Source organism: Anser brachyrhynchus, assembly GCF_964034855.1.
Source record: "Anser brachyrhynchus genome assembly, chromosome: 14".
Lineage (NCBI taxonomy): Eukaryota > Metazoa > Chordata > Aves > Anseriformes > Anatidae > Anser > Anser brachyrhynchus.
In genome coordinates, this window is record NC_137709.1 from 20,394,194 (window position 1) to 20,461,527 (window position 67,334).

Consider the following 67,334-nt stretch of genomic DNA (forward strand, 5'->3'; position numbering starts at 1 on the left):
CGTCGCCCCTCGAGGCACATCACCACCTCTCTGCCCACATCAGCACCGGCTGCCTTATCACACCAGGGCCTGGCACAGGCTCCCCCAGGTGCGGACGGAGCCCTGGCCAGGCAGTGCTCCCCTCCTGGCTATGTCCTTTGCCCCGACGGGCTGGGGCAGCAGGGCAGCATTCCTGGCTGCCCGCTCCGCCCCGGCTGGCTCACACTGTGGGTGTTCCCCCGGCACGTTTTCAATTCCAATCCATTTTTTCAGACGCTTGGAAACATGGCTCAGGGGATTTCCTTGCAAGACCACTGTGCTGCCGAGTTGTTTTCCCCGGTGTGAACGGTTTCCTTCTTGATTTCCTCCCGTCCAGCCCAGGGCTGGGGCTGTGTGGCTCCACACGGGTGGCTCTGTGACAGGTGTCACAGCTCTGTCACCACTCCAGGGCTCCCTGGGGAGCCGGGAAGGCGAGGGAGTGGGCTGGCTGCCACTGCTGGGCTCTGGTTACAAGGGAAAAGCAAATAGGTGAAGGCTAGCCCAGCACAGTTGTGTTCCCAGGTTTGGCGCTCCCATTAAGCTGATCTGTAGGGCCCCAGTGTGCTCTGTCCTCGTGGCCAGCCAGCCCTCAGACCCTGCAAACACGACACCCAGTGAGCTTGGAGGGGAAGGCGCATGGGAGGGCGCAGTGCGGCGGGGGCGGCAGGGCAGGGCTGCCTTCTCCTGCTGCACACCAGGTTGGTGCAGCCTCGCCGCACGCCTGTTTTTCCAGGAAGCTTCTCCCAGAGCCACCTCCACCACTGCCCGGCCCCGTTCACACCCTCTGCCGCTTGGGAGCTCAGTGGCTGGTCCGGGACAGGGCGATGCCCCTGCGCAGGGTGATGACAGCCCGCTGACATCTCGCCCCAAAGCTGTTTGCTGCCGATGGCTCAGAGCGCAGGGATTTTTCCAGCTACGCAAAACCTTAAAGCTCAGGCTGCTCAGTGAACGCCAAAGCCATCAGGGGGCTCTCTGGGAACACAGCGGATGTGCTGTGAGCTAGCCAGGGCTTGCTCTGAAAACAAACACAGCTTCCAGCCATGCAAAGCGCGACAGCTCTGGGTATGCCCAGTACCGGCAGGCAGGAGGTTCTGCTCGGAGCAGTGTGTTTGTACAGGAAAGTTGTGTTTCCTTTATTTAATCTTTCTCCATTATTATTGCTGTTCTTTGGATTTCATTCCCGTTTTGAAAGGACTTCACGACCACACGCTGCTATCAGCCATTCATATTGGAAACAAAAACACTTGGAAAAAAATAGCTTGCTCGAGAATGTGCTGGCAGGTGTGTCCTAATTGCAGAGCTTCCTCCCACACTGCAGGTTTACGGAGTGGACTTTGCCTCCAACACCACTGTGTGTGTGTGCTGTGTAAGCAGGGGATTCGAGCCAAGGTGCTAGGAAGAGGAGAAAAATGATGTGAAGCTAAAGGTCTTCGTATCTAGCTGGACATCAGAAAAAGCACCACCTGTAAAACCACATAGATGCCATTCCATATAGATGTCATTTCATTTCCTGCTTCTTCCCCTTCCAGTTGACACAACCGGTACTTAAATCCACCATGGGAGCAAGGAGGGCTGGGCACACCTTCTGCCGGTGCTGACACCCACGTGGCTCACCGGGCTGCGCCGAGGGGCTGCTCCCAGCAGGCAGCGACTGCCTTAGCTCCAGCGGTCAGACAGGAGCTGCAGGCTCCAGCCTCGTGCCGGCAGGGCACTGCCTCCACCGTGAGGCAGAGGAGAAGGCTAAAAATAAGCAGATGTAGAACTTGATCCAAGCAGAATAAATTGAGCCAGCTCTTTATTTCTAAGGGGGTTGTTTATGGGCTGTAGGCCTGCGTTTGTCTTAGCTGCGTGATGTGCTCCTTCCCTGCGCTGCATGAGGGTGTCTTTGGTCACAGCGGCAGAAATCCCCATCACAGCTCTGCCCCCAGCTGTGCCATCACCTCCCTGCTCTCGTTTCCCCACAGCACGTGCCTGGTGCCCACAGGAAAAGAAGCGCGATGATGGCTGGATGACAGTTTCCTGCACACAGACCACTGCCGCTGCCCCTCCTGCTTCCTCCCAGGCCGTGGGCTTCAGCCTCCATTCCTGTGGGTTTTTCCTCCCCCACTGCAGGCAACCCCATGAAAAGAGCAATCCTCCCGAGGAAGGTGAAGGGTAGACAGATCTGCTTCATGGAGGAAGCTTCAGCTCCTCTCTGCCTCTCCAAGGCTGCAGCTCCCGTCTCCTGTACTGACATTGTAGTGCCTGAAGCTTCATGTCCACTGGCCTCTTTGGTCCTTCCCTCTCCCCACCACACCCCTAATGCCCTGCATTTCTTTCTCTGCCCTGAGATCCCCTGTGCCCTCCCAAGGCTGGTGATTCTGGGCCTTTTCTTGCTGGTACCTCTGTGGTGGAGGGTAACAGTTTGCTGGGGAGCACAGTCAGCCAGGTAGCAAGTGGGTTGTTTTGTAAGGGCCGTGGCTTGCATCCCATTCCTGTCCATCCAGGACGCAGACACGGGGTCCCTCCTGGGTTCTGGTGGCCCCACAGCCGTGCAGGGTGTGTTTCCAGGGCCATAGCTCCCTCCTCTGGCCTGGCCACATGCAGAACTGTGCATGGTGCTTGGGGACAGGGGCGGCTTGCCCAGAGCTCCGTCCCACCGAGCCCGGCCGTCCTTCTGCTGGCCGTGAGGAGGCACGAGAAGAGGAAGAAGAAAATTTGGCTAATTTATGCCGATCCATCAGCAACATTGATCAAACTGACATCTTCTCCCTGCCTGACTTTGTACAGTTTCCTGCTCCACCCACTGCAGGATCGGAGCCCCATGCTGCCGTCGTGGTGTCGCAGAGCACACCGTGCCTTCGCTCAGCACCCCGCGGCCAGCACCCCACCCCAGGGTGCAGTTGCTGTCCTGCGCAAGGTGAGGGCATGAGAAGATCAGTAGAGGCATGTCCCCACAGGATTCACCTTCACCTTTGGGATCAGCTGCCTCTGGAGTCCCACCAGCATCCGCTCCTCGGGCAAGCTCCTGCAGGAGCGGTTACCCCGCAGCCACCGCAGTAGCTGCTCCCTGAGTTGCAGGAGGTGACTCCTCTTGCCCATTAGAGGAACGGAGGGTGGGAGGAAGGCAGGAGCAGCCTTTGAAGCTGCCAAGCCAGTTTGTGTACCAGCTCTCCATCCGTTTTTCCACTGACGCAGCTGGGAGTGTCTGATGTGATGGGGCTTGCGTCTGCGCCGCAGGCAAGCCCAGCAGCTGCCCCTTGGAAGGGGGTGTTGTGTGCTACTGGGGGCACAGCCCCAGCCCATGGATCTCAGCCATGTGCTGTGTCCCAGAGCACGGTACGGATGGCTGAAGGGAAGACTTTGCAGTAGGCCACCAGCTCTGTGCCCTGCCATGAAGGAGGGATGGGGTGGGCAGCCCCCAGGCTTTCTGCAATGGGCTGGGGAAGCCCATGGAGCCTTTTCAGGGGAAAAACCCAATGCCTGGGCTTCCCCTTCGGGTCTTGAGCAGATAAACGGCCAGCCAGGAAGAAACAGGCATCTCCACTGGGGGCACTTCGAGCTCCACCAACACATTGCTCCCTGCCTAAGCGGCAGTGCCCGCCGTGAGTCTCTTGGCTGTGAGCGGGGCTCCCCGTGCGTCAGCAGCAATTACCGCACCGCCTCCCCTGCAGCCACATGACGATGGCAGTGTCACAAGGGATGTCGCCATTGTTAACCCAGGTACGTGGTGCCAGCTCCAGCTCCTCCACCCACCTTGACTCACCAGCCTACACCCCAGCTGGAAACCTCTTTGCCAAGCCTCAGATCCCGCTCTTGGCCAAGGAGGGTCATGGGGTTCTCCAGGGCTCTCCAGCATCCCCAGACATCTGCCTGAGCTGGAGAGGAGACAAAGCCCATCCAGGCTCCAGGGTGGACTGGCACGGACACTGATGCTCCTTATAGGACAGCTGGCCTTGGAGAAGCCCTTGGGTTGTGCAAACCACCCCATGGCTGGTAGGAAACCAGCACGTCCCAGGTTTTGGGAAGGGGGCCTTTGGCAGGGGATGTGTCCTTCTGCCATCACACACTGCAGCAGGCAGCCTGCTGTTTCCCCATGGGGGAGCACACCAGAGGTCTGTCCCCAGATATTTTTGCACTGGGAGAGCAGATCTGAAGCACACAAAAGGTCAGCAGCATTGGGCAGGCAGCCGCCACTCACAGTGTGCCCTTCTTTCCTCCAGGGGCCCGGACGCATAATGAGGGATACATTTTCTTTCTGCTCACTGTCAGGTTTCAAGTCAACAGGTTTTCCTGGCTCCCAGCCTTGCAGGACTCCTTGTGCTCGGTCCATGCTCCTGGCTGCAGCTGAGGTCCTCTCTAGAGGGCTGTCAGCAGGGTCTCCTTCCTCCTGTACCACTGCACCCATTGCTGGAGGACTGATGCTGCATGCTACCTCGCACCCCAATCCCGTAGGCAATCTGCCCTTATCCGCGAGCCATGGAGAAGCTCTGTGGACAGAAGTTCCAGGTCAGACCGGGATAAATGCAGCACTGGGGCAGGCTCGCTGGTGTGAGAGCAGCCTGAAAGAGAAAACGCACTGGTAACAGGAGCCCTCGGCTCCCCGTGGGTCTGCCACACACCGTGCTGGCATATGATACTGCAGTCACATTTTCAGATGCTCAGGACAGTTCAAGGAGCAGGCAAGAAGAGGAACAATTGTTGATTTGGCAATGAGAGGTTCCCAGAGCCTGGCTGATCGGTTACTGTTGAAAGGCCACTGATTATGAGAAATTGCTGCATGCCCAGAGTCCACAGCGTCGCAGGCAACAATGGCCGAAACATGCCTGATTTGGGATTTTCAGGAAAAAAAAAAAAAAAAAAAAGAATGGCCTGAGAAAGGGGAGGAACAGCAAAGTGACCGCAATTGCCGACAGCTTAGGAGGCTGTGTGCAGGTCTGGCTGTCCCCATTGCCTCTGTCCCACAGGGGACATGGAGAAGGGAAGGAACTGCAGCCTCTGTATAAGGAATGCTCTGTGGCCAGGAGCAGGGATGAGTGGGAGGCTGTGATGCAGACCTGGGAGGGACTGTGCACCGCCTCCTCTGATGCAGGGATAGGGGCTCCAGCTAACACTACCTGCAGGGAGTTTAAAACAAGGAAAAGGAAGTGGTTCTTGGTTCAACGTGTAGTTAAACCGTGGAGTTCCTGGCCACAGGATGTGACAGATGCAAAGCATTTAAACAGGATGAATTCATGGGATAAAAATCTACTCAGTTATTAAACACGGAGAGCCATCACCAATTCCTGAATGCTGCAGGACTGTTGGAAGCTGAGACTGCACTGGGAAGTATCGCTGCACCCTGACTGTGCTCCTCCATCACCTGATGGTGGCCGCAGCTGGAGCCAGGGCACTGGCCTGGAGGAGCCGCCCCATGGCTCTTGGATTTGCCACACTGGGCGCTGAGGTGAAGCCACACACAAAGCAGCTCCCTGGGAACACCATGCACCGATGTCCTTGCCTTCAAGACGTGCTGGGCTGCTCAGGGGCACAGCCATCCCAGGGAGGCTGCTTCTCACCGCGGGCTCAGCCCTGCTTGTGCTGTGCTCTTGATCAGCTCCAGACCACCACAAGGTGTTTCCCTTGCCTTTGGTTTTAACAGAGCAGTTAGTAATAATCAACTGGATTTATTTTTCTGGAAGCATTTTTTGGAATGCCTTGTGACACAGAGCATCCCTCTGTGCTCTCTCTGGATTCTCAGGCAATATAGAGCCTAGCAAAAGCAAATAATTTGCTGTTAACAGTCATCTTGTGATGTCCTTGAGACAGGGGAGGGGGAAAGAGTCCAGGAATTCATGGAAACCACAACATGTATTCTGGTCACAAAAGACCATTTTTAAAAAGTTCTTTTGCTAGGACTCACTTCGGCCTCTGTCTTCAGCCTGTATCCGTGTGTGTCTCCTGTCCTTGCCTCCTGCTGCACCCCAGATCCAGCCATGGGTGCACATCAAACCCTCATTTCTCCCCTCTGAGCTTTCATTTCCCCCTCCCTCCCTGCAGAGGGGAGGCAGGTCCCACACTTGTGGATTCCCCCAGGAAGCTCTGGTTGGTGCACATCGCTTATCTCAGCTGGCAGCTAGGTGCCAGCCCCAAGGAGCCTCGCTCCTTCAGGCTGGACAGCAGGGCTTGCTGCGGGGCCCAGCACCACGCTGCCTCCCCTCTGGCAGCCCTGCTCTGCACCCCACTGGGAGCAGGGGCACCGGGGACCTTACGAGAGCCACAGAGACGTCACCTGGAGAGGTGATGAGTCTCACACTTGCGTCACACCTAGACTGCAATCTGCTCCCCAGGCACTGCTGGGCTTTGCACCAGGCTGGCGGCACAGGCAAGCAGGGCGAGCAGACCCTCGCCGTGTGGCATTCCTGCAGCAGGATAATAAAAACATCTGTGTTTTTGCTCAGCCTGAGTGCAAACAGACCAGGCACAGAGCAGATTAGCAGAGCTGACTGGCTCGATGAACCTGAGGAGGGTTCCGGGCTGGCGGGGCTGCCCCGTGCTCTGCAGCAGGGACCTGTCCCTGCTCCCCGTCGGCACAGGATGATGCAGAGGGAGCTCGAGCTGCTCTTGCCAGAGCTGTGCTCACTGCAGAGCAGCAGGAAGGGATGCACCTCGCTGGTGCTGCTCCTAGGTTGGCATTGTGGACATCAGCAAAGTGCCTTGCTCTTCTAGGCACCCAGCTACTTTCAGGGCAAATAAATGGATGGCTCTGTGCCTCTGAGCAGCAGGCAGCAATTCAGTGTTTTGCTAGAAGACATGGTGGCCAAAAACTACTTTAATGTGCCACCGGGCCCGAGTTGAGCTATGCCCTCAGGGTCTCAGTGCCACCGAGCTCTGGGCTTGAAGCTGGCATGTGTCTGGCTGGTTTGGAGCATGGGCACAGCGAGCGTAGTGCATGTGAGATCCTGCACGGACATTTCTTGCCTGTCTGTGTCACCTGCAACATCTAACACGGACACCTGCCTTTGAAAACTACAGCCCCGCTCCCCTGAGCTGTGCTAAGCTTCTGTTCATTGGTGCTAAAATTAGCCAGAGGCCCATCAATATAGGAGCCCTTGAAGGAACTCGCTCTCAGAGGCACCGAAGTGGGACAACCTGCATGCACTCAGCTCCACACGGTAAAGTGGGACCTGCGTAACACGAATGCTGCTCCAGAGATGCAGAGCAGGGCTGTGCAATCAGGGATTGATTGATTTGTTAGCGATGTTTCCTGCACTGTGGCAGCAACAACATGTGATGAGCCTTTCCCCTTACCTGGCACTGTCCACCCTGCGCTTTTCACAAGTGCAAATGAACTGGAGCTCATGATGATCGTTGGAGGAGGGGAAAGAAAAAATTCAGGCATAATCAAACAGCATCTCTCAGCCCCTGCTTTTCTAATCTACACAAGAATTAGCTTTTGAATGACATGAAAAGCTGCTCCGTTGAGCAGAGAAGATGTTTGGGCCTGCAGGTGACTTCTGTAAGGGATGAGATACGAGCAGATCCTGCACTGGGAGGGCACACTCACAAAGGGGCTGCAGCCCCAGAGTCCAACCCCAGTTTGCCTGGAATTGGGTTCTCCAGCCCAAGTCCAAATCCCGAGACTTTGCCCAGCAGCACCCCACTGCCGTGCTCTGCGCATGGCATGCGGGACATGGGCCAGTGCTCAGCATCCCTCAGGAGCTGGTCAGCTGCGAATCTCCCAAGGACCTAGAAATCAGGATGGCCTAGGAAATAAGAGTGCTTAAAAATCCCAGAGACATTTACACCAAGCCCCTGCAGGGGGGGGCTCTCCTGCTCTGTGGGCCCCGGGATGCTCTCAATCATGTTTTATTTCCAACCCTGGAAGGAAGCAATTTTCTCCAAAAATATGGAAGGAACTATAATGCCCTGGCTGCCCAAGACTGGCTCCCTGACCCCTGTGGAGGTGCTGATAAAAGCCGCCACAAGATGTGCTGCGAGTGATAAAACCATAAGGCTCAGCAGCCCTTTGCTTCGTCCCTCCTCTGCAATCTGCTCGAGTGCCCGCTCCTGCTCCGGGGACAGCCTGTGAGCATTTTGAGATGCAGGAGGCAGGAGACAGCAGGAGAGTCCCTGCTCAGAGGGCCCTGGGAACAGGGAGGCACTTGGGTCTGCTCTTGGCTCAGGATTGCTCCTCCCAAAATGTGCAAAGAAACCCGGAGCACGCAGAGAGGTGGCAGAGAACCTGCAGGGATGGGCTGCGCTCGGCTGGCTCCTGCCACCAGGAAGGAGATGTGTCCACGCAGTGTGACCAAAGCCTGTGCTGAGCAGGCAGGGCTGAGCCGGCCACATCCTGCGCTGGGATGATGGCTCTGGCCCCGCTGTGGCAGCAGGCAGTCTGCATCGCCTCCTCCACTCCTCCTGTCTTCCCCCGGCATTCTACACCATGACACACGGCATGTATGAAAGCCATGCTCCTGAAAATGGCTCGAGAAATCATACTCAGGGGAAAGACTGATGGAAGCCCTAGGTGTATCAGCTATCGTCCACGAGCTGAATTATTTTGCGTTGGAGGAGACTCGCCTTGGTGATTTGCACCTGACTGATCTCAGCAGTGGAAATGTGCCTGGGACGCCAAGTACCAGCACTCTTCACTAGCAGCGTAATAAATTCACAAGCACCAGAGAAACTGCTGCTGAAGACTTGACTTATCTACGGATGTGACAAGCAATGAATCAGCCGTGCTGCCATTTACATCTTTTTGTTCCATAATTTCCTGGGAGTCTGTCATCTCACCTCACAAGGCACTCATTGAAGTACCTGAAGCAATTTCAGGTCTGACATCATGGCGAAGTTCAACCTCAGCTTCGCCCTCCTGCAGCAAATTGTCTCTGGGGATTTTGCCAAACAAAAAGACCTGTGGTTCCTCCCTCTGAGTACAAACCTAAAGGAGAGCAGATGAACCCCATCAAGAAAATTTTGGGTCTCCTGTTTATTGACCTTTCTGCCTGGGTCCATGATGAAAGCCCTGCACAAGGGCCTGGGTGACCCATGCAGCCTGCAGACACTGCCGCTTGGCAGCAACACCCTCACTGGGGAAACTTCAGGAGAGTCTTCCAGGGAACAAGTGCATTGGTAGAGCATCAGCTGTGCAGTAACGACATTTGCTATGAATCACCAAAATTAGCTGAAAATCCCCCTTTTCCTGCTGTACTTAAAAAAATCTCACTCCAAACAGCCAAGAACATCCCAGGCTGCAGAATTCCCCATCCAGCTTCTCACAAAGCTTGGAAATGGTGCTGTAGGTTCACAGACATCTCCCCGGGGCCCCAACACCATGGGGCCCTGGTCTCTCCTGCCCGTCTTGGCCAGGAGCGGGGCTGCCCTCTGCTAACCCCTAAACCTACATCGCTGGTGATGAAGCCCTGGGCTCTGGGTGTCTTTTCTGATGTGATGAGACCTTCCCTGTCCTGGCAGTAACCCTGACGGGAAGGGATGGCAGCTCACTGAGGGTTATGTGCAAACTCCTGACACAAGCACTGTTGCCAGAAATCTTGGCGCCTCCTGCCACGCGCCAGCACTGGCTTTGAAGCCCTGTGCTGACAGCCAGCCTGGCAAGAACAGCCTGTGTCAGACTGCTCTGGAAAAGCTGGGTTATTTTATATCCTGGACAGGTTCCCCAGGCTGGCTCCCACAGCTCGTGCCCGGCCGTGCCAGCACAGGGGGGCAGGAACCAGCGGGCCCTGTCAGGGGCCAGGAGCACCTCGGAGGTGCCCGTGGGTCCTCTTGGTGTCAGGCCAAGAGATGTGGAGAGACCAGGAAACTGGATCTGTGGGAGATGCTCTGAGGCTCAGCACTGAGACCCAGCATTTGTAGATGCTCTACCTCACGTTGGGTCCCAGTGCCTCACCACCAAAAGCCCGATTTGGCTCCTCATGGCACAAGTTGCTCCTCTCCATCCTTTCTCCCAGGTGCCATAGGCCCTGCTAAACATAGCGGGTCAGGAGTCAGCTAAGGTTGGAGCGAAGCCACAGCCCGTGGTGTTGGGGAGGGAGGACAAAACCTGGCGTGAAGGACACGCTGTGGGCAGACACCTGGCGTGAAGGACATGCTGCTGGGCAAAACCCAGCATGAAGGACACACTGCCAACAGGGCTGCATGGGCCTGGGGAGTGCGAAGAGATGCTTGAGCAGAATGGGTGTCCCAAGACAACCTGCTATGTCTACAGACCTGTCACCCAGATCTAGTTTAAAAGCCAGATCTCTCAGCCGTGGGAAGTGACAGAAACTCAGCTGCCCCTACTGCCGAAGAGCAAAGAGATACTGAGGTGATTTTGACTGTCCAGGACTCAGGGAAACCCACTGGTGGTGTTCCAGTTTGTACTTCTGCACCTGGATTTTGAGCACTGACATGAAAACTGAGGGCAAAGCCACCATGAGTTCTCCCTATCTCTGGGACAATAAACACTTCAGAGAGAAGATGGGACCTTGGGTTGGAGGGTTGGACCTCACTCATTCTTAACTAGGGTACGTAGAGAAAATATGCCCTTCTGGAGTAGGGCTGATGCTGGGTGGCAGGACTGATGAGGCAGAAGGCAGAAGATAATGGTTTTATTTCTGAAGATTTTTTTTTCCCCTGCACCCCCCCGTCCTACACGCAGCAGCGTGAGCAGAGCCCTGGGAAGTGGCACATCCACCCCGGACAGCCTCGGAAATTAAAACTTGAGCTGTACGTGAGCTGACTGCTCCAGGGGAGAGGCTCTGCATGGCCTTTGACTTTTTCAGTCATGCCTTTGCTTGGCTTGCCATTTCAATGTTCCTCTCTCCCACTGAGCCTTTCGACAGCAGCCTGGGGTATCCCTGCTGCCTGCGAGGACGAGCAGCTCCCTCCTGCCCCGACTTCACAGCAGCGAGTATTTGCTGACACGGTTACGAGCATGCAAAGAGGAGGCTGCTCCATCAGTGCTGCATCAAACAGCTGGTTTATTGCACTGCAAACATTCCATTCCTTTGCTGGGATCAAATTAAGAGGTTTGGGGATGCTTGGTCACAAAGCAGGCACAAACAAAGGATGAGCAATGCTGAGGTCAAGGAGGGCCAGTCTCACTGGAGGCCGGGCCATGCAGCAGGGTTCCTGGCCCATCCCCTGGAAAAAGAGGAGAGAGGATTTCTTCCTTTCACTTTATCAAGTGGTGCAGCTATAAACACGCTTTCAATGCCTCAGTGTCTCTGAAAGATGTGGAAAATAGTAATGAACAGGAGCCGAAGAATAGCTTGTGGGAGGCTCTAAGCAGCCAGATTCACCCCATCTGTTTTTGGCGCAAGGGCTGGTGTTATCCCTATCAGCAGAGAAATCAACAGTTCTTGTGTTCCCTCCTGGGTGTTCGCAGAGCACCTTTCCAGACAGCAGGGGATGTTTTTCCAGTTTTCCAATCCGACTGCTCCCGTCTGGAGTTCTGGCTGACAGCATGTCACCACCAAGAGGGGACAACCCCAGGGGCCCCTGGGGATCCTCGAGCCATTCGAGTCACTAGTCTGGCAAAACATTAACACAGAAATAAATCCATGGGGAGGAACCATCCAGGCAATTTTCTAAGGGCTTGGGGAGCCGAAGCAACCTGCAGAAGGTCTGATGAGGCGCTGGGAGCAGGGCGAGCATGAGGGGAGGACGCAGAATTGAGTCACGATCAGGCCAGCTGCTGCAAAACCACAGCCTACAGTTCTCCTCTCAACTTACAGGTGCAGTGTTTTTAATTTATATCAATTTAAATGTAATCAGTATCTCCATGGCTTGTACGTTCGTACACATCTACTGTTTGTGTTTGTCTTCCCCGACATCTGTGTATTCCTAAAGACTCAGGGCACAAACCCAGGACAGAGGCTGTGGTAGGATTGTTACAAGGCCGGGATTGCTTTAGGACTGTCAGTATCTCTGTTGTTCAGCAAGGCAAACCCCACACGTGGTGGCACAGGATATGGTGTGCTGTGAGGGGCTGGGAGGGGAGCAAAGAACAGATCCATGGACCAAAATAGAGAAGAGCAAAAGGTCTGGCATGAGAGGACTTTGGAGCTGCCCTGCCACAGATGGGGACAACCCACCAGATGAGACATCTAGGATCCTTCGGGCAGGCTATGAGTCTCCTCCAACATCACGCCTGAATAGAGCTGTTCATTCACCAGGCTAATTCTGCCTACCCAGAAATACACATGCACCTTTCCCCTTCATCAAAAATAAATAGACCTCTCCTTGTTCCTGTGGAGACACATGGAGAGCCCTAGGGTGGCCAAGACGTAAATGTGAAAGGTGGGCTCCACTGTGGTGCCCTCAGCCCACAGACAGACGTGGGCTGCAGCCACCGAGAGTGTGCAAACAGGAAGAGGGTTGAGGTCATCCTGGCGTCATATGGTGGGATCCTGGCCCCAGGGCTCTCCAGCTGTTCCTTCACCTGCCCAACAGACGTCAGGAGCAGGCAGGCTGCCTGGAGCTGCCAGGGCTGGCGGGGGGCTGGAGGCTTTCCCCATACTACTGGTCCCAGAGCAGGAAGGTGTTCCCAGGCACCTTCCTTGCTCTGGCCAGGGGTGATGGAGCTGCAGCTGTGCTGGTAAGTCTTTCTTCTCCTCTGTATCCTGGTGTTACCCTGCTTTATGCTGGCTGACTTCCCCCATCTCTAAATATCCTCCAGCCTGTCCTACAGCCCTTCCCACATTGCCTAGACTGATCTGCCTTTCAATCACGCAGTTCCTAACACCACCATGGGACCTATTAGGGAATGTACGTTAAGAATGACCAAGAAAAAAAAATCAAATTATGATTGCTGGTCTTTTTTTTAATTATTATTATTTTCATTGCAGATGTTTGGGAGACGATGGGCGCCTGGATATTTATTTTTGTACTGAGCTCAGCTCGGCCAGTCCCCATCCTGTGTGATATATATCCCCAGGCCCCGACACTGTCCCCTGGACACAGGGATGTCCCCCGGCAGTCAGGAGGTGGCAGCATTGCTTAGCCCAGGAGATGCTGTGCTCCTGCATACCCATGCATGGTCTAGTTACTGCCCAGGAGCTGCAGACCTGTTTTTCCAGCTCCCCCAGAGATACGTGACTCGAGCCAAACGCTTCCAGACTGCTCAAATCCCATCCAGAGCAACCATTCAAAACAACCAAACCCCGAAGGCCTCTAAGTGCACATCAGTCCCGAGCTGTTTGCAAGTCACGATGAACAGTAATGTGAGGGCAGCTGAGGACACAAAGGTTCTGTATTTAGAAATGAGGTTGATGTTTAAATATACCTCATTTGCCCTTGAAACTCCAGCCCCCTTAAGTGCTGTGTGATGCATCTGAGCTCCTCCACACAAAATCCACATTCCCTTTGAGTGACAAGAGTGCAGATATTCTTACTTGTACAAACGCTCCATTACAGCATTGAGGTGGGAAGGAGTTGGAGGCTAGCTTGCTCTCTCAGCATTGCTTCATTCTGGTACATCTGGTACAGTCTCAGCTGATTTTGACTCTTCTGCATTTTATTTTTATTAAAGACACAGAGGGACCCTGATTTTGACTTTTCTGCATTTTATTTTTATTGAAGACACAGAGGGACCCATAGAAAAACCTTGGGTCTAAATTCTCTGAAACACAACAGGAATTTGGAGCTGAGATTTGCTGTGCAGAGCATTGCTGCTTGCCAATTTTTGCTCTCCTTTCCTCCTGGTCTCTCACCACAGAGTCATCCTGTAGCTAAGCGAGTCCACCACAGGAAGAAACACTGGCAAATCACAGACTTCCCTCACTGGGTAACAGCCACATGGACACAAGCCAGGACTTTTTTGCACTTTTGCAGACAGAAAGTGTTTGTACCACAGTAACTTTACCAAGTTAGAAAGCAATATGGTGAGTGCAATAAAAGCCTCTATCACCATGTAGATGCTGTTATGCTAAGAGGACTCCTCTATCTTTGTATGAACAGCTTCCTACCGATACAGCAGTGTCCTAACCTGGACCTCTTCATCTCAATTTTATTAAAAGAGTTAACTATTTAAAACAATCTGTGCATAGACAAGTCTTAAAATAAAACTTTTTGTTATTCACATGGCTTCAAGTGCACCAGGAGAGCTGCAAAGCAGTTCCTCTGAATGCCCCCTTTACAAGAAGATATCCTGAGTAGACGTTCCTTCTATACATAAGCTACATTACTGTAGGAGCTTTATTTTTCCTGAGGACTGAATCATTTCCCAAATGTAGGCTTGCACAGCAGAAGACGCCGCTCTGACAGGGAGTGATGATGAGTCACTGGGAATTCACAGTTTTGTGTTCCTGCAAAGGAAAAACTCACAGTGCTGAGCCAGAGGACAAGGGAAGAGAGCTCAGTTTTGAAAGTCAGCAAGAAGCATGGGCTGCCTGTGCCAGGAGCCATGTGAAGCTGACACCTGAAGGCAGGGACCACAGGGCTCCAGGCGGTGGCCTTGCCAGGTGACCATGCCCACTGCCTTGTGTGGGCCTCGCAGGGGGCTGCAGCCCCCTCAGTGTCCTTGCAAATTTGCAGCTGGCTCAGAAACCTCCCAGCAGGAACCCGAAGCTTGCTTAGGATTTCCAGCCCTGCGACTGCCATCCCAGCAGGCCAGGGCTGAAGGTCGGGAGCACAAAGCACGCCGTGCCTGAGCAGGGAGAGGCAGCTGTGGGCTTGCAGCATCACGGAGAGGTCTGCTGGGCGCCTGCCATGGGGTGAAGGTGCTGTGTGCAGCAGGACGCTGGGCTGCGGACACATTTTGTTGGGTAAATGAGAATCATGGAACCATTAGGGTTGGAGAACAGCTCAAGGATTACCTGGTCCAACCACCCCCTGCCACTACTGTCACCACCAAACCACATCCCCAGGCACCAGGCCCGACCTCTCCTTGAACGCCCCCAGGGACGGTGACACCACCACCTCCTTGGGCAACCCGTCCCAATGCCTGGCTGCTCTTTTTGGGAAGAAATGTCTCCTCATTTCCAACCTGAACCTCCCCTGGCACAACTTGAGGCCATTCCCTCTAGTCTTACTGCTATTTATCTGCCAGAAGAGGCCGACCCCAGCTCCCCCAGCTCCCTTTCAGGCAGCTGCAGAGAGCAGCGAGGCCTGCCCTGAGCCGCCTCTGCCCCAGCCCGACCACCCCCAGCTCCCGCCTCACAGCCCCCACTCTCCCTCGCGGCGCCTGCCCCTTTAAGACCCAAGTGAGGGCACGTCGGCAGCCGCCCTTCCCCTTCCGCCCTCCCTCCGCCTTCCGCACCACGCGCCGCGTCGCGGGGCGAGAAGCGCGCCGGTCATTGGCTGCGCGCTCGCAAGCGTGGCGCCGGGCTCCTCCCCCTCCCTCCCTCCCTCGGCCCCCACAGCCCCCTCGGCGCACGCGCGCGGGGAGGGGAGGTGGAGGGGGGCGCCCCGCCCCGCTCCCAGCGTGCCCCGCGCGGTGAAGAAGCGGCGGCTGCAGGCTGGGGGCATTTTGTGTCCGCGCGAGCGGCGGCTGCGAGACAAGATGGCGGCGGCCGCGGCCGAGTGACAGGGGCCGGCGGCGGCCGGGAGCCAGCGGGCCTCGCGCGTGCCTTCCCCTCCCCTCCGCCGTCCCCCGAGCGGCCCGCGCGGCGTCTCTCGCCTCGCTGGGGGGCCCGGCGGCAGGGCAGAGCCGCCCAAGCGGGCGCCCGCCCGCCCGGAGCTGAGCGGCGGGGCCCGGCGGGCCTCGGCGGGCCTCGCTGTCCCCGCCGCCCCTCTCCCCGTCCCCTCTCCTCCCCCTCCCCTGCTCCTCCGCCCCGTCCCGGCCTCGGCCACCCCTTTCGCCATGGCGAGCAGCAGCGGCTCTAAGGCCGAGTTCATCGTCGGGGGCAAGTACAAGCTGGTGCGGAAGATCGGGTCGGGCTCCTTCGGGGACATCTATTTGGCCATCAACATCACCAACGGGGAGGTAAGGGCGGCACGCACCCCCTCGGCCGCTTGTGCCCTTCGGAGATCTGCGCTGACCTCCCCGAAGCCGGGTTTTGGTCCCTTTTCCCCACTTCCCTCGTCGCCGTTTCCGAGGCGCCGGGGTGGGGGATTCTTCCCCTGGTGGGGGAGGCTTCCGCTGCCCTCTGGGTTTTGCCCCTAACGGCTGTGGTGTCCCGTACCCAGCCCTTGCCTGGTAAGTGGTAGGGAGAAGATCACCATTGCGGGAGAACGTACTTTGTCTTTTATCAGCGGCTGGAGGAGTCTCTGCCACCGATCGTCTCTGTCCCCTTGCTCTGCTGGGGAACACTGTCTCACCTTCATCAACGGTAATAGAATCAAAGAAGATCCCCTGTTTCTTCAGCTCATTTTTACCTTTTTTTTTTTCCTTCCTCCCCCTCACTGCTCTGAGCTGTAAAGAAGAAACACCCACGTATGTGCTTCCTCACGTATACGGATCTGAAGACATAACATTTCCAGCTCAATTTCATGACCTGGGATGGATATTTGTGTACAAATCATCACGATGAGGATTTTATTTAAAAAGACAACAAAGTGCAGGACGTTGATCACCGAAAGTTTAAAAAAATTACACCTCAGAGTAATTGCAGCAGGGCTGCGTGGGGAATTCTGAAGTTCTGTGACCCTTAAACCCCAGTGGCAAGGCTGTGCTTGGTGGACGCTCTACTCTGATTCCTTGTTCCTTCTCACTGCAGGAAGTTGCTGTGAAGTTGGAGTCTCAGAAGGCTAGACATCCCCAGCTGCTGTATGAAAGCAAACTATACAAGATTCTGCAAGGAGGAGTTGGCATTCCACATATACGGTAGGAATCAGTTTGTGTATGTCAGTACGGTGACTTTCCTTTAATGTTAGTAGGAGGTAGGACACCACCATTAAGAAACTTAATCTGGGATGGGTCAAACTGTTGGAAAAATGCTTCATTTGAAGATTAACAACTAGTTACGTATATTTGTAAACCCCCCCCCCCCCCGCTCCTGACTTCCTGACTGTCTTTTCTTTTGCTTAAATACTGTGCTGTGAAAGTGAGATCTGCAGCAGTTCCTGAGCTATGAAAAATTCTTACAGTAATTAGAATAAAGTGTGAGATTGTTACGATGAGAGTCAGCATTTTTGATGAGGTTGAGAGTTTGGAGCTGATACTGGAAATGGCTGCTTTCTTTTGTTGGTTTTTTTTTTTTGTTCCAACATGTCTTCCTCCTCCGCTCAGAAAATGGCGGATGGATGTGATTAACCCTCCCCCTTCTCCTGTTGGGACAAGGGACGTGCTCAGGCATGTATCTTTTCCTTTCATAGTTATGTGCTGGAAGGCTTGAGGCTGCAGAGAACCTCAACCAGGAATGAGATGGCAGCCCCTTTCTGTTACCCGCAACAGATGCGTCATTATGATTTCCGTACAGTTAAAGTGCCAAGATTAATCCTTCCGAGTTGCTTGTTATGCAGCTTCCTTGTTTCATACCCTGTCTAAAACTTTTGGGAGTTTTAAATAATTTCCTGATTAGAAGTAAATTACTGCTGTTCTGGTGCAACAAACTCTAGGAGTCGTCATTTCTCAGAGATTATTGAGGTGTTATACTGGGCAGTTTCAACTACTGAATCTATTCATTGAATAGACAAATCGAAACTTCAGCCTTCTCTAGAAACACTCTATCCAAGACCTTTTTTTGAAGTTTGTTACTCACTTTAAATAAACAGTTACTATTTCTGATGCTTGTAGTATGGTATAAAGGGATTTGGTGTCTTGATCTACAAAACCAACTTCAGTTTAGCTTCTGGGTCAAACTGTGGATTCCATTTAGTCTCTTAACCCTTCTTTCACCTTTTTGCATGTGCATCAGCGTAGCGGCCTGTACATACTGTAAGGACACAATGATTTACGCATTTTAGACTGCATTAATTTTAACAAAAACCTATAAATATGTCTGCATTTCTGAAGTTGATAGCTCCCCTGACCCTGTAAACACAGCTGACTGTAGACCTGAATGCGTGCTGGAGCTCTATAGCCAAGGAGACAGTGTTGTCTTGGCCATCTGTCCTCTCCATTCATTACAACCTTCTGCAAGAATAGAATAAACATGCCAGTATGAAACAGTTGTAGTTTAAACAGAGTTGCTTAAGTGAAAACAGATTCGGTTTTTTATTTTAGACTACCCTCTTTTCTTCAAATGGGTGCAAATGGGTTATTTCAGAACTGAAAGAATAGGAATTGCGTATTGGAAAGTCATCACACTATAGTGGCATGCTAAAACAAGGATACCTGGGAAAACAGCCAAAGTAAGTGGGTATCTGGTGTTTCATCGCAAAACTGGAAGAGCAAGCATGCTTAAGCTTAGTTTTGTTTTTTTTTGGGGGGGGGGGGGGGGGGGGAAGACTTTGATGCCATAATGAGGCTTAAGATTTCATTTTTTTCAACTTTTCCCATGTAGCAGAAGTGAACTGCTCTTAAAAGTAAGCTATTGGGTTTGGTTAAAATGCCCCATGAGAGCATTTTATTTCAAGCTGAGATACTAGAAGTCATCTTGTGTGTTGAGAAACTTGTTTCTAGTTTCATTTAAAGCAGTCATCTTGTAAGTTTTCTTTCCTCTGCATTTGATGTACTTTTATATGACTTAACTTTTTTGTATAACCAGTAACTCTTGATTAACAGTCTCATCACCACAGAGGAACTTTATTTAACACGTCTTTTCTCCCAGTCCCAGAAAAATGCAATTACTACGGTCCGGGTAAGAATTGTCAACCGAGACCATACTCATAGATTCTTATTAGATTAGGTTCATATTAGACATAGATTCTTATTGTCCTAGAGGTGTGTGATCTATTTGATAATGTCAGGGAGTCCTAAAGATTTTTGCTTTCAGGTTCTCACAGCGTTAATCTTAGGAGGCTTTTTGTAGAAAAGTGTTTTCCGGAAAAATCTTGGAAGTCTTTTTTAATGTTCAGAAGCAGCAGTAATTTTAAATTTATGTATTAGATGTTGCTTGACAGGTTCTTTGATTATGCTTCTGTTACTTGTCTTGCTGTATGATATCTGGCGATGCTTGAAGAAACCTAAAACAGGATTTTTGTGTTTTTATCTTCTTGAAGACGAAGTTGAGCAGAATACCCTGCGCAGTTCTTCTGACAAACATTGAAACATGAGATGTTCAGTAGAATCACAATTCATGGTGCCCTGAATCTAGGGGGGAGGACTTGCCTTACGAAATGAGATGCATCACTGAGGTGCTTAACAAAGACTAGGACCAAAGTCAAATTACTGTGAATATCGTTCCAGATATTTCGAGCTTTTCTGACATGTTTCTGGCAGCAGCTAAGCTGGGGGAACGTATGAGTTTGTACTTAGGTCACTTTGCGTGTGTAATTGATAATACTCATTCTGCCATTGTTTCATAATGATACGCTGTCCAGTTGGAATAAGCTGTTCTTGGCTCAGCGTATTGAAAAGGATGAATCAAGTTGAAGAAAATTCTTTCAATAAGTTTGTTAAAATTTCTGTAACTTGATGCCTTTAAGCAACAACAGCATAAATAGAGCATTTAATAGAAAACCTAGGAATCATTCCAAGCTTTTCCTGTTGCTGTTCTGTATAAACTGGGCTCAACAGCATTTTTATCTTAGTACTTCTGTGGGATTAACTGCGAGCTTGCTTTCACTTGTGGAGAGAGGACTATTTACTTGCATTGTAACAATGCGTTGTTTGCACGTAATGTAGCAGAAACTGAGAACGTGTTATATTCTCTGGATGTTCTACACACCTTTAAATTCAGAAGAGGGTCTTCGATTTTGCTTTTTCTTGTTTTCTGGAAGAGTAGGGAGGGTTCTGAACTTCTCTGAAGTTTTACAAAACCTCACAAACTTAGTGGTAAGGTTTTGATTTCACAAATTTTGGTTGTATTAATTTCATTTTTGACAAAAGGCTCTTGAACCAAGCTTAACATCTAACAATCTGATCTGCCTTTAGGACACAATGCAAAGTCTGCAATATTCTGGTAGGCTTATTCTCATTGTTCTCAGCCATCAGCTCTCTTCCCCCCCCCGTCCCCTCCCCCCCCCTTTTCAGTTGCAAAGCGTTTTTAGCTGTAATCTTCTTGTTAACCAGACACTGATCCTATTAGTTTGGAATATCTGCCTTTATTCCCAAATTCTTGGTCTTGGTTCAGAGGAATGAAGCACGGTGTGTTTGAGTTTAGTATGTTGTTTTGTTTATAGTGTAAATCTGTTAAAGCAGACTTTATAAGAGTAATTGTTTGAATGATCTGTGTCAGCCACTCTTGATTTTTGCCATTTCTGGTAATTACCAGCTATTGTTTGTGTCTGTTATGAAGATTATCTTTAGGTACTTTTCAGATAGATTTTTAAAAAAAAAAATCTGAAGTCCATTTTTCTTTTCCTGATAACGTGGTGGAATAACTTGTTGCCTACTTTCTACTAGAAATGAATGGTATGCTGGATCCATCTGTAGCTATTGATGAGGTATTGGAAGTATTTTGCTTAAGAGCAGACAAGGCTGAAGAGATACAGTACTCAGTTGCATGTGTGGCTTATTAAGGTGATACTTGAATTTAATAATTTATAAGTTTAAAAACAAAAGGTATTGACTTAAATTTTTTTCGCAACCTGAACAAGTAAATTCCTACACTTTAAGTTCTTGCAAAATATTTTGAAGTTGAGAAGTTGAATAATTGAATATTGTCACCTATGTATTGCTATGTAATCTCCAGAATAGCGTGTAGCATGTTAAAAGTTGCGGGCCTAAAAGAAAATCTGTAAAAGCATATAAAAGTTTTGCTCTTAGTGGTGACTTTCTGCCATGTTGCTGGATAGTCTGTTAGTAACAGACTCCACCCATATTCCATCTTCACTAAGTAATACATGCAGTGGAAAAACATGGTCAAGCTTCCTAATCTTAGGGTTGTTCTCGTAACAAATTTTTCCCCAAGCACTTTAAATTCTGATCTCCTTAAGCAGTGCTTAAAAATCTGTAAATATGCTCCTCTAACACCATCATGCTGAAGGGCAACACCTTCATTACTGAAGGACAAAACTACTCTAGTAGATAAGAGGAAGACTCTTGTTCTGATAGCTCAAAGTAAAATTGAAAGCTGGTCTTTGAAATGAGTTCCTGAAGCGTTTCTGCTGAGAGAATGGACATCTTGAAACAAACTCTTTAATGCTTTATGACTACCTAAACTTCTGTCTTAATTGGCCTTCACTGTCCTCCTTAGAAGCTGCCAAGAAAGAACCCATTTTGAAAATAAGAAAAAAAAAAAACAATTATTTTTTGTAGTTTAATTTTTTTCTCTAGTCTTAGCTCAGCCTTTGCAGAAACAGCTGCAAAGGTATGCACTTCCAGTTCGGTGTTACTCTGTTTGGAACAGATGATAGCAGAGGTCCTACTGAAAGGGTCTGTTTTCCTCAGCAATTCTCTAGATTAATGGCTTACCTTCTCAACTGAATTGAGCCTTTTGATTTCTATGGAAGAAATTTGACTTATGTTCTCCTTGCTTCCTACCAGCTGTTAAATTACTTCATTAAAGAGCTAGCAAAGCAGCAAGTCGACTGCTTGGAAGTATGCATGCAACATAACACTAGGCAGATGAAATAACCCCTTTGCTTGGCAGATAAGTTGCACTGGCATACTTAATATATTCATATTTTTCTCATAACTGTACAAAAAGTGATACAGCTCTTTATTTATACAGCCTACCTAACTTCATAACATAGGGTGTTCTTTGCTGTTTCTTTATTTAGTACTTGGGTGGCCTAATTCGTTCTCACCATGGCAACTAACGTTAGGTGACATCTGTTAAATATTCCACTTCAGTATTGCAGTCATGTCATATTATGTTAAGTTCATTTATATTACTGGTTCCCACCCAGCTAACAGTTGAGAAGTGCTTTTCCAGCTTTGGGAAAGGCAGACTAGAGATGTAAAATACGTGGGAATTTAGACATGAATCTTATAACCATAGATTGCCTGCCTTGTGTGTTGCTTCCGTATCTGTTAAAACTCTAAGTATATTCTGCCTGTAAAAATACTCTAGAGATTTTTCTAAAGTATCTTCATTTCTTGGATGTCTGTCCTAAGAAGTCTAGAACATGCAACCAGAAGGGATCACTTTGGTCCTGTTCCAGCTTGTTTTGGTTAACATCCTGTTCTTTCTGTGAATCAGGCACGGTGTTAAAACTTGCCAGGTTAACACCCCAGGACTCGTGATTCTGTGCTCGGAGAGAGCTTCAGTGCCTAAAGATGAATGTTACATTTATAGGCAGTTGGTGCCCACTTACTTCTTACCCATTCTTTTTTAATAGCCTTCTCCCTCTTTACAGCCCTCCCATATCTGTAAAGAACAGTTGCGTAACTTCCTGGCTGTGTTGCTGAGCTGTGTGAATGCGTGATTACAGGGGTCACCACCTTCCCATCCATTTCGAAGTCCTGTCCCTGTTCTGATTTGGATTTCCTTTCCTGGGTGTTGGTGACAGGGCCTTTATGTTGCTTGCCACGTGAAGGAACGTCAGTGCCTTAAGCATCGATATCAATTGTCTTCCAGTTTTTGTTGAGCACCTGTACTTCTATTGGTTAGGATTGCTTATTTTTCAGTAAAGCCTGATATTAGAAACCTATGATTATCGGGAGGTTTGTGTTTTCGCTTTAGCTTTATCATCTGACTAATGCCTAGTTCAGACATTTATATAAATGACTTGGTGCTTGCAGAAGTGGAATAGAGTTCCAGAGCATTCATCAATTTAGTGTCATTAGGTTTTCTTTTGGATCTCTGAATCCTTTGTGCTCGTGAGGCCTTCCAGACTTGTATATTTGTGCTCATGTGCCTGCTGACTTGTCAAACTAATTAGTAAAGTGAATTCAGGTAATTGCAGTAGTTCTTTCCAGCTTGCTTGTTTGCTGTACCTTGATTTTGTTTTAATAGCCTTTTTTCAATCTACCTTAATTTTTCTGGCAATTTTTCTGGTAAAACAGTATGGATGAGGACAGTGGCAAAAGTTAATGTAATGTCAAAAGTCCAAATTGACCTTTTTATTGAATGCGAATATAATGGGTTTTGGATGCCTTTTCATCAATATTTTGAGAAGTTGTTGCTTAAATTCTGGAGTATAAAGGTTAGAATTTAACTGTCGAAGTCTTGTCACAGAATCGTTGTACTTGTGCTGAGGCACCAGGAGATATTTTTTTTTGTCTCAAACGTGAGCATGCCTGGCTGCAGTTCTGTTTGTAATTCCATATGGCTGTGGCCTCCGCTTGGCTAGCTGATGATAGTAGTCAATTTCACAGAAGCCTTTAGCAGAAGTTAAGTTAGTTGACAAAAACAGGTGTCTGAGGAGCGCTTTTCTGATGTTAAAACAAAAGTCATGTTATAGTTGCGTTGGTAGTAGGAAAAACTCCTTGTGACAGTGAGACTATGTTCATATATGTAATAGGCTGTAGACATAATGAGGTTGCATTAAGCCTTCACTGCCTTCATGGTTCTAGAGTACTTGGGATTTGGGTTTTCTTTACCAACGACTAATAGCTGTACAGTTATTCAGAACTTTAGTTTGTTTCAATTTGAGTTTAAGACTTTTTTTCATGTGAATTTCCTGAATCCCTTTATTTAGTGCTTGACCAGTTCACACAGCTTTGACGATTAAAATTACAAGACAATCAATGTAATGGATAAAAATGCTGGATATCTAGTAAAACTGTAAAGTGGTACAGTAGTCTGTAACTGGGCTTCTAATGTCTGTTTCTGAATTGTTAGCACTTTGCTGACCTCTGTGCAAACTGATCTACCTCAGTTTGACTCTTTAAAGGAAAGAAATGCAAAATGTGAACAATGTTATGATGAATATGATGAATAATGTTTTATCTGTTAAAAGTTTTAAAAAAAAGTTAAAAAGCCAATTAACAAATGTTTTCTCAAACCTTTCTTTTGTCATTGACATTATTTAGGAAACATGCAGTTGCTGAAATAGACACCATACGACTTTTGAAAGATGCAGCTCTGAAAACAGAAAAAAATAAGGTTTGGGTAGATTCGACCTATATAATTTGCTACTAAGCACTAGATATGCATCAGTACTTCACTTGCTTGTCTCAAGGTTAGTTAAGGGAACGAAAAAAGTTTGAGTAAACGTTTACTTGCGGTGTGATTTGGTGTCATACCCACTTTACTGTGCAGGATTTGGAAACTAAATACTGTTAAACCACTGCATCACGTGACTTAGTTGTTCAGCAAGGAGCTAAAACCCTGAAATTCAGGATGTTACAAAAAGTTTCAACTGTGTGCATGCACAGCAGCCCCCTATCAGGCTGCTAAACCACATGATTTGGAAACTTGTTGACATGGTGAGTCTCTGTCTCCTGAATTAGACAAGTCACTGAAGTTAGATCAAGGTCACTGTTAGATCTTTAACTATGCTTTAACCATGAGAGCTTCAGAAAGGATTTCTTTTTTTTGCTGTGTTCTCACTGATCTGTAGGCTTGAACAGATAAGGCAGGGGAGAATGACAAAGCATTTCCATGCACGCAACGAGTTGGGGCACGCCTTACAGCTTGAATATGGACTGTGGTTCTGCGTCAGATATTACTGTGTTACATTGCATGTTCAGAGATAAACTCTGAGCTCTTAATAATGCTGTCCTGCTAATATTTTGTGAAGCCTTCAGTAAGGTGTTCTACATCTGTTTAGCAAGCTGATAATCTATATTTTGCCTTTATTTGGCATAAGGAGGTATAGATAGACCTGTGCTATAGAACTAATATTCTCTATTTATGCAGTATGTCCTAATGGGACGTGGTCACTGTGGAAATGAATTTTCCTAGTCTAGGAATTACATGTTTCTTCTGAAAATTTGTGGTGTGTAACTCATACATGGAGTCATTATCTAACCAAAGTGAACTGTCAGGTAGTTAAATCTCTTGTTCCTGCTTTACAGAACTCTCCTTGCTTAAAATGTATTGCTTCTTTAACTTTAGTATATGAGAGAGAGCAGATCATTGCTTCCAGATTTGGTTCAAAAAAGTCCATGGAGTTCTAAGAGACACTTGGAAAACCTGTGTTCTGAGATGCTGGTAGCATCTAGTAGTTGCTTAGGGCCTTGTATTGATCATTCCCTCATACTAGTAGTTCACTACTAGTCTCACTGCTGATGCGGTGTTGGACCTCCTAAAGATTTCCAGTGGAGAGACTAGCATTTTTTTGTCGGGGTGTGCTGAATTTGTTGCCGTATTGTTTTGTACTTTACCCCCATAGTGTTAAAACTTAAATGCCAAAGTGCTCATCCAAAAGGTGCGATCGTATGCCATCCCATGTTGATTATGGAAGTAAGGTATGCTTGCCAAGCTCTTAAGCATCATAATTTCCAAGGCTTCTTAGCAAGAGCCAAGACTTCTAACATTTTCACTCAGCACTGCCAGTAGTAGTAGCAGCTATGAGACGCACTGTGAATGGACATGATGTAGCCGTACTTCTTAATCCCATTTTGCCTGGAAGTGTTCCAAGGGAAATGAAAACTTATTTGCAGTGTTAGCAAAGTAAATAAAGCATGCGTTACTCCAGTGCTTTTCACCAGTGTAAAGTGGTCAGGAGATTAAAGTTTTCTCATGCATATGTGGAAGTAGGCTAAATGTATGTTGTTCAATCAACCTGAATTACTGCGCATCCCAGGCAGAGAGATCCCTATAGAGGAACCAAGTACTTCTCAAATGTTTTTCCCTGGGTAGGCTTTTCTTTCATCAGCTTCACTTTTTTTCCTAATGCTCTAACTAAATTACTTTCATTTTCTAACAATTATATTCATTTAGTTGAAAGCTGATATACGATCCTTTGTAGTGCAGTCTCAGGCATTGAACCATTACTGCACTAACCAATTACAATCAGCTTCTGAAACGGAGTTTCCATTTCTTGAGGAAAATCATGTTTTATTGATTTACTATACACAGTGGCAGGCTTTAGAATGCTTTGATTCAGCTTGTTATTCTTGAGACTTTTTCACAGTAAAGCCAAATGTCATCGCAAAGAATAACCAGGCAGATCATCTGGTCCAGTTCTCATTGCTCTGGATGGCCGTAATGTTTCATTTTGAAATGTGACTTAGAGTTTTTTTTAGAGAGTTTTGCCAAAACTACTCAGCAGTTTGCATAGATGACTTTGGTAGGAACCAAGAAGTAGGCATATTGAGCAGTTCCTGAAATAAAGCTGGCTTACAGTCAAATAAGAGCTTTTGTAAACCATATCTCATATTGAGTTTCTATGCTGTATATTTAAAATACTGGTTTTGGTTGCTTTTGCTGTTAAAACTGGTTTCTAATAACTCTTGAAAGTGCCTACCTAGGCAAGTATTTTCAACTTTTAAGGGTACAAGATTCATGGCTCGGTGTCAGATTCCAGTGTAAATAGTGCCCTTCTTAACAAGTCAAGTATTTTATCAAGTAATACTACATACTGTGCTTTTCCAGTTGAGTCAGTTTAAGTTTTTTGTACACCATAACTTCAATGAATTTTAGAAGGCAAAAAAGATAAATAGTACTTACAGTATTGCTATCATTGACATGCCAGAGGAAGATGTTTTATTGGCACTTAAATGGAATGACAGCTTTAAAATGTATAGTTTCTGTATCGCCTCCTTACGTAGGGAATGAAACTTGTCCTATACTGACCTGGTATGTAATGACTATGGTCCACAGCCCACATATAATAACTTCATAATGCATTGTTACAAATCTGAAAGTGCCTGGTTTCCACCAGCATCCTGACACTGGGAAGGTACAGCTAGTAGTTCCTGAACCAAATGCAAATCTAGAATCTTTTCTTTGCAGTCTGTAAATATTTTACTTTAACCTGACAAAGCTTGGAATCCTTTGTGAGAGTGCCAAGGAATCTGTCAGCTTTATCAGTAGTAACAATCTTCCAGACAACTGTGCATTAGTCTCCCGCAGTCATGGTTTAAAGTGGAAGTAAGATGTCTGTATAGCTCTTTCAAGCCCCAGCTACTGCTGAGCTTGGGGTGAAACTTGATATATTTTTTTTCCTTTACCCTCACTCTATTGCTCTGGAGTATCTTGGTGTATTGGCTGCATCAATATTGATAGAAATCAAGTCTCTTCCAGAAGACAGCTAGTCACTACATTATCCATAGACTGCTTGTACGAGGTCCTTGTCCTAAGGACTCCGTGCCTAGCAAAGGCAAAATGCAGCTTTCCGAACAGTAAGGTGTTAAATCTTTGCAGTGATGTACTAGTACTTAGCACAGCTTCTTAAATAGTATTTCTCATGCATGCCTCTCACTTAACAGTAGGTATCCGGAATGTGCAGAAGGACATTAGAGGAGAATATTCAGGTTCGGTGCCAACTTCAAGTATGGGAGTTCACAGCTGAGACTTGCAGAAGTAAAGGGTCTTCTCATACAGCTTGGGTGGTGAAGTAGTGCTCCCCCAGCTGCACATGAAGCAAAACAGTACTATGATGGGAATGCTAGATGTGGACTGGAAGGAAAAATATGCATGGAAAGCTTTCTGCTCATCCTCAGTATTGTTAAACTTAATTTTTTACCCCAAGTTGACATATCAGACATTTAAGGGTTGATCCCATGGTCTGCTTGGCTGTGATTGAAGGTAGATATCTACATCTGTATCTTTGATTTTATGACACTTAAATGTTTTTACCTATATAATGAAAACCTAATAAAGAGCCTTTATCTACTTAATAGTGCACTAGAGCTTGGTTGATATTTATTAAATTTGATTGAATGAATGAGGAGGTAGAAAGAATTAACTGCATGAACTCCTTTGGTATGCTGCAGAGATGTCCTACCTGAAAGCAAAGCCTAAAGCAATTAGCAGTATTTCTGTGAAATTAAATAATGCAGGAAACTAATAGGACTGGAAGGTGTTCTTCAGATTTCAGTTCATCTACATACTGACGCCTCAGTATATTGGCACGTGATGGCTTCTGCTTTGGTTGTTAATTCTGCTGTTGCTAAACAACAACAGTGATGTTTTCACTTCAGAGAAACTTCAATGTGCACGTGTACAGTTCTTATTTTATCTTCTGTTTTGTCCTCAAACTTTGTTTCCAGGAAAAATGAGGGATGATAATTCTAGTTTTTAGCTAGCTTCCTAGACTGTGACAGGGCACCGCTGGCTCATGCTCAGCAAAGAGGGCTAGTGATATCCTGGGCTGCATGAGGAGTGTTGCCAGCAGGTCAGGGGAGGTGGTCCTTCTGCTCTGCTCAGCACTTCTGGAGTGGTGTGTCCAGTTCTGGGCTCTTCAGGGCAACAGAGACATGGATGTACTGGACAGAGTCCAGCAAAGAGCTGCTAAGGTGATTAAGGAGACTGGAGCATCTTTCATGAAAAGCTGTCTGGACACAGATCTGCGCGGCTGGCTCTGGGTGGCCCTGCTTAAATAGGAGGCTGGGCAACATGACCTCCAGAGGTGCCTTCCATCCTCAGTCATTCTGTGGCTCTCTTTGCTGCCTGTTTTGTTGAACATTCCCCTAATAAAAATGGAGGCGAAGCGGGGAAAGCGTTTCTTACTATAGCAACTAGAAATTAAACTGCCTAGGTGCTGACTTCTCTGACTAAAGTTAACCATTGTACTGATAGTTGTCTTAGAGTTGACAGCAGGAGGAGCTCGTGCAGGTGACAGCTAAGCACAGAGAGCTTGGAAGCAATAAGATACGTGTTAGAGAATCAAGTTCTAGAATTTTGATGTTCTACAAGCATATCCATTTTGAGGGTGATCGCTTCTGTATGTTCAAAAGTATAACTTACTCCAGTTGATGCTTGTCTCACCAATGCTTATTGATGACTAAGATTCAAATTTGTACAGTTCATGCTAACGCTGAATAACTTTTTGTTGCAGGTGGTATGGTCAAGAAAAGGATTACAATGTTCTAGTTATGGATCTTCTTGGTCCCAGCCTTGAAGACCTTTTCAACTTCTGTTCTCGCAGGTTTACGATGAAAACAGTACTTATGCTAGCAGACCAGGTATGTGCAAACCTTACTGTGAGGAAGTTAAAAACCCTGAATTATTTTGTGTAAGGTGGTTCTCTTTCAGTTGGTTAAATGTGTTAAGCAGTGTTCTACATGGCTAAACAAACACTGGACCTCTGTAGGAACAAAGTAGTACTAGGCTTCTCTGTGCTGTGGCCTACAAAATGAACCTGTAGTGGGAGTGTGGTGGAGATACCAACTCCTTGATGCTATGGATCCAAGAAACACAGTTTTAAAGGGATCTCAGAAGTACAGTTTTAAACTATGCAGGCAAATAAGAGTGGATTAGTTGCCAGCATTAGCCATGGGGATGGTGGGAAGAGGTCTGAAGCAGCCTGCCCTTGTGGTCTGATTCAATGAGAAGTTGTTCGTGCTGGCAGGTGGGCAGTGCGCAAGACTATGGGTCTGTTCTCATTGAATTTCACTGTGCTCCCAAGCTCCTGTAATTCCTAGTACCAGACCATGAGCTAGTAAATACTGGTTTGGTCGTTATTGTGTTTAAGAAGGTTTGTTGTTGAGATGCCACCTCAAACTTAACAAAGGCCTCGCATGCTTGTTAATAAGACATCAGGAGTGCCTATCAGTTTAGTCAAAATATACCAATTGCTAGAAAAAGACTTTGTCATGATACCATGTATGGTATTTGAGATAGCCGCTTGCTATTTAGCATATAGCTCGATTGTACTGTCTTCAGTTACTTGAAGGCAGTAAGCGATTCATGAGTCAAATTTTCAGTGGTAGTTTAAATTTCATCTAACATTACGTAATTGATGTTAGTACCAAGTTGTCACTTGGCCAGATGCTCGTAGAATTGCAGGCTTATGGCCAGGGAAGCTCACAGCAGTTGTATGGAGACAAGGTCAGCTGTCCCTTTTCTCAGCCGCTTTAAGTGACCAGTATGCTTGCTCTAGAAGGAAGCATTTGCCTGCTTGCTTAGCTAGACTCAGGATGTTACAGCGGTTCTGGAGAATCTGGATAGTTCTTGTCTGGTATTCCTTTGTATGGTAAATGCTAATTAGTTGTCATCTGGGAGATGCAGCTGGAATGTAGGATGTCAGTGTATGAAACTGGCTTTTAGGCCATAGTACAGTAGAACAGCTGCTAAGGATACGATGTTTTAACAGTTCTACTCACTAAAGACGGCATGAAGTGTTTTAATAGATGAAAAGCTATACCATATAAACTTGTGTGCTGTGGTCGCACGTACAAGAAATAGCATGACCATATATGATGCTACAGTTGTATCAGAACTTGTTGTCTTTAGCAGCTGCCATTCTTGGATTGCAATAGTCTAGATAGGATAGTGTGGGCCACAATAAAGTTATTACTTGCTCTACGAAAAATACCTGGGAAAAAGTGATGCTTAAGTGAATAACTAGCTGAATAAATAACTGCGGTGGGGCATCATGTGGAGAGACGAGCTTTAAAATTCTCACGGTAGGTATAGAAAAACTTTGTTTGAACTCAAAAAAGTAAATTACTCTTTAATGGGACACTGTAGTTAGAAGATGAACTTGAATGTATGGGAAATAATTTGAGGTATTTAATCTTCAAGCTCCTGACAAAGATTATAGAATTTTAACATGTAAAAAAATAAATTTCTTTGAAGAGCATATAAAAGACTTTATTTTCATCAAACAAATTATAAACTTACGTTGCAGAGGAAGGTACGGCTAAAAAGTCATGCTTTAATTGAAGGTTTAAGCGAATTGTATTCTTACTGAATCTCACCTGTTCTTGTTGGTGTTTTGTTTTTTACAGATGATCAGTAGAATTGAATATGTGCACACAAAGAATTTTATACACAGAGACATTAAACCAGATAACTTCCTAATGGGTATTGGGCGTCACTGTAATAAGGTTAGTCGAATGCTGTGTTTAAAAGATCCAAAGAGAATGGCTGTTACTTGATTCAAGCTCCACAGCCTTGTTAAAATTCATTGCTGAAACTGATGTTTTGGATGCTAAACCATGATTCTTTGATGTGAGAACTTGGATTTGTGTCCTCTACTAAATACAGTGGCATACGCATGGGTTTCTGACCTGCCCTCTGAGATGGACTTGATTGCAAGATGGCTTCTAGGCTTGCAACAAGGTCATAAACTAACCCTAGAGAATGCTTTGTTACTTTTATCAATGATGGAGTTTTGTTATTGAGATGACTGTTGTAATAGCATTTTTTTCTCAATGATAAAGTCAAATCTATGGCTTTGGGGATGACTTCCTGGCATGAAAAGAAAGTACGGGATCTCCTGACCTACCAGTCTTCAGGGCATTAAATCTTACAGTGACAGACTGGTAAAGAGAACTCTTCAGCCACCAGAATTGTGGATAAGACTAATAGTCAACATGTAGATCAATTGTCTATAAATAAATGAATCTATGCCAATATGTGAATGGAAAACTTCAGAGTACCTGAATATGTTGTACAACAAAAAACTCAGTATGTGAACAAAAGGTGGGTGGAGGAGGGGTGGGCTGAAGTTCTTACACATTTGGGTGGGTAAACATAGTCAGAAGTGCATGTTTGCAGTTGGGGGGAAAAGTTTTCTATATAAGGTTTTATTTTTAGTCTTCAGTGAAATATGCTTAATCCTGCAATTTGTATGTCAAGCTCGGGCAGACAGGCAGCATTGGCAATGCATTAAGCATGCTACTTAATAGAAATTAACTTCAGAACAAATGTACATGATCAAGCTGTTTATTGGAAGCAAGATTCCCACTTATTTTCTATATATACCATGAGAGAACGTCTAATCTCTAGGCACTACTAGTGTTTAAAATGTTTACCTTTGTTTGCCTGTATGAATGCCAACTTCAGGGCCATGAACATTAGAAGGGGAAAACCTGATTAATATGTAAGGTAACAGCTCTTGTCTGAAGAGGTGCAGTGCACTGAATGTTTAGATACAACCATTGTTGGAAAAGCTTGTAAGTCTAATTGAAAGGTAGTCTTTTTGTAATCCTGTTGCTGTTAAACTTTGCTCATTCCCAAGTTTCATACTTTCACTCTGTAGAGCTCCTATTTTTCTCTGCTGTGTTGAGCAGTTAGGCTCCTTAATTTTCTGGCAAGACTTGAAGTAAAAATAAAGCTTTATTTTTTTCCTAGTTCTAGTTTCTGATTTCCAGTTCTTTTTTGGAGCATTTTTCTATGCTTTTGCACAGTCATGCTAGGTTGGCATTGCTGCCCTCTGTTTCATCTTGATGTGGATTAATAGCCTAGAAGGTGCTGCTGTGCTTATTTTAGTGGAAGAACACATTAGATTTGCATCAGCTGGAAAAAAAGCCTATAAAAATTATTTTTCTTCTTTTCCCATTAGTATATTAACTAGGGAGCCGTGCAGTGTTTTGGTGGCAAATACTTTCTGTGAGCATGGGCTTTGTTACTGATACAGGGGTTTAGAGATTAGAGATGCTTGACAGAAATGTGAATCAATAGGTTAACATGAGCAAAAGGAGAATTGGGTTGCTTCAGTTTGGAACTAGGTGTTTTATCTAGGGAACACTTGCCACCACACAGTATTTAATTTTCTAAAGGTGTAGTTTTTTTAAAAAGATGACTGTACACAATTTAAGGAAAATATCAGCCACAAATACTAGAATAGCATGGTAATCTTGTTCCAGTAGCTTCCTGTCAGTTATATTAAAAAACAAACTTTTTTCAAATTTTAATTTGGTGATTGGGAGATACTTGGCTCCCACTTTAAAAGATGAATTTTCAGCTCTGCTAGAAATAAGCCCTGCATGCTTATGAAAGTAAACTTTAAGGTGACTAAATGCCTTCTACCTCTTCCTTACTGAAGATTTACTTTTTCTAAATGTATTTTGGGGGAAGGGCAGTTTGTGGAACCAAAGGATGCTTTTGTAAGCAAAACCTCAATTTCCTTTTTTAATAGAGCCAAATGTCACCATTGTTATCCCTGGTAAGGCAGTGCCATTTTGGAGCGGCTCGCAGTTGAAATTTACCTTGCTACATCTTTCAAATTTTCTCCTTGCAAAAAAAAATAAGTAAAAAAAATAAAATAAAATAAAATAAAAACATACATAGCTTTTGGAAAACTACAGTGCTTGGTGGAAGAAGGATGGCATTTGGCTACCCTTGTTCTTTCTCGAATGCCTCGGTGTTGCCTGTCTGCGCCGGCCATTGTTGCAATGTAAGCAATACTGTTTGATGCACTGCCACCCTCTATTGTTTGTTCAGTGTTTAGAATCTCCAGTGGGGAAGAGGAAAAGAAGCATGACTGTTAGTACTTCTCAGGACCCATCTTTCTCAGGATTAAACCAGGTCTGAACTGTCTCCTATTCCAACCTCAACCCCAAATTCATGTGCTTTTTTTGTTTGGTTTTGTTTTGGGTTTTTTTGGTTCTGTTTTTTTTTTTTCTGGAGAATGTAGACCTCGCAAAAGCACCTCTTATGTTGGCATTATTCAGACATACTTGGCAAACATGTAACATTACTAAGATGTTTCCCTGTGGCGCTTGTTTAAATTGTGAAATTATTTCTAAACTTGGTTTTAAGAAGGGCTAAATGTACGTGCTTGATTTCAGATGCAGAAGCAGGTTTTATTTTCGTCCTTTAAAATGGAAAGGCGAGCTCTTGGATGTGTTGAAGAATAGACGTGCCGCCCAAATGAAATAGCAGGGCTTCTGTGCACAGCTGTCTGCTTGCCTTCCTGTAGGGTTCCCGCAGTGTCTTTGAATGCCCATGGAGCAGTTCTGCTGTCACATCAACCAGACTTTCCCGTGTAGTTTTTGTTCAAAATCTTTTCCAATGTGTGACGAGACTCTCATTTTCATCTATTGTTCTTATAAAATCAAACTACTCCAATAAGCTTGGAGAATTATGAGCCTATCTAGTGCTAAATGTAGTGCTCCTGACTCTTCAAAAGATGAATTGGAAAGAAATGAAGACATATGCCTATTTCTAGCAGGACAACTGGAAATTGCTGAACATGAATCATAGCTGAGGAGTTTTGCCATACCATCAGCCTGTAGCTTTCCACAATAAGTCTTCAAGTATTAAATCTTAGACAGCTAGCTGCTGTATGCAGGCTGACAGATTTCTGTTGTATGCTTCAGAAACTTGCTTATCAGTTGAGGCAGAGACTTTGATCTACTTCTCTAGTTGCTCTTGGCAAAAATCTTGCCCTACTTCTCCAGTTTCCTGCTGATCATGCAACAAACAGAATTAAGGTGGTATGAGGTTATCTGTGGAAATACTTCTGTTTGGTGGCTGACATTGGTATGTTCTGTACTCATCCAAATCAGGCTATAATCTTCCACCATCTCTTTGAGGTGGACTTACTCATGTGCCTTCTGCCCATCCAGAATGGAAAATACAGAATGAGCTGAAGCTGGTGAATGGAGTAAACTTCCCCAGAGAAGTCAGTTCTGTCAAACAATAAATATCCAATAACTTCACTAGTGTAAAGCAGGACTATGTTTATGAATTAACTCTATTTTTGGTTTTTGTCTTTTTTTAAAGAGGACCACCCATACATCTTGAAGAATACAGAATTATCTTTTTCAGATTTAATGTTTAGAGCTTGTAGCAGCAGTGGAAGAGCCAGAACATCACTTAGTATTTACTTATCTAGCTCCTGAAGAAAGTAATCTGACAAGTCTGTGCTAAACAAAGAACTAGACACCAGCTATTTGTGTATTAGGGGCGTAGTTTCAATGTTCACTATATTGAATCATGATCTGTGAGTTTGTCCCTTCGTAACATTAATGGCAAGATCCAGAAGATTACAGAAAAGAAAGAATGAAGGCTTTTAATTGTTAAATTTTAACTAGGTGTGCAGTAAAAATGTTGTGTTTGTAGCATTTAGTTTCCCTCCCTCTCGAGGCACAGTGTTTTACTAAAACTAATTGACAAAGACCTTGTGAAAGAAGTTATTGCAAACTGTACATCAGAGATTGTCATCAGATCATGGACCTTTAATCAGAAAATAGAGGATTGTGTTTGAGGTCAAGCTTTGCAGGAAAGTTGCATTTGCAGTACAGTAATCACATATAAGCTTTATACTGTCTGCTTTAGGAGTTTAATATCAAAATTGCTAAACTCAATTCCTGGTAGCTTGAGGACATTTCCGTGCTCACTAAGCAAGTAACTACCTCTAGTGGTAGCTGTAGTGGGTGCAACAAAAAGACCACTGCCACCTTTCCCAAACTGTTGTCTGAAATGTAGTTTAAAAACCTGTTTTACCTCCTCTTGCTCAAAGCATTCTGGGCTTTCAGGGTGATTTTCAGTAGGAAAGTGTGTAGAAAGCAAATGTGCAAAAACTTTGTTGCATGTAAGTCACCGCACAACTTCAGCTTAAGGATTTCTGCTCTAACATCAGCTGTATAAAGAGGGTTTTAGGGTTTTAACTTTGTTCTTTTTGCTTGTATAGACTACTATAGTTAGAAATTCTTCAACCAGAATTATAAAATCTACTGTGCAATTCAGAAACTCTTTCATTGTCTTGCATTCCTCCATGTCAAGTGTCGTGTTATAATTCACAGCAATTCCAGTGTACTGGAGTGACCCTGCTTCGTTCTTGAATGCAAATATACCTGCATATCCGTCTCAATGCTTCTTTGCATTTAAAGCTGTATCTTCTGGTCTGGAATCACCTTTAAGGTGATGCTGAGTAGGTTTTTACTGAGAACTTCTCGATCCTTATCTCATCTTCCATTATCTCCCCTCCCCAGTTACTTTTGCAGTATTCATTAATTTGTAGGGGTTGTAGTCCCTGATCCTGTAGCATTAATCCAGCCTTGGAAACAGCTCAGCCAGATAAGTAGATCGAAGACTGATTGCTAGAATTTGAAATGTTCCTTACGTACTTCTGCCTCAGCTGTTTTTTTGCCTAGTCCTGAAATTTTGTCGCAAGAAGGTACTGTCTGTATTAACATTTGTAGATAGGCTGGCTGTTAGCACACTAACTGGCACGCACTCGGTTGTTGCTAGATACCAAATCATTGAGCAAGCTTCATTATTAGAAACCTAAATTGGATTCCTTGTACTAGGCTCTTCCTGGCTGTATTAATATCGTCAGCAAAGGTTTCATGCGGCTGTGGTCATCTTCTGGTAGTCTTAAGAAGAGCATGTGATTGAAAGCAAGATGTCTTGTTTGCTTATGGAGGTTTTGGTCTTATGCTCTGCAAAATGGCCAGTGTTCTTTGATACATGGAGAAGAATACAGGATGTGCATCACTTGTGTTAAGCTGCTAAGCTGCCATTAACTATCTGTATGTGTATACTGCTCTAGTGCGAGTGGGTTTTTGTGAAGTGTACGCTTGCAGAATTAGTTTTTTCCCAAATTGTGCGCTGTAGTTACTGAGCTAATGTGATACAAACTGCAGTAGTAACCTAAGACAGAACTAAGCTACAGATGCTGAGTAGCACAATCTAATCTGTTCCACTGGACTGAAAAAAGGCTTGAACTAATTCACTGTAAGTTTTTGAACTTACTAGTTAAAACTAGTTGTGACTCTGCACTGTTACTTTGCTTCCTCTGAACTGTAGGCTGTTAGGTTGTGTGGATGTGTTAAACTGTAGCTAATGCCTAGTGAAAGTGGTTGGGGGTTCCTTGTATACAAATATAATGTGTTTTTATTTTTCTTTAAGTTATTCCTTATTGACTTTGGTTTGGCCAAAAAGTACCGGGACAACAGGACAAGGCAACACATACCATACAGAGAAGACAAAAATCTCACTGGCACAGCTCGATATGCCAGTATCAACGCACATCTTGGCATTGAGCAGAGGTGAGTTCAAGGGGATTACCGTTGTGCTCTTTGAGGCTGCAAGATGATCTTATTTGTAAGCTTCTGAGATTTCTAAACTAATTTTCTATGAGTAAGTGTATATATCTCTCTGCAAGTGCTTTTCCATTTGGCTGCTTATGCAAGGATAGGAAAAGAAGACCAAAGCACCTAACTTGCTTCTTGGAGAGATGCTGTCTTGCAAGCAAGAGGTAGATGTTCTGTGTACTTCCTTTTTTTAGGACAAGATACACTGTTATGTGGCTCTGTCAGAGGACCTTCACAGATACAATTTTGCCTTTTTCTGATTGTGTTGGTACCTGTTAATGCCAGTGTTGACTGGCTTGAGATGCAATTCCGTGGCCAGAAAGGGTATTCTAAAGCTGGTGTTCTGTGACTTCCCTTCAAGTTATCAAATTATTGTTAATCCTCTTGCTTGCAAGTGAGACTTTGTGATCCCACGACTGCTTCACTCATGTTGTTTTGGTTTCTGCTGTAACAGTAGTTGCAGCACTGCATATATCTGTGTACACGTCTATATATATTTGACTTCTGCTTAATCAAAAAACATGTTTTTAGTGTCCAGATCAAAAGAATATTGTTACAGTATCCTAGCAGTACTCTGTTGGAGAATAGCACTTCAGGTTCTTTAGAATTTAATGTTAGGCCCTTGTGAGTGATGAAATGATGGCTCAAATCTGTTCCTTGTTTGAGTGCCCGGATAATATATTGTGTAAGTATAATACTCCAGCTTTGCTGTATGATGCTGAGGTCTCTTAGACATAGCCAAAATTCCCTGAATGTCTATGCCTATAACTTTGAATTTAATCAAGATGGCAATGACAGAATTACTAGTGGCCAATGTTGACAGAACATGCAACTTGGGGCTTTAAGTTGTTCCACGTTTCCTCTTTGCTTTAACTTCTTAAGGTTCCTTAAGAATATTTTGTCTGTCAGTAACATTATTTAAGCTTGACACGTGGATCCAGTAGGGTAAATGACAGGTGGTGTAACTTCCAATGTAAATACATTTTGCAGAATTTAAGCTTTTCTTTTAAGGGAATAGCCATGCTAGCCCTTGCAGTGAAGGGAGGGAGCTGCAAAGGATTACTGCTGTTGAATTCGATGTAGTTTGATATATGCTAAAAGTTATTAAACTGTCTATGTCAAGACAACTGTGAAATAAACAATATATTCCTGTAATCGAGAGGAACCAGGCCTGAAACTTATGGCAGAATGTTTCAGCTGTTAGTGCTATAGTTGAACTGTTACACAACATGTTTTCCTATATTTAATGACAGCTATTCCTAAGGGGCTGTTGGCATTGTTCTCCATTTCTTGGTTCAGTAATGGGGAGTATCATCCCGTTTTCAAAGTCCTGAAAATCATTTTTATCAGCACACATTCAAATGTAATATATCCATTAAAGATTGCAAAACCAAAAATTTCCTACAAAAAAAAAATCATGAAATTAACAAATGAACTAGATGGGGGATGGAAGCTATTAATCCCTTGTCTGTTCACGAATCTACCACTGTCTTTTCAGAAAACTTAATTTTATGCCATGGCCCCATACTGGTTCACTGGGTTCTGTTGACAATTAAAACGCACAATTCTAATAGAATCAGCAGGCTTTGCAGGCAGGAGTTTGTGGTCTTCATATCATTTTTCATCCCTCTGCCAACGGCTGTGGTTTCGTGTTACTGCTGAGATGACCCGAGAGCTAGCTGCTGGTAAGGGGCGCGAACCAGTCTCATCCTTGAACCCTGGCCCCAGCTAGTGATTTTTCTTGTTCTTGCAATGTGGTGCCTCGGCAAGCCGAGCTGATTCTCTTCTGGGGTAACTCCCTGCAGTGGTTCCCCAAGAAGTCATCTAGAACAAGTGTGGGCTGACAGGCAGGCTTGGGGGGTATGGCTGGTGGTTACGCTGGCTTGGCCATAACGTGAAGCTGCACCTATAGCTTCTTTCCTGTGGTGCCAAGATCCAGAGGTAGGTCTGTCTTGGTTCTTAGAGGTTGTTCTCACTTTAAGGGAGCTGTTTTGCCCTTATCCATATGTATAAGCCTGTTAGCACTCCCACTTTCTCAGCCTCTTACTCCCTTGTGAGGGTAGTAGGTGTATAGTCTTTCCTGCCACCATTTAAAGGCTTTTCTTGTAGATCTGCCTGAGTGGCAAAGCAGCAGCTATACCTGTCAACTTCTCTTGATAAGGGAGCTGGGAGGAGAGAAATAAAGTTTTTGCTAGTTTTTTTTCTCATTTTAAATAGATGTCAGCTGCAGAGAGACAGTCACAGGAAAAATCTGACTCTACTACAGCTGGGAAGAGGCAAGTTTGCCAAGAGGAAAAAAATCACAGCACATTTTTTCCACTTCAGTGAGCCATGCTAGCCTGCCTTAGTAATCATGAAAGCTGTGTGGCAAAGTATGATGGTATTCATGTGCCTGAAGCATGGATCTGGGGCATATGCAGTAAAAAATTGGAAAAAAATTGGAAGCTTTTTTTCCTGACAAGTTAATGTGCAAATTCTCAGTGAAGGAGAGTTAACTTTGGAGTTCTCCAGCTGCTTTGAAACAGACTTCCTGTGGGGAGAATGCCAAGAGGCACCTCTCTGATGCGTGCACCTTTCTGAATATGACTTGTCTTGTAAAAATCGTACAGGCAATTCTGTGTTTTTTTAACAGAAGTGAGAAAAGGAAGGAGTTATGCCTTTGTGAATACACTGCTGTTTTGGGCCTAGATGTTCATTATTGGTCCCAGACTGATGCAAGGTTCAGGGGAAAAGAAAAAAAGATTAGATCAAAGATTATGATCTTCCTGAAAAAGTTAGGACTAATATCATGCATCTCTCTTGCAATGGTTCCTTGGTTCCTACAGGTAAAACTTCAGTTACTACCAAGCTACTTAATTAAATGGGGAAACCCATTTATTTTTTTCCTTTATTTTCCAAAGTTTTTGTTTACCCCAAGTATTCTACTGCAGCTACAGATAAAAAAAATACACAATGCCTACTAACTATCCCTTGATTCTTTGCGTATTTTTTGTTCGTTTTAGTTTTACAATGATTTCGTACTTTATTTCAAGTAGTAAGATGCTGAAATTTGTAATTCGGGGTATTCTTTCCTTTTCTACAGTCGCCGGGATGACATGGAGTCTCTAGGCTATGTATTGATGTACTTTAACAGAACCAGTCTGCCTTGGCAAGGATTAAAGGTAGGTAATGTTGCTTTTTTTTTCTCCCTACCCTCCCTGTTTTTTTTAATGTTTGGGAACCGTACTTCTGCCTCCTTGTCTGGGATGGGTTGCTATATATAATGTTTAGCTTCAGCTTTTCCCAAGACACGATATTTATAGAATATAGAAAAAAGGTTCTGTCTGCTTCTTGTACAGCAGGCAAAATGTGTATTGTTTGACTCCTAAAATTTATTCTAAACAATAGCTTATCGTCAGCTTTGCAAATTATTGTCCTGTCCAAGGCTGAGACCCTCTTTGGGAAGTGGAGAAGAACATTTTTAGTGGCTATCTGAATTGCTGCAGAGAGCATGGAAATCTCTTTTCTACCAGGTTAAGCTTTAATGGTATCTTCAGTCTAGTTTATGGCAAAACTGAATGATTGTTAGCTGAAACATACTTGTTTCGACTATTATTATGTATGGAATCCAACTGTAAGCATGGCAGGTATTTCTTTTTTCTGTTATAGAGACTTCAGTGACTTGTTTCCATGTATTAATTGTTCTTCTTCCTCTGTGTGAACGTCGTGTAACTCAAATAGTGCTGCAGCTGCAGATGTTAGATTTCCAAAGGCAAGCAGCTTGTGGAACACTAGAACGCTTTAGCAGCAAATTACTGTAATGGCTGTGTACTGAAGCACATAGGCAGAACTTGAATGGGTTACTAAATGGGAATTAATACAACTTTGGCAAGTAGATAGGCAAGTCTGGTCTGTTTAATGGACAAAAGCAGCAGCTAGAACTACACGAGCTACGCCACGTGAGGGAAGCATCAGACTGCAACAAATGGTATTAAACTGTGTCTAAATCTTAATACCAGATTGACCTTCATTCTCTTTGCAGTAAGTGTGTGGGACTTGGAGATTTCATGTGAAATACTTAGGGTTGACCAAAGGATTTTTCTTTTTTTTGCTGCTGTCCTTGTTAATCCAGTGTTGCACAATATCTCTTATATTGTGACCTACATGTTCCACAGGCTGCAACAAAGAAGCAAAAGTATGAAAAGATTAGTGAAAAGAAAATGTCCACTCCTGTTGAGGTTTTGTGTAAGGTAAGAGTTTCCAAATGATGCCATGCTGTGAAATGGAAATTCTTTTCTTTCTTGTTTTTAAAACTAGAGCCAGTGTATTAGTCTCACATGGCATTTGCTGCTGAATAATGCTCTGTCAGTCAATGGATGCCTTGTGTTTGGCCACCCAACAAGACTATGAATGTGTGTAATAGGGCAGGCATTCGCCGCTGTTCCTTGATATAGCTCATGCCACCATACTTCGAGTTGTTGGTGACCATCAGCTGTGCTTTCCAGCTCTCTGGAGAGACTTATGCAGTTCTTAAACATTAACAGTGAATATTCAATATGTGCCGCCTTGAGTAAATAAAACAGGTAGAGCTGTATAGGTTGCTTTTACCTGGTGGTGGTTCTTAAGAGGATAACCTGGACAATCTTTATCTCAAATGCAGCCTGTAGTTAAATTGGATGTCAGTTACAGTTAGAGCCACGTCGCAGAACAGTGGTTTTCCAATGCTGTCTTTTAAGGTCTTAAGGTTTCTCTTGGGCTGTACAGCCGTGAGCTCGTTAACAAAGGTCCTTGAGAACACAGATAGTTTTGCACTTTAAATAGCAGCACCAAGGATGGTACTTTCCAGTTACGCACACTTATACACCCTTAGTGTGACATTTTCCAAACTGCTGAATTGTTACACATGGGTTTTCTTGTAGTATACCATTATGCTGCTTTCAGTTACCTACTTGAATGTAGGCTTTAGCACGTTCTTTAAAATCTTCACGATTTAAGTCTTCACAACTAGTCGTAACTGTCCTCTAGTATGTTCAAGTAGATTATCAAGGAAATAAGAGTGAGATATTTTCAGAGACAGTTTCTCATTTCAGAGGTCTAATTAATAAGAACTAGGTTTAATTAGAATTAAATTGCTTTAAATGTTATATATTGGCAGCTTTGGTTGCTGAGGATTTGATTGCAGACAATGCATCAGGTTACAGTTCAGGGGAAAGAATACATACCTGGTAACTGGCTGATCAAATCAGCTTTCTAAAATACCAGGTAAGGGAACAACTAGAGGCAAGGTGAATTTAGAGATGTGAATCTTCAGTTAGTTTTCTTTTTCCATTGTAGGTAGAGCTTTTTGCATTCTGTAGGATTGTAAGGAGCTTTTCACTGCAAGTCACGGCTTGATTAATGACACTGTTGATTTACAGGGATTCCCTGCAGAATTTGCCATGTATCTGAACTACTGTCGTGGCCTGCGCTTTGAAGAGGCACCAGATTACATGTATCTGAGGCAATTATTCCGTATACTTTTCAGGTCAGTCTCAAAGTGGAGAAGTACAGAAACTCGCCCATGCTTTACCAGTTGATAACTACTCTGTGGAACTTGCACTGTAGAAAGCTGCTCCGTGTGTGTGTGGTGTACGGAGTTCTGTGACTCCTTCGATTTTAGAGTTTAAAAAGGGATTATAAATGGCTTTTTAAAAGACCTGGAACGATACTGTGCAACGTTATGTACGAAGGAAAACATTCTCCTGTTTGAGTTGTATGATCTGACTACTAATGCTAGAGAGTTGAGCCCATGCTTCAAATTCTGTTGCAAGTGGATTATGAAACTGACCCCTTGGTAGAAGAATTTGAAGTTTTTCACATTTGCTGATGGGTGATGAGAATAGCAGTAGTGTCCCAGAGGTGGATTTTGGTGGAGCGGAATTATGATGTTTCCTTGAGTTTGTTAGAGAAACCAGAACATAAACCCAACCTTGCAGAGCGAATAGTGCCTGTGAAATGAGGAGCTGGTACTGGTCTTTCAAGAATATCCAAGTTTCTAGAATCTAAAGAAATTTCTATTTGATAAATTTGGGATTTACAACACTGCAGTTCTCCTCAGAACTGTGTACATTAAAGAAGGTTGAGAATCCCAGTGCAGAGAAAGCAATAAGCTGGGTTGTGAGGAAGTGCTGTTTCTACAAATGTGGGATATTGCATAAACAGTGAAGAAAACAGTTTGATGGTATTTGGGCTTGCTTCAAGAATCCCTTTAAGTTAGTAATACTTAATGTTCGTATATCATTCATAATCTCCAAAGCAGCTTACAAAAAAATACTAATCTCTGGTTCTGGGTTTTCAGCAAAGATTCTGTCTAAGCAGTAAAGTGGCTATGATGTGATACAGTAAAGTATTTCGCTCTTTTCTAGGACCTTGAACCACCAATATGACTACACATTCGACTGGACAATGTTAAAGCAGAAAGCAGCACAGCAGGCAGCCTCTTCCAGTGGGCAGGGGCAGCAGGCCCAAACCCCCACAGGCAAGCAAACTGACAAATCCAAGAGTAACATGAAAGGTTAGTAGCCAAGAACCAAGTGACGTTACAGGAAAAAAAATTACACTAATTTGGACAATGTTGGCAATTTAAGTGTTAGATCAAGGAGGTGGTTTAAAAAGTATATTTGGCTGCTAATTAAAAAAAAAAAAAAGACGTCCTTGGAGAATTTGACTACTAACTTTATACCAAAATGTCCTTGTTCTTCATATCATTTCTTCTGGGGATGTTGGGTCATTTTAACCACTGCATCTTTTGCTCCTGCATTAACCACTTTCCAAAAACAAGAAACTGACTTGGTGTTGGGAATGTGACATTTTTATTTATTTTTATTTATATATATACATATATTATATATATTTATATATATATAAATATATAATACAATCCAAAATCCTAGACCTAACACTTCTTAAGGGATAATTCTCATCAACTAGGCAAGGATCTAGAGACTTTGGGTTCTACTCTGTTCCAGCTGTTGTAGTGCTGTGGGTTTGCTTCTGTTCTGTATGCCTCAAACATTGGAAACAGAAAATTGTGAATGATCTGGCTTTCTCTGGTGGGTTTGTATTGAGACATTTAGTCCACAGCTAAAGGAAAGGACCATTGGGCTCAAAATGTCTTGCATAAATTGAGGAGTAACCTTAAACTAATGTGGTCTGCCAAGTCACAATTTTCTGAAGTATATAGATGGTTTGTGGTGGGTCTTAAGGTTTCTTAACTATTTTTAATGTTTCTAGGTTATGGCTTCAAGGGGAAATGTTGTGAAATATTAAAGATGCAGTTGTATAAAAACTGAAAACTGAGCTCTGAAGAGGCACTTAATTTTTTATGCATTCTGTAGGCGTTTAAATTTTTTTTCAAGTACATCTGCCAGTGTTAGCCTAGTAAGCCCCTGGAATAAAACAGTGCTACAGCTATTACAGCTAGTCCTCGCATAAAACTGATTCTTCACGATGAGGTATGGATAAAACTGAAGCCAGAGGGGTTGCTCAAGTGAGTAACAGAGAAACTAGGTTTGAATTAATGTACTGAGGTATTGTTACTGCTGGCTACTCTTCAGAACATTCTTGTCTTTACTCCAGTTTTAGTAATTATTAAATTATTATTTAGTAGTTATTAAGCTAACATGGCAGAGTTAAAGAAGTGCAGAAGTCTTTATGGAAAGTTTATCAAAATGTTGTTTTTTGTGTGTTGTTGTAGCTTTTAAACCATACCAGATGTCTTTAGTCAGAAGAGCTATCCATAGGTATAACTCTTGTTCTCTGTTTTTCTGGATGAAATAAAATACCTGCTGGTCTTCCCAAGGCTCAATCTGAATGTTCCTTGAAGGGAAAAAAAAAAAAAAAAGAAAAAAATCCACAGGGGTATCATTAAATGTCAGATTCCTTAATACAGAGAGTCCAGCTTGGTTTGCTGGAGTCAAGGGTTTTTACAACACTGAAGGCTGTGAACCAGTTCCCTTGTTTGAAACCGTGGTTCACAGTAGACTCAGCTATAAAGCAACAGGAGTGGACGGTTTCATGAAATAGGAAGCTCTGATTGGAGTTCAGAACCCACTGCTGAAGCCAGTCCTACATCAGGGTGTGGAAAGGTTGGTTGTTAAAGCAGGAAGGAGTGATTTAAGCAAAAATGCAGATGGTCAGAGACCTCAATTTTCTGCCTCCACTTTTCAATGAAGATTTAGTGGCAGAATGCAAAGCTACAGCTGACTGACAAGCATGAGTAACAGTCTGTATTGTGATTGAACCCTATAGACCATTTCTGTTTCTTGATGGACCTTTCCCATCACACTGGTAACGAGGTCCGTGAAGACATTTGTTTTTCTAGTAGAGTTTCATTGGCTCTTGGAGTAACAGCCTCTCAGTGGAATGACTCCATCATCTTCTCTCTTATTGTGAAGAAAAGGTTCGTGAGCCTCGGATTGATCAAGCTGTAATATCAGCAAAGCATTAAAGTAGTGCTTGGGAAACATCTGAAGACTTCCAATCTTCTTACAATGGTTAGCCTCAATCTCTTCTTCAAAGTAAAGATTTCAAATGTCTATAAAAATTCTACATGCCTTTTTTGAGGAATCTTGCCTGTTACTGAAGAACTGAAACAGCTAAGCTCAAGCAGAAGGTTATGTGATTCTCGCGTTGCTGTCACTTTGAGGATTAATGAAATATGTGGTTATTTTTTATAAGTTAAATTCTCGTGTAGCTGCTGTAGCAAAGCCTATCCTATCCTGCTGTCCGGAAGTGGCTTAAAGGGCTCCACCATATCAAATTATACCCACTTGGTAACCATATCCAGGTTAACAAGAGTACTGAATAGCAATTTACGGGTGCATTTATTGAGTAAAATATTACAGAATAAAGTGCAAGTACTACTGAAGATGTGCATCTTGGTGAAAACTTAACCATCTTTCAAATCGTGTTCAGATGCTTACATGACATAGGTTTGACAGTGTGTTCATCTGTAGATGTTCCTGTCTCTTGTAACTCAGTTCCACATGAAATCATTTCACTGAGTTTTTCTTGCAGGTTAATCAGGCTGAATATTCTGTTTGGTTCCAGGGTAGGCCTGCCAATGCCCTTTTTTCCCCGTTCCTTTCCCTCTCTTCTGGAAACCTGTGGCTGTTTCTTTTGTAACAGCAAGATCATCTGGTTTTGAACTTGGGAGAGGTGAACTGAACAGATCGAGCTTCCCTGCTGATGCTGGGAAGTTGAGCTCAATCTTTTGACAGCGCAGTAGTTGTTCAGGTGTGATTTGTAACAATGGTTACAGTCAGCTTCCCTCAGACATAACTAACTGTTTCAGTCAATCTCCAGAAAAAAATCTATCATTCCATTTGAGAGACGCTTTCAATTCACTTCAGTGCAGAGTTCTTTAGCCCATCAGCAGTCCCATTATCATTCACTGGATGCCTTTGGTCATGGCAGTATTTCTCAGAATAGACTATTCATCTCTTCTGGAGATTTAGCCAATTGACAGCTAAACACTTCGCTGCTTGTTTCTGCAGCTAGCTACTTCATAGGGAAAAGGTTGGAACCCCTTTCAAGTAGAGGAGTTCCTTGAAGTATGACAGTACAGTTATTCTTGTTCCTTTGATCGAATCTGTGGCTATAGCAACATTAAAACAATTTGAGCATCCCTCGTGTACCATTGGGGTGATGGGAGTTTGGGGAACACCTTGGATGGACGAGGAGTGATGCACGTGCAGATTTGAGCTGGCCCTGTATATGGTAAAGGCTTGCTACAGAGACAGATGCCTGCATAAGCTCTCCAACATACTCTTCATACTGGCGGAGTCATGTATGCTACATGACTGCTCAGTCATGTCATTTACCAGCTGTTGTTGGTCTGCATTTGTGAACACGTCTACGTAGTCTTGATAGGAGTTGTGAGGGGCATTGTGGGTTGAATCCAGCTCCCTATTGCTCTTTAAATAGTTGACAATTCTGTTGCCCATAATACCTTGAATTTGAGGGGTTTAATTTGAAGCAACTTGCCTTGGGTTGACTGCATTGTCTACCAAGTTCTGGGTAAAACAGCTTGGGAAGAGCAGAGAAGAGCCATCACCATCAGAGTGAACAGTGGATGCTCTTGACAGCTGTATGTGCACCACAAGGCTGTTCAGCCGTTTGGGCTGGATTTTGAAATGTTTTCTTTCCGAGAGTTGACCATGAAGAATTATTTAACAGGTAATCCGATACATGAGGACAACAAACTGCTTCTTTCTCATTTTTGATTCAAAGAAAGGTGATCCCTGCTGTTTGAAGGAACTAACAGTGAATATTTGTAATTGGGAATCTCTAATTCTCTCTTGTGTCTGAGAGATTTATTTTGAGAAGGCAAGCAGTGTGCTCTGGTTCTGATAATATCATTACTTTAGCCCATGCAAATCTGATTTCTTGAAGTACTTGAAATGTATCTGAGTTGAATAAAAGCATCATCCAGTTGACTGATACCTATGTAAGTAGTTTAGATGCTTGTCTAACTGGAGAAGCCCCGCCAAAGATAGTCATATTGCATTGATTTTTTTCGTATATCAGTTACCAAATGGGAGTCTGGAGCATTGCACTCTACCCTTCAAAAGGGACTTAGCTTTCCAGACTTCTGCGTAGTAAAGACTGTTAGCCCAGAACAAATAGCAGTGTGTCATTTGTTAACATATCCTTTGTCCTCTGGTTTGAGATCCCATTTTCATTTGAAATGCTTGGGCCTCTAAAGCAATGAGTTGATCTGTTTGCTCCAACACAGGGAGCATACCTTCATTCTTAATTTTGGCTGCTTTGATGGAGAAAGTGCTTCAAGTGATGAATCAGCTTTCACTGATGAACACATTAAATGGAAAAACAGTGTAACTTTCAGTTGTGTGCATCCAGTAAGGGTTATGCGCAACTTTATCCCAGTGGAACTAAGGGATAACTGGGGCTTCTGTGAGAATTTACATGTGAGTAGGAATGACTGTTTCAATTCCAGCACAGGATTTTTATTTTTTTATTTTTAAGAATTCCTAGTGTTTCCTAGCTGTTTTTCTGGGTGCTATCCGGATATATCTTTGAATGAATATCAGGCTACTTTTAAGACTTGGTTGCGTAGGCTTCTCTCTGGATGACAGCACAAGCTATAGCTGAGGTCAGCTTTGTAGTTTACTCTGAAGATATTTCTGTTGCAAAATCCAGAGCTATTGCTCAAATAAATTCATACACTCACAGAATACCCTGTTGTTTGAAGGGCATCCAGAATAGAAACTTGCTTGGCGAAGTAGTTTCTGGTTTATGTTCCTGTTAACTCTTTATAGCACAGTGCTGCTACCTGAGTCACCAGAAATGAGTATATCAGCAGTCTCAAGAAGAGAAGACTAGCTTAGCTTGCAGTAACTGGTTCTTTGAGGTCTGTATGTGTGTTCTTTTTACTCTCTGCTTTCCACGATACATTAAACTTGTCATTTGGAGTTCTGAACTCTAGCCCAGTTGTTTTTGACATCCAACTTCTGGGTCAGATGGGTTGTTTCCCTTGTCCTTGGAAGGACAGAAGGTATGCTGGGTTCCTAGTCACTGTTAGAGGTTCTCACTTCTGTTCTGGTTGCCCAGAGCATTGTACATCTGAGCATGTAGTAAACACCAGTTACTGTAAGGTAAGTTACTTGTTTTCTTTTTCTTCTGTCTGTGTGACATTACTGTACTCTCTGAAGAGCACCAGTGCAATCAGATGAGTTTGACATTCAAGGATAGGAACATGAGATGTTGAGACAAGTAGAAAACAATCCTATGAAATTACATCCTGCTTCCTAGTGGCAATAACACATTTGCTTTCAAATTGTTGGTCTAAATTCGTGTTTGAGGAATGTGGCATCCAGCTGATGTCTAAGCCTTTTTATTTTTTTCCAGTGCAGTACTAGATGAAAGTGAGAGCTGTGCATTTTTGCTAAAGTGTGATGGCAAATACTGGTTAGCTTTGGGAAAGGGCATGAGGAACTCTGCAATTCTGACGTTCAGCAGCATTTTCCCCCTTGACCATAACTGATGTTTAATTCTCCTGCCCTGAAGGCTGTTTATCATTTTCATCCAGTATCAGTAAGTTGCCCTTGTGTTTATCTTGCAGGTTTCTGAGCATGGAGAGGATGGGACAAAGCAGAGCAGATCGGAGCAGGACTTGTCACTCCCCAAATCCTAGAAATTTTAGTTCATACATACACTTGCCAGTGGCTGTGGGCAACCATTTACTTGGTGTAAAGAACTTAATATCAGTATAAACTGGCTCTGGGCAGCGTCAATGATGCTGCACTTTGAGTTGTAGCAGCTGTAATTGTGAATATTACTGAGATAGTGAAACATGGTGTCCAGTTTTCTATTGCATTTTTTTCAAGTGGAAAAGTTAACTAATGGTTGACACACAAGTGGAGAAAATTGTGCATATGCCAACTTTTATTACCTTTTTACTTTGAACTACACTGCTTATGAGATCTCATTGTTTTGGAAGAATGGCATGAACAGTCTTCGGCAACAGTTGTGATAATTGTAAATGCTCACAATTGTGCACTCTTTTCTGGTTATTCCTCCCTGGGTTTTGAAAGTTGTACACTTTAAACATTCTTAAAATTGTTGGCTTCTATGTGCAACATATCGAGCCAGCTGACATGGTAGTAACCAAAGATTCCAGTTTTTAAGCGTATGAAAGACTCTGCCTGCTTACCTGTGCTAGAAATAACACATCTAAAGTGAAGACTTAAGAGAAACTTAGCGACTACTAGATAATCTTTAGGACTCTGCATTAACTCTATAATGTTCTTGGTATAAAAGGAAAAACAGCATATTTGTCACAAAATTTAGTTAACATCTTACAACTGAACCTGTATGTAAGTTGCTTAGATAAATGTAATCACTGTAAACATCTATATGATCTGGGATTTTGTTTTTATTTTGAAGCGGGAGCTTTTTTTTGTTTACAAGTTCATTAAAAACTAAAAACTGTTTCTGTAAGGATTTTTTTTTAAATTTGCCTTGTTAATTCAGTTTAAGAAATCTGCATTACCCTGTTTTTTAAACCAGGTTTCAAGGCCATTTGTTAAGCAAAAGAAGTCATGTTTCTTTCTAAATCATTTTAGATTTAGTGTTGTAACTCTTCCTCACTTTGTTTTTAAATAAATTTTGTATTTTTTCCTTGAGGGGGAAGGGGCAGTCTTGCATTTTTATAACTTGTTGTTTGAGACCCAGCCCTCTATACTAAGATTGGATTTTTTTTAAATAAAGTAAAATGGCATCTTTTGCAGACCCGGTATTGGCAGCGTAGCAAGTGCTGCCATGTTATGCATTGGCTGGACTGACTTGTGATTGCTAGTTTTGAGAAAAAATTGGATGGAGTATTTGGATGGTTTTAAACCAAGGCATTTTCTTTCAAGTTCTTGTGAAGTGGATATGACCAGATTTACTCTTGTTCTTGGGGACAGCCTCACGCCATGCAGAGTTCACATTGGTTACTGCCCCAGGCTGTCTTCCTTCTCACTCCTATTCTAGCCCAGCTGAAAGACAGAAATACTTTTATTGCTGGTAATTCTTTAACAGTGTAATTTATTCCTTTATAGCATGTCAGAATAAATTAAAAAAATGTCTGAAAATGCTGCCAGATGCCTATTGTGTAAATGTTGTTTGTATGTTAGCTTTTTAGACAGTTTCCATGCATGTAACAGCGTTCCTGGTCACAGTTCATATTTTTACTGTTTGAAAAGATCTTTCATTTTGAAACCTGTTTCTTCAAGGTAATAATTACACTGTGCACTCTGTCATCTTAGAGTGGTAATCTGGATCAAGGCTGCACACTTGTGCAGTCACTATGCATACTGCCTGTACAGGAAGGATCTGCTCTGAGATGATGATAAACTGCAGCTGGAGAGCTTTGTGTGCTAACTAACAATTGGATAGATAAACTGGGAATACAGGGAGGCAAAAAGTCTGCCAGGCTTCAGAGAGATTTGTGCATATTTGGAAACTTGTCTGATGTTTAAGAGCATTCTTTCTGTTACCTGGAAGATGAAAGAAATGTAGCTCATTCTTCTGGATAAGTTTGTTTTTTTAAGGCTCATCCAAATAAGGATGCCTTATGAGCCATGCCTCAGATGAAGACTGGTGTGTTTCTAAACTGGTATCTAGAATACTATGCTAAGTCCTTATGTGTGATTTTTGCTGTCTAGGCAATGCATCTGACAGCATGCATCGGCGTAAGAGGAAGAAGCATCAATGAAATGCCTCCTTGGCAGCTGTTTTCAGAGTGGCTGCTTGGAATTGTTTAGTACCACTTCTCTTGCTTTGACATTAGATACTCTAAAAATTAGAGGAAATCATTTGGTTTCAGGAGAAGAAATTGTTTCCTCTGTTCATTAAACTTACTCAAAATTTCTAGGAGGGTTATCAAAGTTTAAAAACAAAACTGCCCTTGAATAAGCAATGTAGGCAAAAACAGCCTGTAATGCTTGGCATGTCAAAATGCATTGGTTTGTAGTTCTTGCTACTGCAAGCCTTGTCATACAGAAGAGCGTGGAGTCCAGTTAGTCTTTAAAACTTCGTATGTTAAGGGTTTACTTCTACACAGAAGCGTGAGCTGAAACTGTCAGCTGTGTTGTGCTTCGTTGCAAAATACCAGCCTTTGCCAGACATGCTGACCAAGATGGCAACCTTTCTCAAAGAGATGCTGTGATGATATTGAACACTCATTTGCTGTATGATCTATTTGGTTTGTAACAAAGATTTAAAACTGAAGCATTAAAAACTATGTGGATCTTGACTTTTTGGTTGCAGCTTTGCAAAGGTCTTGTGTTGAGAGTTTTGCTCTTATCTGCTATCCTGATGCAAAGTCAAAAACTTCTGCAAGGAAACCCAGGCCCTTCCCAGGTAATTATTGTAACAGCCATACAGTGCAAGAACTACAACTGTGTGCTCCCTGTGAAGTGCTAGAATTCAGGTAACGAAACAAGACTGTGACAAATAGGCTCTCAACCATCTTCCTAAGCTGCATACAGTGTCTTAAAGCAGTTTATTAACTTTATAGCAACTCAGCCACCTTTTAAAGGCTTGCTCAACTGGGAGGGTGGGGTACTTGGGTAATATATGAGTTCATTATTTTTAACCAGTTTAAACTTTTCCTTGTTGCAAGCAATTGCAAGCAATTTGTCTTCTCCAAAAGACAAAGACTGCTTTAGGTCTCATCTATTACAGTATCATCCTGCTGAGGAACGTTCTCCTGCATTGCCCACTATCCTACATGGTGTTTGGGTGATAGTGATGAATGCAAGCCCTGGCTTCTCGTGCAGAAGCATCTGTGTTTGAATATATTGTGGCAACCTGCAAAAGCTATACGTTTTCTGCTGCTTTGGCAAGCCTGCCCATTGTATCCCACCCCATTTTTTTTGGTGGTTTCTATTGAATTTCATCTTTTTTTTTTTTCAAGCTTACATGTTGATTTGTTCCGCCTGTTTTCTCAGTTGGCTTTTTCAGGTGTGTTGCTTATAACTTCCAGGAAGTTGGATGTGCCTTTGTGTGCTGTGCTTTTCCTTAAACAGATTTCAGCAGAGGTGAAGGCACCTAAGTCAGCTGCTGCTGCTTTGGGCGGGAGGTTGATCTAGCTCCCTTCCTGCAGTTCCTTCCAACTGGAGTTTTTCTTTGGTCCTATGTTAGCTTTTCGTGTAAGGCTTTAACTTCTCTTGACAGTATTCTGCAATTCAGAATATTTGTTGTTCAGCCAGCTCCGTCAGCCCATCTGCTCCTTACTTAATCACGGTGAAATCATAATGATTTCGTATCAGCTTGATGTCATAATGCAAGTTTATGAGCACTGCAGGCTCCAGACGAAAGGAAAAAGTGGGCTGGGAGGAAGAGCTGTCTGCTCTGAGCACTAATGCCTCTGGAAACATGAGGCAAGGGACGACGCAGAGGAAGTGCCCACACTGCTAATTGGGCCTGAGTGGAACAACTGCATTCATGGCATGTTCTAATGTGGAAATTGCTCTTTAATGCAATCCTGATTATCTAGGGCTAAACAGGAAGGGGGGAAGGGCTGTACAAGGTCTTCATACAAAGAATTGAGATTGACTGTTGTGCCAGGAGACGTGTTCCATCGTCATTCATCGTTGTTCATCGTTCTCGGCTGTGTTAATGAAACTTTTTGGAATAGACCGGCTGTTTTTCCTTTCCTGTAAAGGAAGGGTGGTGCGTTAGGCACAGGCTATGTCCAAACAGTCCCTCTTCTTAAAGGAACCACAGTGAGCCCAAATGCTTTGCACAGCTCAATACGAAAGGCATGAATGCTTTTAAGACATTAATTTGACTTTTTTTGAGTTGTAAGCTGTTTTTGGATGTGACTGTTGCTAGTGCTGGATTCAGGTGGAAATCTGAGGAAGCGAGGGGTTGTTCCTGCTACACCGGGTTAGAGTGAACAGATTTCCAAGTATTTGTCCATAAAATAGCTATGGAAGTGATGGGGCTGTTTTTCAGAGAACAGCTTGGCATTCTGACATCAGAGTACCTGAGCACACTTTGAACCATTCCAGTGTTTTCTCTCCTCTCCCCGAGAGCCTTGTGTTCCTATTGATAATACTGATTGCTTTTTTTTTGTCAGCACAGCTAGCTTTACTTCACTTCTTTGCCTGAATTTAGAGGGATAGCATCAGTATGTGTAACAGAAATGCCATCAGAACTGCTCTGTGCGTTGGTTGTGTTCAGAAGAGCAGGCTCCTGGTTTCCTTCGCTGCTCCCAGTTCTCCTACCAGCCACAAAGTGATAGCAAGCTTTGAGCAACTTTGCAGGTGACACTTTGAACTTTTTTTTGAATGGAAATGTGGAGAACAATTTGAGATCATCAGAAGACCTTGAAGGAGTGCATGTGCTATCGTACAGGGCAGACTGGCTTTGAGCGTCCCTTGTTTGCTGCCAAAGTCCATATGTTATGATAAATATGTGCCTTATCCTTTGTTCCTGTAAATACAGGGCATATGGTTGATTCAGCACAGTTCACGTAACCAGCATAGGTGGGGCAGTGGTCTTGCATGATTCAGCTATGCTGTGTGGGACCTCGTGGTCCGGCAGGCCAAGGGCACAAGGAACAAATCTTACCTTTGCCTTTCTTGTGCCCTGAATGAGTCACTTTAGTGTGGCTCTGGCAGATACCAATGTCAGAGAAGTGCAATGGGACTTTGAGAATGAGGCAGGCAGGCAGGTGTGCTGAAGTGAGAACCCCCCAGGGGTTAAGGCTGGTTTCTGTGCAGCTTACTCTGCTGTCTAACTGGCTCTCGCTGCTGCACAAACCTCTCATGGTTTTTGTACACCGACTGGTAACTGCTTTTCCGCACTGTGGGCGAGTGAGCTTGAAGATCCTCGAGTCCATCGTTACACAGCTACAAGGACTGATGTTTCACAAATCTCGCTGTCCCCAAGTACAGCGGTCTGACCCCGGGACCAGTTTGGGGTTTGCAGTTGGCTCTGGTATTGAGAAGCCATTTGTCACTGCTGGCCTGCAGCTGGACCAAGGTGCAGGGCACTTGTCAGATCTTCGTCTGGTGGCAGCTGTAGGTAGGGCTTTGCCCAGACCAAGGGAAGAGGAGCAAGGAAGTGTTTGCCTGCCTGCCAGCAGAGGGGGAGGATAGCGCAGAGGTGAAATGGAAACATGCGGGTCCTCTGAGCAACCAGAACATCGCTTAGGCAGCAAATAAATCACTCATGTGCCAAAGGCTTCCCACTGGCACAGCTCTGAGCTTGATCTCTCGGTGGTGGCTGCTGGCAGAGCAGCAGCCGGTGTTCAGCCAGGATTGTTCGCAGCGGGTGTGTCTGAATGGGATTACCTGGTGGGGTGAACCCCGCTAATGGCTTCAGAAGTATGTGCACAATGGAGCATATATTCCTGTGTCTTCAGGGCCGGTTCTCACATTACACAGGCTGAAGCTCAGGAAACTCTTGTTGCATGGCACTGTTTGAACAGTAGGTATGGCCAGAAACTCGCACTGACTCACATCCTGGAAGTGCTCTCCTTCCTCTCTGAGCCCCCTTTCTTCTGAGGAGGAAAGCAGAGTGAACCAGCTGTGGCCATTCTTTGCTCGGGCAGCACAGGAAGTATCAATTGATTTCTTTGATTAGATAGCCTCGTGCTACAATGGCCCTGTTGCTATGCTTGCTTCCAGGGAACAGAGAACCATCAATAAACCCTGTTTGCTTTGCACCCCAGGTGTGGGAAGGTGCTGCTGTGCTAAAGCTGCACTGACACAGCTGCAGCGAGTTCCTGGCTGGCTAGCCTGAAGCTCTTAACAAATCCTATAAACTGATTATGGTCGTAAGTCACTCTGCTAAATGACCTTTCTCCTCACAGTGACAGCTTTTTATATTGCATCTCCTGACCTTCCTGGTACCTGTTGGCAGGCAGCAGCGGGGAGCCTCCCTGTCCTCCGCAGGCCGGGGCTTTCCTTTGGTGCCAGCAAGCGGCATGCTGCGCTGGAGCCCAGGAGGCAGAGCAGGGGCTGGGCCATGTGATGCTGATTGGAAGTGGCTTTTTTGCTGCCCGACATGCAAACAGCTCGCAGGATCTGATCTGTGTGCTGCTGTGCTCAGCCTTTCCTGGTGGAAGGCTGTTGGGGCTGTCAGCTGTGTGGGGAGGCTGCCTTGGGAGCCTGCAGAGGGGTTGGTGGCTGGATTCTGGGCAGGCTGGCTCGGCTGCGGCCATGCAGCTCTCCCTGATCATCCCTTCCAAGGGAGGCACTGAGTGTTGGGACAAGGAACACCTTTGTGCCCGTGGGACTCCGCGCAGGGTGTGTTTAAACGTATCTGCCGCCCTTGGCAGGGTGCGGCAGGAGGGAGAGGAAGCGGCTGTTCCAACACAGGCTGGTCCCAGCACCAGGACCCGCTGCTGTTTCTTGGGGGACACTGGTGTAACCCCCCAGGGGAAGCCAGAGAGGCTGAGGCTGCTCACCCTGATCGGTGGTACTGGGCTGGGCATGGCAGCCAGGCAGGCTGGGGAGATGAGCCCAGCGGTGCTCTCCTTACCCCAGTTGGTGCAAGCAGAGCCATGGCTGCTGCAGGGGGGCCGGGGCTGTGTTTGCTCCCCACTTCCCATAACAGGGCCCAGCTGCCTCCAGCGAGGGCCTGGCTGAAGGACAAACGGCTGTCACTTGTCCCACCATGCATGGGACACAGGGTAGCCCCAGCTCACAGGTGGGAGCAGCCTGCCTTGCTGTGCCTCCCCCAAAGGGCTTGACCCCTGGGCCTGGAGAATGCGGGGATGTTTGGTGATTGAGGTGGCTTCATCTCAGAGCCAGCATTAGATCTGGCAGCGAGAGCTGGGAGCGTTTGTCCCTACAAGCTGTGCAGTCAGAGCAGGGTACCTGGAGTCTCCCTACGGTGTGCCAGCACAGCGCAGGAGGGTTCTGGAGCTGCAGCGTCCCTTTGGCTCGGGTATGTATCACCCAGTCCGTTCACGGCAGCTTGTCTGCCCGCTGTAACCTCAAAGACGAAGTTTAAATGCCAAGATGGTGGAACAATTGGGCAGAGATGAGCTCAGTTCTTCCTGGGCATGCTGCAGTGCCTGCTGTGTGCTCCATGAAGCCGATGGCATGCACCGTGCCGTTCTGGGGCTGTCGGCCCCAGTGCTGGCAAGGCAGTGGGCTGAGGAAACCAGCGCGTGTCTAGTTAAGGGCCGGGAGCAGTCCTGCTCCCCTAAATAGCTTGCCAGCTGCTGGTGCTTGTTAATGTGCATGAGCCATGGGGGGAATGTGGGGTACTTGGGATCCATTTGGGATAGGAGGGAATCCTAAACCCCAGGGAGCATTTTCCAGGAAAGAACTCGTACCCAAATCCCCCTTCTGGGAGAGCAGGGCAGCCTCCCCTGTGGATTGTGACTGCTTTTGGTCTTGCCACAGTAATCAAGAGTTGGGGCTGAAGTTCTGATCTCAGCCTCTCAGCCAACATCCTCAGAGCTAAAGGCTGAACCAGCTCCACGTCAGCTCTGACAGCTTTCTAGCTGCCCCGCAGCTGACTCTTGGCGTCTTCAGGGTTTTGCCCTGCGCCGGAGACCTGCGTGCCTGCTCTGCAGTCATTGCGTTCACCCATGTTCCCTGCTCCCTGGTCCTTCCCCTGCTGTGGGTGAGGCTGTGGTGAGGCTGGTGAGGCTGGAGGCCAGCTGGTGCTTTCACAGCCCTACTATGAGAGCTCCTTAGTGAGATGGGAATGGGTTGGAGCATGGTCTGGGCCAGGGGCCTGCCCCCTCTGCCCAGCCATGTCTGTGCCTGCTCGGCTAACCTGCTGCAGAGCCATGTGTCTGTGGTGTTTTACATGTAGCTTCAGAATGAAGTCTTTAAAAGAGACCTCTGCTGGGTAACAGCTTGGTCTGGCTGCCCTCTCAAAGCAGCCTGCTCCATTCCTGGAGCCCTGCAGTGTAGCTGGGGAAATAACACAACTTCTCTTTCAGGGGGAGCTGAGCAGGGACTAAGCTTCTTGTTCCAGCTTGCATCAACAGGAGCAAGGTAATCCCCAGCAGTTAGCCTGCCTCTGCCTGATGCCTGGAGTATGGAGGTGTCGCTGATGGAAAGCTGAGAGCAGTAGGGGAAGTGCTTTGGCTTATAAGAGGGGCTTGAAGGCCGTGGTTGCTGAGTCCGGGCCCTGGGCTCTGCCCCACAGGCAAAGAGCCTGCCGGTGCAGGTGGCGCCTTCCTGAGCCAGCTGCACGCCCGCCCCGCGTGTCCTGGTAGATGAGCGCTGCTGGCTTAACACGCTTGCCAGGCAGGACCAATGCCTACCTTTCCAAGCTGCCATCGAGTTGAAACACTGCTCCTGCTCTTGGCAGCATTTCATCAGGCCAGCACCTCTTCCAGCTCTGCTGCCCCAGGGGAGCGCTCGTGCCTGTCCTGCAGGGCGGCTCCAGCCCCACTCCCCTCCTCACTGTATGCAGGGGGGGAAATGAGGGCTGGACGTGGCCGTCACCGTGGCCTCTTGCCTGCTGTTCCTGCTGCACTGGCTGCCCCTTCCCTCCTATCCACCCTGCTCCTGGGTGGTGCTGAGCACTTTGGAGCCCTGGCTGGCGGAAGGGGATGTCCCCTGGTACGGGGGCTGGAGGAAGAGAGCAGGGCCCAGGGGACAAGCGGTGGAAGTGCTGATTTCTCCCCTGGGGGCTTCACTGGTGTCTTTCCCAGGCAGGTGTGAGGGGAGGAAGACAGGCCTAGCCAAAAAAAGAGCCTAGGCCAGGCTTCTAGGAGCAACGCTCTGTGGAGCACCAGGCTGCAAGGCTTCATCCTTTGTCGCAGAGGCCTGAAGGGTGCTGATGGAGCCTTTGGGGCCATCACTGCACCGAAGATGGCAGGTTGTAAGTGGGCAGCAGGGCCAAGCCCTGCCAGTAGGGCTGTGAGTGGTGCCTGAGCTTCAGGCCTGTGCTTGTCCTTGTCTCAGCGTGTATGAGCCACGTTCTGCCCCATCCTCTGTCTTTGCAAGAAGAGAAGTGTCTCTGCGGCTGATCCTCTCCAGGGCTGTGCCACTAACAGCAGCCCTCTACAGCTCCCTTCATCCCACTTAGCCTAGATTTCCCCTAAGTAGGTCACTCTTTAATTGAGGGCAAGTACAAAGTTGCTCTGTTCTTCCTCGTCCTTCCAGGCTGGACAGACCCTCGGAGGAGCTGCGAGGCTGGGTGATGAAATTCATCCCTGCTGGCTGCTGCAGCTCCAGCGCCCTGCTTAATGCTGTGTGAAGCTGAGGAGGGCCGGGCAGGGCCAGGCTGGCTGCTGCGGCTTGTCAAAGGCTGGCCCTTGCTTGACTGCAAGGAGGAGACAGCAACAGCAAGAGTCTGGTTTGGGGCGGCTGTGTGGGAGGGAGGGAGGGAAGGGTGCCTGCCTGCATGCTTGCAGGGGCTGGGCTGCAGAGGGGGAAACGTGCTCTGGATGGAAATGTGGTCTGGGTATTCCTATGTTAATTCCCTCAGCTCCTCTCCTCTCCCTTCCATTCCCCCAGACCCCAAAAGAAAACATCAGCTCCTCTCACCCCCCAGGGGGTGGCACCCATGGCTGTGGTTCCCCCCAAGGCATCAGGGGAGGGGACAGTTTTGCCCTTCACCTCCTGGGGGGACACATTGTCACCACAGCCCCCAGCAGTGCCCTGTCTGTAAGGGGATGCCTGAGCACAGCAAGCGGGACCGTGTCCCACCAGTGCTTGGTGTTCCCTCCTGTCACCACACAAACAGGGGCGGCTATGGGGCGCCAAGCTGCAGGTGGGGCGCCAAGCTCCCAGGTGGGGAGCTCACCGTTCCCCCTCCTTTGCCTGGGCTGCACTTGCCAAGCCTGTGTTGCTTAGCCCCTCATCACTGGCGCCATGGAGATGCCTGGGCTGGCTCCAAAGTCCAGCTGGGAGCGTGGGGAGGCTGGGGCTGGCCATCCTCCTGCTGCCATCGGCCTGCTTGGGGCTGGTGCAGAGCAGTCTGAGCAGCCCCGTGCTGCGAGAAGCTGGTTCTTGGCCTGGATCAATCCTGGGTGGGGGTTAATGCTATGCTGGGACTCGGTGCCCCAGCTCAGCACCCCAATAAAGCCGGAGCCCAGGTCGAGGTGTGCCTTGAGCTAATGCTGGTTCTCAGCACCCCCCAAGGTGCTCAGAGCTGGGGAGGGGGGCAGGGAGCTGCTGGAGCCCCGCGGGGCGGCACTGCAGCCCTACATGGGAGGATCAAAGCTGGCCCCAGCCCGTGGGGGACTTGGAGAGGAGGGATCAGAGGTGGGAACCCACTGTGGAGCCGCCACCACCCTTGCTCTCCTGGGCGCGTGTTGCTTTCCCAGGCTGCTGCCAGCCTCAGGTGCCTGGGGTGGGAGCGGAGCAGGGCAAGCCGACCCCGCCGAGCAGGTTTGGAGCTGCTGGGCCTGTTCGCCGGGGTGGGGATGGTTGCGAGTTGCTGACGGAGGGGCTTTCAGGCGTTGCGTCGGGCTGAGCGTGCACAGCCGTGCCTCCCACCTCGGGGCAGGGCTGGGCACGGCCTCTACACGCCACCAGGTCTGCTCCCAGGGCCAGGGGGTGCGGAGTGCCAAGGGGATGCCAGCAAAACCCCTTCTAGCATGCAGTAAGGGACAGGAGCAGGGTTTGGTGCTGCATCCTGCACGAAGCCAGCGTGCCGTTCCCCAGCCAGCAGTGGGGAGACTGCTGCTCCATCAGTGCTGCGCCCCAGCACCCCTTCCCTGCTGGCCCGGCACCCTCCCGCGTGGCATGGTGGCTGCTCAGGCACTGGGCAGGCTGGGAAAGCGTGGCAGGGCCGCATGGGTGCTGAGTCAGCAGGGCCAGGCGGGCGGCTGCGAGCCTGGGCTGGGAGCCGGCTGAGCTCTGCGGCCGGGGCCTGCATCCCACAGCGTGTTTGTACCCCCTCCACGCCTATTGTGCCCGTTGCCCCCCTACACCTGCTCCCCTCCAGCTTCCCAAGCACCAGGAGGGCTCCCGGGGGTGCAGCCAGGCTCAGCTGCTCGTCCTGCTTCCGTGGGCTCACGTGTGGGTGCCTACACACCCCCGCCTCCCCCCAGCCACGCTGATCTCTGCAAATCTGCTGTGTGAAAAGCCCTCATCCTGTAAGACCTTCCCGGCTCAGGGCTCCTCGGTGGGACGTGAGTTGCAGTGCCGGTGTCACCAGGGCCATGCTGCCCAGCGCAGGGGCGACCAAGGGTGCCTGCATACAAGGCTACCACCAGGGCAGGGTCGCACCGTGGGAGCTGGGGGAGGGGAGCGCCCACCGCTCCCCCCCTTGAGATCCCCCCCGCTTCCCTTCGGCACTTGGCAGCAGATGAAAGTGCAGCGGGTGCTGCCCTGGGGGCTTGCGGGGTGGCTGCCATCAGCCCCCCCGCCCAGGGGCCAGCGCAGGACAGGGGATTAAGTTTAAGCTGATTGCTGCTGCCTGTTGGGGAAGAGCTTGGACACTTCTCCGTGGCCCCACTGGTGGGTGCTGGGGCAGGAGGGGCACGGCCGGGCTGCTGACATGACAGCCTCGGCATCAGCCAGGGTCCCTGCACCGCCTGGGTGCCTCGGGTGGGATGGGGTGGGCAGTGAGGCTGTGACCCCAGCCTGGGCATATAGGGCCAGAGGCTGGGGTTTGGCTTCCAGCTCACTGCCTCTTGCTCTAGAGAGGCAGCCAAAGACCCCCCTAATATTTCTGGGGGGGGTTGTGTTGTGGCACAGCATGCATGGCTCCAAAGGAGATGGAGAGGAGGCAGGAAAGCACAACTGGAGTCTCCCTGCAGGCACGGGAGGATTTACAGCTGCTGAGCTGCTGCAAAGACAATGACTTTGTAGGAATCTTGGAGGGGGCAGAGGGAAAAGAAAGCTGCCCAAAAAAGGGAGTGTGGCAGCTCACCCTCGCCTCCCCGGAGCTGCTGGGATGTCCCTGGGAGCCCTGCTAGGTCCTGGAGGTGGGCTGGTCCTGTGAGGAGAGAGGGAGAAAAAAGGGCGGCTGCCTGCGAGCCCCAGGGCAGCAGCCCTGCACCCTGCTCAGCCCTCCTGCTGCATCCTGCTCCTGCTGCTCCCAGCTCCCCGTGACTCAGTGCCGATGCTGCCTTGCCAGTGGGGAGACTGAGGCACAGAGTGTGCAATGCCTGTGACTAACGTCGGATAGGGACAGGTGTGGCTTCCCCCGTGGTCATTATCAGGGAGCACGTCTTGTGCCGGGGATCTGCCGAAGCCCTGGAAAGCCCTCTGTTGGGTGGGGAGGTGGGGCTGAGCCCCCCAAAGCTTGACGAGATGCTGCATTAATGGAGCCGGGTGGACTGTGCAGTGGGAGCCCCGCAAAGCCCCCCCCCCGCCATTCCCACCAGGACTTGTCACCATCACCTTCCCACTGTGACAGCGTTGGGACCCCCGTGGTGGCTGCGCTCCTCCCAGAGCCCCGGCCCCACGTGCCAGCACGAGGCAGCGCGTTCCCATCCAGGTGTTTGGTTTATGAGCGCAGCCTTTGGCAAGCCGGCATGGCGGGGTGGAGTGGGGAGAGGTGGAAATTCTCATTTTGGTGGCATGGCAGCTGGGAGAAAGTCCCAGGGGGAGCCGCCCGCGGTCACGGTGCGCTGCAGGAGCCGGGCTGACTCAGTGTGGGGTGCTGGCCATAGCGTGGCCCCAGCACCGGGCCCTATACTGCTCCCACAGGGGCTGGCAGGAAAGGACAAACCCAAACCACATCTCAAAATGTCCCTACACTGCCGCGGGACCCTGGAATGCTCTTTAGGCACAGCAGGGGAGCCGTGCCTCAGTTTCCCTATCTGGGAAACGGGTCAGCGCCTTGGGCTGTGTGCGCAGAGCTGCCAGCAGCCCCTGCACGGGGTGCGGGAGCCCAAGGCGGCACCGCGGGGAGAAGTGCTGAGCGCGGGGAGATGTGCTGAGCGCAGGGCCTGCACCCTCCGCCCCGGCCACAGGGCAGTAAGGCAGGTAGGCTTTGCCACAGCGCGGGATGAAAGGCGGTCACGAAACGTGGGGAGATGAAACCCAGCCCTGATTTGTTAGTGAGGAGGAGATTGCTGCTCCTCCACAGCTGCTGGGGCAGCTGGTTTGCTGGCAGGCTGGGGGCAGGTTGGGGATTCTCAGTGGAACGGCTCTTTTTGGCCAAGGATTGCCAATATTGTCCAAAGCAAATTTCTCTCATGGGCAGGGTCAGCTTTGATACATTTTTCTGGCTGAAAAAAAAGGTGGAGAAAGAAAGGAGGAAACAATCAAAACTCTCTGAGTTGGCATTTCCTGAACGAAGTGCCGTATTTTTTTAATTTGTGTGTGTGTGAGACAGAAGAGGCTTTCCAGCATGCAACTGCATGCCATTTAACCCCCCTCCCCCAGCTGGGATCCAAACAAGCTGCTTGGAAGTGCTTGAAACGGAGCACTTGGAGCCACCCCAAACCAAAAATGCTGTTGCAGGGAAAGGGGCGGGGGGGGGGCAGGGAACAGTTTGGGTTTCGATTCGGAATTTCCAGGAAGGTTTTTGTGATTTCCACTTTTCCTTCCCATGGGGGACGGGTTTCCCCAGCCGTGTCCTTCCTGGAGCAGGGTGAGGGTTTTGGGGTGCCCCCAGGAGAGGGGGGTGCTACCTCCGTGGGTGCAGGGGACACAGCAGGGACCAGGCTGCAGTGCTGGGGACACGGTAGGGGACTGTGTGGGATGGTGCCCTTGGGAAGAGGCCGAGCAGCGGGCAGAGGATAAGGGGGACATGGGGGGCACCCCGGTGATGGGTTTGGGTGCTGATGAACATCCCACTGCTGACGCGGGCATCTCAGGGCTGGCAGGAAGAGGGGACTGTGGGGGAGCTGTGACCCCTGTGGGCATGGGGAAGGGGACACCGTCTGCCTCTCTGGTGGCGTGGGGATGGTTCTGCTGCTGCGTGGGGTGAGGGTAGAAGGGGGGGGCAGCCCCAGCCCCTGCAGCGCAGGCAGGGAGGGCAGCACAGCCCTGCCTGCTGCAGCCGAGGCAGCACTGCCACCTGCTGTTCCTGCCTGGCCAGGCTGCCTGCTGCTGCCTGCTGCTGCCTGCCATATCTGTCCCCTTCCTCTGCCTCCATCCCATGCCTGCAGGATGCAGCCTTCCCTTCGCGAGAGCGTGACACCAGAGCGCAGTGTGCCCCGCGCTGCCGCCAGCCCCGAAGAAACGGCCAGGAGAGTCACTTGCAGCTGAGACCTTTATTGGCGCAAGGGTGGCGAGGTGACATGCGCGTGGGCCTGCTGAGACCCACCCCTCCAGGAGGGCACCGAAGGGCAGAAGCAGGATGAAAGGCCACCAGCGGTGTTCTCTCGCAGGGGGCTGTGACCCAAGGGGACATCCGTCATCCCCCCGGTCTTTGGGGACTGGGATTTCCTGGGCTGGGCTGTGTGCTGCCCCACATCTGTTGGGTGCCCACCCCCACTCCCAGCCCCCAGGCATGACCCCATACCTTGTCCCTGGCTCCTCCGGATGCCGTGGCTCCCCTCGGGGTCGGGCCATCTCCTGATGCAGAGCCATGGCCCCAAGAACAGTATTTCCAGGAATCCCCAACAGAGCGCCTAAGGGATTCCTGGGAAAACTGGACCCTGAGAGCACGGCGGCCGCAGCTGTCCCCCAGTCACTGCCCTGCACGTCCCCTCCTCTGGCAGCTGCCACATCCCCTTTGTCCCCCCGCAGCACCTCCGCCACACATGGCTCCCACCCTTCTGTGCCACCCCCCTGCTGGTGCCCAGTGAGGGGCTGGGGGTCCTGAGCAGACGCAGGCGGGGTCCTTCGGCCAAAGGAGAAACCTCCAGAACTGTCGGTGCTTTTTGTGGGCTCCTCCTCTCCCCCTTCCCCTTGCAGGGGTGTGGAGCTGTGGAATGAGCCCTTCCCCATAGCTGAGGCTCAGCATCCTTCTGGGGTCTCAGCATCCTTCTGGGGCTCCTGGAGACATGCTGGCTGCTTGCAGGCACCCTCCCCTCTGCTCCCCCACCAGCCAGGAGACTACAGGACTGCATCCAAAGCATGTCTGGAAGAACTTCCCGCTCCCTTGGTGGTGGGTACCTGGCCCTAGAGACTGGCAGGATGGAGGGGGCAGACCCCTACCATCAGACCTGCTCCCATCCTATGCCCTGAGAAGTCCCCCGGAGCCCTGCCCCCCAGCCGCGAGCTGTGCTCCCATCCTGCTGCGCATCCATCTGCTTCCATCAGTCCTTGCAGCAGGCAGTGGTCCGGGGGTGTCGGGTGTCCCAGGGCACAGTTCCTCCCTTCCCGAGCTACAGTGCTTCATCTCAGACTCCCAATTGACCAGAGATGCAGCACTGCACCTTGGGCTGGGAGACATGGAGGAGCCCGTGGCCGCGCTCGCTGCAAGTTGTGCCATGGCATGGCTGTGTGTCTGGCTGCTCTGCTGGACAGACAGACTTCATGGCTGCAGGGACGGACAGGGGCTGGGGGCTTGGTGAGGTGGGAGGGCGTGGCCGGGTAGGCTGCAGCATGGGCTGGGATAAACTTCTGTGCTGGGAGAAGGGCTGGAAACTGGTGTCTGTGCATCCCAAGAGTGCTTCTGAGGGACCCAGGACCTGGATCCAGCACTGGGGTGCCACTGCTGGGGGTCCCAAAGCACAGGGATGTGGCTGCTGGGATGGCTCCAGGATGCAGGACTGCTCCTCAGCAGGGCCAGGACACCTCCAGGACAGTATGGGGATGGGGATGGGGGGGGGTCCAGCACAGTGCTTCCCTCCCTGCCCTCTGCCCCTTCCCATCCCAGGATGCTGCTCCCAGAGCCAGTCCCACCCCAGCTCAGGCACCAGGGGATGAGAAGCATGTGAAAGTCCCATGGTCTTTCCCATCCCTGTCCCCATCCCTGTCCCCATCAGCACCCGTGGGAAGGCTTCACCCCAGCTCTGGGAGCTCAGACGCAGGCCAGGGGCTGCACGAGGGACACCCCCTGCTCACCCCCTGCTCCCTCACTGCGGCCCCAAGGGAGAGGGTCTAGGGGGAGCAGGAGGAGGGGGAGGATGGAGGGAGCAGCCAAGCCCAGAAATATCTTTCGCAGGCAAGCACTAACATCCTGAGCAGAGCCGAGCCGTGATAAACAGACCATCCATCACCGCAGCGTCCCGCTGCCGGGCCCCGGCAGCCGTGGCGCTCCCAGCAGCCTGACGAGAAGCAGATGGCGAGGCTCTGGTGCGGCCCCCGGCATCCGGCACCGGCCTCCCCGGCCCCTGGGGATGGCTGTGCCTGGCCAGGAACTGGGGCACAAAGAGCCCAATGCCTGTGCCAGGACCCCAACCTGCCGTCCCTGGGTTTCTTGGGAGGAGAGAAAGGGGAGAGCCCCACGGTGCCCCAGACTTGGTGCCCATGTCACGGCGCGAATCACCCAGGAGGTAGGTTTGGGAGCAGCCTCCGCCGGCATGGGTTATCCCTGCTCCCAGCCCCGGCCAGGCAGGCCCTGAGCCCTGGCCAAGTGTGGGAACAGCCACAGGGGGCTCAGCACCGCGGGGCAGGGCTGCCTGCAGGCCTCCTCTTGCTGCCTCCCTGCCCTGCACCATGGCAGAGCCCAGCCTCAGCCCCGTCCCCAGCCTCCTGCACGCCCAGTGCCGTGCACAGCCCTTGAGTACCTCCCTGCAAAGGGGCGCAGTGCCTTTTCACAAAGGCACAATGCCTGGCTCAGCACTTCCCCGTGCCCCAGGAGCCAGCCCTCCTGCACGCCGGGTGGTGGGAGCTGGGGGTAGTGCTGGTTTGCTCGTGGGGGGTGCCGGCTTTGTGCTGGCACGCTGGCTTTGCCTGGGTCTTGCTGTCCGGGGGTGTACAGTCCTGGTGCACCTCCAGCAGCTCCAGTGAGGACCATGTCCCTGTGAAAGACAGAAGGTGGCAGTCAGTGTGGCTGTGAGTCCCCAGGGGCTACAGGCAGGGCTGTGAGGGGCAGTGAGCCCTGGGGCGCCCCTCAGGTCCCTGGCACCCCCAAGGCACTGAAGCAGGGTCTAGGTGGGGCTCCGGCACAGTGCCCCAACCAGGGGCTCAGGTCTGGTGTGAAGGAGCAGGGGGTCAGGCACCCGGAGACCTGTCCCTGCCGTGCATCCCCTGTGGGCATGGTGCAGCTGCAGGTCATGCCACGAGCCCTGCAGCAACCCCGGTGCTGCCCAGCCGGGGGTGCCCAGCAGTGCCTCCCCGGGCACTCCTCCTCTGGCTGCCCATCACCAACCCGTCCTTGTGCTCCCTCCCCTGGGGGCTGGACACAACCAGACCCACGGGGCACTGTCAGCATGACGAGGTCCCCAGGCAATACCAGCAGCTCCGTGCACACACAAAACCCTGCAACGACCAGAGTGTTCTGAGCCTCCCTGCTCACACCCTGTTTTCCCCAGCCTAGCAGTGCTAGTGAGCCACCGGCCAAAAAGGCCACTGGCTGGGCACTGTGGACAGCTGGCGCTGGGGAATGGAGCCTCTGCTCAGCCCCAGCCCAGTGTGCCCTGCTCCATAGCTCAAAGATTGCTCAAAGCTGCCTGTTCCCCAAATTCTGGGGGCCCAGGACAAGTCCCCTTCTCCTGTGGGCAAGCTGGAACGTCCCCAGCCCCACGTAGCCATCGGACGTGCCTTGCTCCAGCCCCGCATGGGGTCTAGGGACAGCCCCATCCCCACCTGCCACCACCACCCTGGCCATCTTGGTGGGAAAAGCCAGGCCTGAGACTTCTCTTCACCCGCAGCGTGGGGCTGGGGACCTCAGCTGCCGTCTCCAGGGAGGTGGCAGCGGGGGAAGACGTGCAGGAAGGAATGCACTGGGCTGCGCATCCCACCGCTGGGAAGCAAAACATCTGCCGGGAGCTCGCCTGGGGGAGGGAGGTGCCCTCGTCCTCCCTGCTCTGTCCTCATCACAGCCTCCTCGTCCTCTGGAGGGGCAAAAAAGCAAAAGCCAAAAAAAGGGTGCTGCAAGGCCTGTCCTTTCCCCCTTGTCTCTGCTCTCCTTTTGGCCCAGTTTCCCAGGGAAATGGGGTTCACACCCATATGCCATGCGGCTGCCATCCTGTGCTCAGCCTGTCCGAACCAAGTAGCCAAAGTAAAGCACTCAGCCCTGCCAGGAGCATGTGTGCACAAGGCGGGGGCATCGTCCCACCTCCAGCCTCGCCACCACCCCATGGCATCCCCTGGCAGCACCGTGCCCCCCACGTGGCTGCAGGGACAGCTGG

General features: G+C 47.8%; 2 protein-coding genes and 2 long non-coding RNA genes across 8 annotated transcripts in view; 2 read left to right on the top strand and 2 right to left on the bottom strand.

Annotated features, from left to right (window-relative positions):
* Positions 1-959, bottom strand: part of ARHGEF37 (Rho guanine nucleotide exchange factor 37) — a 14,436-nt gene extending 13,477 nt beyond the window's left edge. Inside the window, exon 1 of the mRNA XM_080555218.1 lies at positions 1-959. This exon is cut by the window's left edge and continues 184 nt beyond it. The gene's annotated coding sequence lies outside the window, so the exon portion shown is untranslated.
* Positions 960-13,762: 12,803 nt separating this feature from the next.
* Positions 13,763-15,239, bottom strand: LOC308177479. Its single transcript, XR_013939158.1, has 2 exons — positions 15,179-15,239; positions 13,763-14,724 (listed from the first exon to the last, which is right to left on the bottom strand). It is a non-coding gene; the product is annotated as an uncharacterized lncRNA (long non-coding RNA).
* Positions 15,240-15,349: 110 nt separating this feature from the next.
* On the top strand, positions 15,350-50,349 carry CSNK1A1 (casein kinase 1 alpha 1; the record flags this gene model as incomplete). Of its 5 annotated transcripts, none has more annotated exons than XM_080554823.1 (11): positions 15,354-15,904; positions 16,638-16,744; positions 28,801-28,927; positions 30,695-30,793; positions 33,135-33,218; positions 36,549-36,688; positions 39,816-39,894; positions 40,888-40,962; positions 42,130-42,236; positions 43,117-43,265; positions 48,837-50,349. In XM_080554823.1, exons 1-11 carry the CDS (start codon positions 15,782-15,784, stop codon positions 48,842-48,844), a joined length of 1,098 nt encoding a protein of 365 aa, XP_080410949.1. In that variant the 5' UTR covers positions 15,354-15,781. The 5 variants fall into 5 exon arrangements, with proteins under 5 accessions (XP_080410952.1, XP_080410949.1, XP_080410951.1 ...); XM_080554825.1 differs by having other exon boundaries at positions 43,117-43,229; XM_080554826.1 differs by lacking the exon at positions 33,135-33,218 and having other exon boundaries at positions 15,350-15,904.
* Positions 16,751-26,403, top strand: LOC308177478. The gene is made up of 2 exons (XR_013939157.1): positions 16,751-18,213; positions 20,369-26,403. It is a non-coding gene; the product is annotated as an uncharacterized lncRNA (long non-coding RNA).
* Positions 50,350-67,334: the final 16,985 nt, after the last annotated feature.